The sequence below is a fragment of the Ochotona princeps genome, chromosome 3, assembly GCF_030435755.1.
Source record: "Ochotona princeps isolate mOchPri1 chromosome 3, mOchPri1.hap1, whole genome shotgun sequence".
Classification (NCBI taxonomy): Eukaryota; Metazoa; Chordata; class Mammalia; order Lagomorpha; family Ochotonidae; genus Ochotona; species Ochotona princeps.
The window spans coordinates 27037834-27107251 of NC_080834.1; the positions used below are offsets into that span (position 1 = coordinate 27037834).

The following is a 69418-nucleotide window of genomic DNA, read 5'->3' on the forward strand; positions in this document are numbered from 1 at the left end:
TGCTACGGCACCTGGGCAGGTACCTGCAGAAGCAGCTGGTGCCCTGCCACCCTGATCGGGAAGGAGTCCCAGGTGCCTGGCTTCAGCCTGGCACAACCTTGGCTGTTGTAGCCATTTGGGGGTGGACCAGTGGGTGGAAGACTTCTCTCTCTCTAACTCTGCCTTTCAAATAAATAAAACATATCGTAAAGATCAAATGTGGCCTATCTTTATTAAAATGCATTGAATCAGTGGGCCTGGGGCTGGAGTCGTCTGCCTCGCTCCTGCAGTGGGAGGGGCTGACTCACCCTGTGAATGTCCCTGCTGGAGCCAGTGCATGGAGCCTGCACCCTGTCCTTGGCCAGGCCCACACGGGCTTGGCCTGTGGAGCTGCAGCCGGGGCTGGGGAACCCACCTACCATGGCGCTTGCCACCAGGGTCCTGGGGGCTTCCCTTGGCAGGCGGGAGGGAAGCAGGTGGAGCTAGAACGATTGGCCAGTCCCACCCAAACAAACAGAGCCCCAAGTGGCTGTGCAAACACAGGGGTATAAAGGGGGCAGGCAGGAGGCACCCTGTGTCTTCCGTGTGCGCCCGGGTGAATGGTTACCATGGAGGTTAGAACGCTGTGGCTGCTGCTACTGCCTGCTCTATGGTCCTTGGGCTCGGCCGACGAGTATGTGGACCTGTGTGAGTGCTGTGGCTCCCGGGCTGGGGAGGGAGGACGTGGGCCTGTGTGAGTGCTGTGGCTCCTGGGCTGGGACGGGGAGGACGTGGGCCTGTGTGAGTGTTGTGGCTCCTGGGCTGGGACGGGGAGCATGTGGGCCTGTGTGAGTGTTGTGGCTCCTGGGCTGGGACGGGGAGGACGTGGGCCTGTGTGAGTGCTGTGGCTCCCAGGCTGGGACGGGGAGGACGTGGGCCTGTGTGAGTGTTGTGGCTCCTGGGCTGGGACGGGGAGGACGTGGGCCTGTGTGAGTGCTGTGGCTCCTGGGCTGGGACGGGGAGGACGTGGGCCTGTGTGAGTGCTGTGGCTACCGGGCTGGGGCGGAGTAGTGCACGCATAGCGGGCCGTGGCAGAACTGCCTGATTCCCATGGGGCCTTCATAGGCTACAGAGCTGGAGGGCCTCATCAATTTCATACTTGTCATTTGTCACAGACACACGCTCTTTTCTTTATGCATCTGGTGAACTCATGCCCAGGAAAACACGGCAAATTGTCCAAACTCAGAGCCAACCCCGGGCCGCCACGCTAGCCCCTCCTGCTCCACAGACTTCCTCCTGGGCACTTCGGAATGATGCTTTGCATTTGCGAAAGAAAGACGGGTTTGAAACCAATATCCCAGATTAGCTTTATTTTTTATGTATTTATTTTTTTAAGATTCGTTTTTTTTCAGAGAGCTACAAAGAAAGGGGGAGAGACCAGATTGTCCACTTACTGGCACCCATACGGGATGCCAGCATTGCGGCTGGTGGCTTTACCCACCACGTCACTTCCATGAGGCCGTTGTAACAGCTCCGGTGGGCTCATGCCTGTTGCACTCAACTGGCTTCCGTCAATCAGCCACAGAGCTGGCAGAAGTCCCGTTCCACACAAGTACACACACACACGCACACACACACAGAGGCATGCGTGCACATATGGACACGTAACACATGCAGGCACAACACTACATACACACAGGCACACATGCACACACGCCAGCTTGCTTCAACAGGGCCACACGCAGAGCTGAGCCACTCAGCGAGTGGACGAGGCCGTGGTCAGCTGTGAGCACACACCTGCAACTTTCCTGCAGATCATGCCTGCTCCTGGCACCTCTCAACCGGGTTTTTGCTGACGAAGCAGTGAAGGGCACTTGGTATTGGAGGCCAGGACCCTTGGAGACGAGGGTATTCAAATCGACATGGTTTCCTGACAGTCAGCCGAGAGACCAAGGGAGGGGTCCCTAGTCAAATGCCTGGGGGCCTGGGCTTAGCACCTGACAGGAGGGTGCTGGGACTTTTTAAAAAGATTCATTAACTTACTGATTTCAAAGGCAGAGTTACGGGGGAGCGGGGACGAGAGAGGGATCTTCTGTCCGCAGGTTCACTTCCTTAATGACTGCAGTGGCCAGCCAAGCACCTGGAGCTCCATCCGGGTCTCCCATGTGGGCGCAGCGGTATAAGCACTCGGGCCGTTCCCCACCGTTTTCCCTGGCCAAGAGCAGGGGTCTGCATTGGAACTTGAACTGCAGTCCTTGTGGGACACCGGCTTCAGAGCAGCTGGGGGCTTAGCCCACCGCAACACACCAGCCCCAGGAGGCCACTTGCAAACGCTGATGTATGAAGCCCTCTCTCCTGGGGACAGAGGGGTCACTTGCTGGAGATAAAAGGAGTCAGGGTTTTGCTGTGGCAGCTGAAGCCACCGTCTGCGGTGCCAACATTATGTGCGGATGTGGGCTCGAGTCCCGACTGCTCCACTTCCCATCCAGCTCCCTTCTGAGAAAGCAGCAGAGGATGGCCCAAGGCCTCTGCTCTGTTTGTAACTCTGCCTTTAAAATAATAAACCTGTTTTTTTAAGCAAAGAGCTGGCTTGGTGGCATAACAGACTAATTCTTTGCCTATGGTGCCAGCATCCCATATGGACATTGGCTTCTGTCCCGGCTGCTCTACTTCCCATCCAGTTCTCTGCCTGTGGCCTGGGAAAGCAGAGGAGGATGGCCCAAGTCCTTGGGCCCCTGCACCCGTGTGAAAGATTTGGAAGGAGCTCCTGGCTCCTGGCTTCAGGTCAGCTCAGCTCTGCCGGTTGTGACCCTCGGAGGAGTGAATCAGCAGATGGAAGAGCTTCCTGTCTGTCTCTCCTTCACTCTGTGAACCTGTCTTTCCGGGACAGCGCCCAGCCAGTGCCAGGTCTCCGCTGAGGACAGGGTGGACTGTGGCTACTCCCAGATCACCGAGGAGGAGTGCAACGACAGGGGCTGCTGCTTCGACTCCAGCATCCGGGGCGTGCCCTGGTGCTTCAAGCCTCTGCAGAACGCAGGTGAGCCCCGCCCCGGCCCAGCCTGGGGGTGGCTGAAGCACCTGCCAGGTGGCAGGGAAGGGCCAGTCCTGCTTGGAAGGACATTCCCACTAGGAGGGCAGGGGCATTTCAGGGGTCCGCACCGACAGGGGGCTCTCTTGTCCTTTGTGCCAGGAGAGCTGACACACAGCTCTTATGGCTGCCACACACCGGGGGTGGTCCTGGCCCCCTGCCCTGCCCCTGCATCCGCAGCAGGGAGCAGAGGTGAGTCCCTGGGGGCCAGGAGAGGGGGTGCCCGTGACCTCAGGTCCCTCCTGCGCCTCTCCCCTCTGGGGCCCTGCCCACTCTCACCTGCTCTGACCACCTGCGGGTGTCCAGGGGCCTCACAGAGTGACCCCCGTGTGATGAAAGCTGACATTTCCCCGGGGACGTGGGGGCGGGGGACTCAGCAGCAGGCACTGATTCTGAAGCCTCCCCCTCCCCCTTGAGCAGCCAGGTTGCTGTGGGTGGGGACAGGGGCAGGCCGCGTGTGGTCAGCAAGTGGGGCGGGCCACTCACCCCACTGTCCCTTGCTTTCTTTCCAGAATGCACGTTTTGAAGTGCTCCTGTTGTTGCGGCCCTGCCCCCCCCGCCTGGTGTGAGGCCCTGCACCCGTCTCCTGCCCTGTGCCATTCCCCAACCCGCTTCTCTCTCACCCTGCTCCTACCCAACACCACCTCCAAATGTAAATGCTGGGGCCAGATATTTTAGAAAATAAAGACCCGTGCTCTGCCTAGGACGAGCTCTCCCTCCGAGCACAGCTGTTGCCTTTCTTCTCCTCCCATCACTCTCCGCCTCCCCCTCCCTAACCCCCAGCTCTGCAGGGCAAGGAGGGTACGGGGTTGCCATGTGGTGGCACCTCTGCCCTTCTCCATGGCACTCCGTGGCCGAGGTGTTTCCCAGCAGCCGCCACCCTTTGTCACTCGGTCACCACTGTCCAAATCAGTGGCCCATCGTCCACTCGGATGACTCATGCCCCACTGTCTACCGGGTCACATGGTGGCTCCCTATCTCCCTCTGGTCATCTGGTGACCACTGTCCACCCCTGGCCATTCAATGTCCCACTGCCTTCCTCTGCTTACTGGTGGCCCAGACCCAGACTCCCCGGAGGGGGTAGCTGTCACGTGCTGCCTCCCGCCACAGTGTCGTCTGTGGCTGTTCGCAGTTTATGGCTTCTCTTTGAAAAACCTCAGAGAAGTCTGTGTCCCCAGCTTCCAAAGCCAAGCTTGTCCCCAGCTGGGGGCCCCATCCAGTCCCCTCCCTGACCACAGCTGTGCACAGGCTAGGCTGGGGCGGTGCGTTGGCTCCGAGTGTCTCCTGTGCCTGTGCCGGAGTGCCAGGACCCCTGGGATTCATGCCAATGCTCAGTGTCCCAGATGGGGATGGAGAGGGGGTGCAGGGGACACGAGGTAGCCACAGTCACTCTGTCCTTGTGAGTGGGGTAGACCAGCTGCAGCAGGGGCAAGCTGAGCCCTTCATGCTTCTACCAGTCTCCATGGGAGAGGGACACAGCTCCTCCCTTCCCCGTGAGAGATGCCACATTGGCGGCAGTGAGCAGCCCTCCCTGGCCAGCGCACCTGCTGCACTCTGACCTTGAAGCCCCACCTCCAGACTGTGGGGCATGCACCACAATGCCCACCCTCAAACTGCAATCTTCACACACGGTCTGAACTGTGGATGTGGGCACATCCGAGTGGCAACGCAAGTATTTCAGAGCCCTTGGCCGCAGCCCCTGCCCCAGCACTGTCCTGCTCAGGGCAGGCAGAGGGGGGAAGGCCAAGGTGGTGGGCACTGACCAGACGCCAGGCCATGAAAGCTGGGTTTCTGTGGTTCACACGAACAAGTCCATCCTGTGGTCAACTCGCCCCCATGGGGCCACAGGCAGAGAAGACATCCAGGGTGTGCCAGGGTGTGCCAGCCCCACAAGGTCAGGGTGGCCTGAGGGGCTGGCTGGGGACAGGTGGGCCAGGCGAGGCAGGACCCTCAGGTGCAATGTCTAAGGGGTTTCCCAAAAGGTCAGCAATGCAGGGAAGCCTCATTTTAATGCAACAGTTCAAGAACTACCAACTTGAACGCAGCCTGTTTGATAAAGTTTTATGGGAACCAGGGCCAGGGTCACAGAGCTGCGCGAGTGCAGGGTTAGCCCTTGTCTTTACAGTAAAGCCTGGCATTTTGTTCATCATTTTTAATGACTAGATTTTTAGTTATTGCTATTCTAGCACCCAGCTAGAGTCTTCGCACAGAGGGCTAAGCTCCGGCATCCCATATGGCAGTGCCAGTTCAAGTCCCCGTTTCTCCCTTCTGACCCAGCTCCCTGCTAGAGCGCCTACAAGAGCATCAGAAGATGGCCCCATGCTCAGACTCCAGCCCCCCCAGGGGAGACTGGGATGGGCTTCCAGGATCCGGGCCAGTCCTGGCTGTTACGGTCATGTGGAGTGAACCGGCGGATGAAAGATCTCTCTCTCTCTCTTTTCCTGTCACTCTGCCTTTCAAATAAATGATTCCTTTATAGGGCAAGTTTCCATCCAAGGTGAACGCCTTGCTCACCTCAGCCTGGCTGGGACCCTGAGTTAAGGGTGTGAGTCTCAGTGCTGGAGAGGACAGGTGTCCCTCGCACAGGCTTTTGGAGCCGGGTCAGACACACACAAGGGTCTCTCCGAGGTCCTGCAGCCCAGCCATCTGTGCTGGCCGTGCTAAGCCTGGGCTGGGTGGGAGACAGGGGGAGGGGCTGGATCTGGGGCTATGGAGCCTGTGCTGACACCCCCGCGCCAGGGGTCTAGGAGTGCAAGGGGCTGGATCCAGGGCTGCGAAGTGTCTGATGACACCCCCACCCCAACCAGGCCTGGGTCTGGGGGCAGGGGACAAGAGGGCTGGATTCAGGCCACAGAGCACCTACTGACACCATCCCCTCCACCGTCAGGCCCAGGGCAGAGCCAAGCGGTAGATTCTGTAGTGTGGGGATGGGATCTCAATCACACACGTGTGAGCGCACATATATGTATAAATGCACACGTATGTACAGTCATTCCTCTGCACCTTCATGGGTTGCTTCCTGAACCCATGGACAGGAACTTGACCCCAGGGCATTCAAGTCTCTCCCACACACTTACACATTCATGTTGCTGTGTTGGTTTTGTTTGAAAGAGACAGGGAAAGATACACACACACACACACACACACACACACACACACACACAAAGCGATCTTTATCCGCTGGGTCACTCTCCAAATGCCTGCAGCAGCTGGAGCTGGCCAGGCTGAAGCCAGGAGCCTGGGGTTCCACCCAGGTGGCCAGTATTGAACCTTCACTGCTCTCTCCGAGAGCGTGTGTTGGCAGGACGCTGGGACCTGGACGCACGCAGCGCTCCCTTCTGCACCACATGGTGTAAGGCATCCACGGTCTGTCATGGCCACATGCAGGACAGGGCGGGTGCAGGCCTGCTCCCTGGGCACTGCTGTGGATGCCCAGGTCCCAGTCTGCAGCACCTGCCTCTCCAAAGCTGTGACATGTTGGACACAACGTGATTGCTATGTGCACAGCTGTTCCACTGCGTTGTATATGGGACAGGGACAGGAAAACCTGTGCCTGCTTAGCACAGGCTCGAGCTTCCTGCTGTCTTCCAGCTGTGGTGGGAGGAGCCTGTGGGCACAGAGGCCCAAAGTGTGTGTGTGTGACTGTGCTTACATCTGTGTGTGTCTGTGTATTCCTGCTTTGTGTGCATGTCTGTGTACTTTAGTCCATGTGTATATCTGTGTCTTTGGGTGTCCACATGTGTGTCCTCTGTGTGTTGCTGTGTGTGCATGTCTGTGTACCTATGTCCATGTGTGTTTGTGTGTCCTTGTGTCTTACATGGGTGTGTGTTCCTTGTGTTTCTCTGTTTGCTGGAACCTCTCTCTCTTTTTTTTTTTTTAAAGATTTTATTATTATTGGAAAGCCGGATATACAGAGAGGAGGAGAGACAGAGAGGAAGATCTTCCATCTGATGATTCACTCTCCAAGTGAGCTGCAATGGGCTGGTGCGTGCCGATCCGATGCCAGGAACCAGGAACCTCCTCTGGGTCTCCCACGTGGGTGCAGGGTCCCAAAGCTTTGGGCCGTCCTCGACTGCTTTCCCAGGCCACAAGCAGGGAGCTGGATGGGAAGTGGAGCTGCCGGGATTAGAACTGGCGCCCATATGGGATCCCGGGCGCGTTCAAGGCGAGGACTTTAGCCACTAGGCCACGCCGCTGGGCCCTGGAACCTCTCTTAATTGACCCGTGTTGTGTCTTTCTGTTCTGACAATTCAGACTCACATGTAAGGGTGCTCCAAACTTCGAGGGGTGGCTAGCTCGGGGTCCTGTGTGCTGCCTTGTGAAGTGCCCTGTCCCCTTCCAGGTGACCCGGCTCAGGACTTCTCCACCATCTCTGGATGGGTGTGGGACACAGGCACTACCCCTGCTTCTGTCTGCACAATACTCACCACCCTGGCCAACCCGGGCACTGCAGCTCCCTGCTGCCCTCCCACAAACCCCTTGGCCAGGCCCTATCCTCCAGGAGGGGCTGGCCTACACCTCTCAGAGGGTGCCACTGAACACCTAGACCTGTTGACCCATTGCCAGCACCTCACAGGCACCCGGGCCCTCACCATTCCTCCAAGGAATGGTCTGTCTTGGGTGTTGATAAGTGTTCCCTTCTGGCAGCACTTCTCATGTACAGCGTGAAGGGAGGAGGTCCCTGAGCACCCACAGTCTCCGGGCTGAGGGGACTGCCTTGGCAGTACCAAGCAGAGGGCAGCTGCTGCCTGCATCGGCTGCTGGGAGGTGAAGAGGCTTGAAGGGGTGGGCGGGGCCAGGGGGCTGCTGGCTCCTGGAAGAGTCTGCCCGGCTGCAGCTGCCGGGGCTGTCCCTTCCCTGGCTGCCCTGCAGACAGGTGCAGCTGGTTCTGGAGGCACGGGGCAGCTACTTGTCTTCAGTCTGTGGTACGGCAGTTTGCTGGGGCAAGGCCCACGTGTACAGTGGCCGGGCTTGTGCTCCACACATACGCCTTCCCACACACCTGCAAGGATACTGTCCTTTGCCCTTAAATGTCTCCTTCTGCAGGGAGGGAGGAGACGAGGCGGGCGGCAGGACCCTTGAGTTCCGGGTGCTGCTTCCGCCGTGGTGGTCTGTGTCAGTCCCTCCCCCGTGAAGCATGAATGCTTGTGCTCCGAGGGCACGGGCGAGCTCATCAGCTTTGCACTGCCAAGGTGGCATTCCTGGTAGTGCAGGCTCCACTGGCAGCCTAGGGACTCGCACAAGCCCTTCCCTCGGTCCTCCTCCAACCACCGTCTGCTATCAGCAAACTTCGCATCCTTCGGATGCCACCCAGCAGCCTCTGGGGGGCTGCACTGTGGCCTGAGATTGGGGGGCGCAGGCAGTCACACTCAAATCCGTAGCAATGGCTAAGCGAGGGACCACGTGGGATGGCCCTAACCACTGTGCTGTCTGTCTACTGGCAGGTGCACAGGAGATGCTGGGCCCACAGGCCTCCTTGCCTTTCTTCTCAGGGTACCCCAATCCATCCGGGCAGTTCAGGGGTGCTTGAGCAGAGCTGCGCCCCCCTCAGTGGGCCTCAGGGCCAGGGGTCCTTAAGACACAAAGGAGAACACATGGGGGATTCTGAAAATAATGATGCTTTTATTGGCTCTCTGTCACCTCTGCGTAAATGGCATCTAATTTCAGAAAACAAAGTTCGAGTCTGCAAAAGATGCATGTACAAACCTAAGGAGTTAACTCTTGCGGGAATAACGCACCACGGGCCCAGGCTCCGCAGCGGACAGTGGGAGGCTCCTGGCCAGGGGACTGCCCAGGTCCAGCAGCACTGCCCTGGAGGGACGCGGCCAAGGAGGCGGGCACCCAGGAGCTGATGTTATTTCTGAATATATATATGTACATCTGTATCTGTCTATTTACAGCAGTGCAAATTGCTTCCAGCGTGCAAACGACGGTGCATCCTGCCATCACACAGCTATATCAGTGTGGCGTTAACTACAGTCGTAGCCAAAACAGACCTGCGCTGTCTCAGTGGAGATACGGCATGGCCCCATTTGCACGCTGATTCAAAAGTTACTTGCATTGACTTTCGCTTTGAGAGGGTAACAAAGGGGGACCATGTTAAACAATCCCTCATCAAACACAGGGAGACAGCTTCCAAAGGATTCAAGTGGGCTTAGCTCGGGCCCCACTATGCCTGTCTACAAAGGAAAACACATGAGTGGGAATGAGTGACACAGGACACGGTGGGGGCAGTCTGTGGGGGCTTGGCCATGCACACTCCTCGCCCTCCAGACATGTGGTGCACTGAGAACAGATTCCTCTCTCCCCTCCCAGGTGGGGCCCCCGGCCACGGAAAGGTGCAAAAGCCATTGGTGAGTGCCGGCTTGTTCTGGCGGCAGCGTTTGAGGGAACTCTCTTTAATTGGGCCTGGGACTAAATCTGAGACATTGGCGATGAAGCCCAGCACATCCCCAAGGTCGTCCCCAAGGTCACGGAAGTGACAGAGCCCACAGAACCCCCATCCTGCGGCTGCAGCACCCTCCCACCAGGCAAACCTCGCTTGCAGAAGCTCGCTCTGCGGGGCACCTGGACCTCAAGGCATGCGCTACGTGGAGGCAGCAAAGGGCAAGGGCAGCTCCCTGGCCCGTGTGGGCAGTGAGGGCTCCTGGTGGGGCAGGGCACTGGGAGCTGGCACTCCTCTGCTCCCAGTCACGCACGCCTCCGCCTTCACTCACTGCCGGTGTCAGAAGCATCAACACATGCACGGCGTTGAGGCTGGGCTCCAGTCCACGTGCCAGGGGAGGCCCCAGCAGCTGATCCATGTTCGGTGCAGTTTTCTAGACAAGCCAGGGGCCCCAGGTGGCCCCTACCTGGCACTGAGAGCAGGCCTGCTGACAGCAGCCCCTCGGCTGGTGGCCCTGGTCTTGGCAGGGGGCACGCGTGGCTGGCTTCTTCTGCTATCAGGCTCAGAGAGTGTTTCTGAGAATACCAAGGCATCTAGTGTGCAGGCCAGGCCCCTGCTCACACGGGCACACACAAACCTCCTGCGGGGCACATGGGCGCGATCCCAGTGTGCGGGCACAATTTCCTGTGGGCTTGTGCACAGGGATGCTATGGCTACACAGTGAACACAGCATATACTGGGCATCCCCTCCTGGTGCCCGCTAGTCACCTTCATCTCCTGCTGCGAAAGGACTGTGTGCCCCTGCTCTGGCCTTCCCTAAACCGCTCCTTGCTTGGGCCCGAGAGGTGCAAGCCCAGTGGGAGAGCTGGCTCCTTGGGAGGAAGGGTGCTGGTGAGTGGACACAGCATACAATGTCCTGCTCTATCTCGCCCTCTGGGTGACACAGACCCAGTGAGGGGCCATGTTCCTCATCAGCAGGTGCCTGGCTCCGGGAGCCACAGCAAGGATGTCCCTCTGTAATGCTGGACAGGCTGGGAATGGGGGCTGGGGAGACCCTGGGAGTCCTGCCTGGCCCTTTAGGAGGTCACAGCCATGTTGTAAAGGCTGGGAGAGTAGAGAGGACCCACACAGCTGGCAAGCATTCAAGAAGCGCCATGGGCATCCACTTCCAGTCGGGCTTACAGTGCCTGGGAGACTGCTGGAACTGGCACCCACTGCACAGGTCTGCCCCAGCTGCCCTACCACCTGCCCGCTGGCCCATCTGACAAGTCACTCAAAGCAGTGGACACCAAAGGGCAATGCTTTCTAAGGACTATTAGTGGGCTTCGTTGCTTAGAAGCACCGGACTCCAGACCCAGAAATGGTGGACTCCCCAGCTGTACTGGCAGGTGGCTGACTCACTTTCTGTCACAAAGTCCACTGGCCTTGGGTTGTGGCCTTGACGGCTTCCGTCTGCACAGCAACCCTCTGTGTCACGGGCGTGAGGCCAGAGGGACTGTCTTCCTTCAGAAAGGAGGAGGATTGGGGTGGGGTCTGCTGCTGAAATGAGGTCACTCTGGGACCCCAGGCCCCCGTGTGCAAGTAGGTGTGTGCTTGCAGACACGGGCGCCCATCTCTGCACCCCTCCCCACAGCAGCCTGGTCTAGCCTGGTGAGTGGTACGCAAGGTGTCAGGCCAGGCTGGGGCAGGGACACCCCCCCGTCCACTGAGGCCAGAGTAAGACCCGCCCCAGGCTGGCCCACCCCAGTAGCCCCCTCCCTGTTCTGTGTGATGCCCATGGACAGACCTCCCTGAAGCTAAACACAGACTTTGTGGCCAGGCTGGGTAAGAGCGATCCAGAAGGTGACACCCACTGTATGTGGTACAGGATCACACCGTGTTTACTGAAAAGGCTTTGGAGGCGCAAGGATCTCTGAGCACCCTGCAGGCCAGATCCACGCAGCACAGGGACTTCTTCCAGAATTCTCTGATCACAGGGAAGAAAAGCTTCAGGAACCCAGCCAAGGAATGGCAGAACCTTGGGCAGCCGGCCTCGGGCAGGCTCCAGTGCAGTCATGGCCGGAAGTTGCCGGCAGCTCTGCAGCCCCCACCCTCCAGGGCCACGCCTGACACTTCTGCTATTGTCCCTGGAGGTAGTTGATGTGACACGTGACAAAATAGAGATTGTTTTTATCCAAAAATTAAAACCTCATCAGAACCAATCTGGACATTGGAAGCGGAATGGAGGTGGGTGGAGCGTCGGTAACAAACATGTGGTTCTGCAAACCCAAGGCGACAAGCAGACACATGGGCAGACTTCAGGGACATCGGCCAGCTCCATCGTGCGCCGCCTGGGTCAGACCTGGCCAGCCACGGCCCTCCCGTGACTGCTACACATTCTTCCCAGCAGTGAGGCCAGCCCCATGACCAGTGCCAGGCCCTGCAAGGCCTGCTCTTCACCCCCTGGCCTTCTCCAGCAAAGGAGCCCGGTGTAGATGGACAGACCCGATTGACCTCGGGCGAGAGAGACGGGCCTCAGGAGGAGGCAACTGTGGATGCCACCATGGTCATCGGAGGGCGTCCTGCCCCAGACTCCTCCCTGCACAGCGCCCCGCGCGGGGGTGGGGGAGTCTCGCTGCACCCAGTCAGATGGGGAGTCTCCTGCAGAGTCGCCCAACCCACACCATGGCCCCCGGGGCAGCTGTTGAAATTCTGCATGTAGATAAAAACAAACCCTGGCTACACTTCCTAGTGAGAGCTAGAAAAGAAAAGGGAGAAGGACTCTGACCTCACCAGGCTCAGAAGGTGGCCAGCAGCCCCTTCCCTCTGCAGGCCAGCGCCATCCCCAAGGAGTATGCATGGGCACCGTCCCAGCAGCAGCAGTCACTGTGGCGGCAGGTTGTCTCCCATCCGCTGGTCCTGCGCTGTCCCAGCAGCAGCAGCAGCAGCAGCAATGGCCACTGTGGCAGCAGTGGGCTGTCTCCCGTCTGCTGGTCCCACAGGCCTTCTACCTCTCTGCCCGGATCTTGTATCGCAGCACAAAGTAGGCAATGAGGCGCAGGGAGATGAAGAAGATGCCCAGAACAATGAAGTCCAGGTAGAGCTTGGCGTTCTCCACGTCCAGCTCGCGCAGGATGGCCTCTGACTTCTGGAAGTGACACGTCTCGTCGATGTCGCAGTGTAGGTCCTCCCGGTCCAGCCCGTAGATGGACAAGATGACGCCCTCAAAACCGTACCTGGTATGGGTGTGGAAGAAGGTCCCTCAGCTGCAGCCCAAGCCCTGGCTCCCAGCCGGCCACCCTTGCCTCTCTCCTGGGCTATCCCCTGGGCACCCAGGGCCCTCTCAACTGACACCCAACAGAAGGCTCAGCAGGTGTCCACGGATAGCATTCACTGCCAGCCAACAGGTGGCGCCCCTGTGTACTGTGTCACCAGTGCACCTGCAGCAGTGAGGATGGGTGGTGGCTCTCCCTCCCTCCCACGGTCACCTTGGTAACCAGGGATGCATGCTACCTGACGTAGGAGATGTAGGACATCCACTGCAGGTAGGTGGGAATGGTGTCGAAACTGACGAAGAACCCTGAGAAGAGCAGGACTGGGATGGCCGTGACAGGGCCCACGAAGGTCGCTACCTATGGCAGGGGACATGAGGATAGCTGACCGCAGAGCCCTGGGCTGGGAAGCTGCCCCACTTCCAGATTCCTCGCAGGGGAAGTGGCTCGGCCACAAGCGCAGAGGGCAAAAGTCAGAAAAGTGGCAAGGCTCCCTGCCACCAGGCTGTGAAAATGGGAGGGGGCCAGGGGACCTTCAAGAGCAAGAGTACAGCTGCCCCCGGGAGCTGACAGGTAGGGGTGTCCTCCAGCTGGGGTGATGTCCCCCGGGAGCTGTCAGGTAGGGGTGTCATCCAGCTGGGGTGATGTCCCCCGGGAGCTGACAGGTAGGGGTGTCCTCCAGCTGGGGTGATGTCCCCCGGGAGCTGTCAGGTAGGGGTGTCATCCAGCTGGGGTGTAGTCCCCCGGGAGCTGACAGGTAGGGGTGTCATCCAGCTGGGGTGATGTCCCCCGGGAGCTGACAGGTAGGGGTGTCATCCAGCTGGGGTGTAGTCCCCCGGGAGCTGACAGGTAGGGGTGTCATCCAGCTGGGGTGTAGTCCCCCGGGAGCTGACAGGTAGGGGTGTCATCCAGCTGGGGTGTAGTCCCCCGGGAGCTGACAGGTAGGGGTGTCATCCAGCTGGGGGTCTCATGTGGAAGCAAAGGTGCAGAGGTTGGACACCTGCCCAGCTGTGACTACAGCTGTCTCAGAGCCAGCTGACTGGACCCCTTGGAGACCAGCAGGGGCAGGGGGCCGTGCACCCCAACAGGACCCCACCTATGATAGAGGGGTTCAGGCTCGCCTGCAGATGTGAGTAGGAATTAAGCCATCACAATGCCTGGCTCACATGCATGCTGTGTGTGGGAGCGGGGTGTGTGGTGTGGTCAGTGTGTGATGTGTATGTGTGGTGTGGTCAGTGTTTAGTGTGTGTGTGTGTGTGTGTGTGTGTGAGTGGGGCGTGTGGTGTGGTCAGTGTGTGATGTGTGTGTGGGAGCGGGGTGTGTGGTGTGGTCAGTGTGTGATGTATGTGTGTGGTGTGGTCAGTGTGTGATGTGTGTGTGTGGTGTGGTCAGTGTTTGGTGTGTGTGTGTGTGTGGGAGTGGGGTGTGTGGTGTGGTCAGTGTGTGATGTGTGTGTGTTGGTGTATATGGTATCTAGTGCAGGTGCGGTGTGTGCTGTATGTGCCGTGGTGTGTGTACCCTATGTGTGGGGGTGTGCAGGTTAGGCGTGTGGTATACATGTGTGTGGTATACATGTGTGTGGTGTTTGTTTGACATATTGCAGTGTTTGTGTGTGGTATATGTTGTTTGTGTGGTATGGGTGATATGTGGTGTATATGATGTGTGTGGTGTACCTGTGGCATGTGCAAGGTACCATGTGTGGGGTTGTAAGTGGGGGCCCCCAGTCTGTGCTTCCTCTGGTGATCCCTAAGGAGTGTCGGCCTGCGAAGGGCCTGAGGGTAGGGGTGAAGACTCCAGCGGGAAGGCTCCTGGGTCTGAGTGCCGCCATGGGGTGGGGCAGGGCCATGGGATGGGGACAGGGCCATGGGGGGCAGGGCCATGGGGTGGGGCAGGGCCATGGGGTGGGGCAGGGCCAGGGGGAACAGGGCCATGGGGTGGGGCAGGGCCATGGGGGACAGGGCCATGGGGTGGGGCAGGGCCATGGGGTGGGGCAAGGCCATGGGTGGGGCAGGGCCATGGGGTGGGGCAGGGCCATGGGTGGGGCAGGGCCATGGGGTGGGGCAGGGCCATGGGTGGGGCAGGGCCATGGCGGGCAGGGCCATGGGATGGGGACAGGGCCATGGGGTGGGGCAGGGCCATGGGTGGGGCAGGGCCATGGGGGACAGGGCCATGGGATGGGGACAGGGCCATGGGGGGCAGGGCCATGGGGTGGGGCAGGGCCATGGGGTGGGGACAGGGCCGGGGAACAGGGCCATGGGGTGGGGCGGGGCCATGGGGGACAGGGCCATGGGTGGGGCAGGGCCATGGGGGACAGGGCCATGGGTGGGGCAGGGCCATGGGTGGGGCAGGGCCATGGGACTCTCAAGGGCTGCATTCATGCTGGGCAAGCCGGGCCAGGTTGGGGGAGCCTGGAGGTGGCAGTGGGGAGGAAGGAGGGCCCGTGGGAGGGCAGCCGCATGACAGACCCTGTTCACAGGCAGCAGCCAACGCTGTGCAAGGCTGGGGTGGCACAAGGCATGAAAGGGGCTGGGGGTGTCCCTCTGGAGCCCCCAACTCAGGCAGGTACCAGGGCGCTATCCACCAGGACGGAGATCCCCCAGGCCAGGGAGGGAATGGTCATCCCCCGGTACCCTGGGGCCAGCGCCGAGCTCCCGCTGCTCTGTGTCCAGTGACCCTACCCATCAGCTTGCCTCATTGTTCCTCTCTGCAATGGGGGCAGCACAGCATCTTCACCTGTAGGCGTGCCTGGGACTGAAGGCACCTGCCATGGCTCCTACCCACCCACCCTGACTACCCAGGTCGCTGGGCTTCCTTCCCATGGAAGTGATGTCAAAGCTGGTTACGGCAGTCAGGAGTGTGGGGGGAGGAGCAGAGGGAGGAACTGGTGCATGCTTCCCAGCAGGCGCTCATGGGAAGCCCAACCCACAGCACGGTCCTTAGTAGCTACCTGAAGGGAAGTGGACGCCGCTCCAATCAGCAGCCCCAGGGACTGGGCCACGAGTGACGTCATGGTGCCCAGCGCAGCGAATAGGACAAAGCGCACGGCATCGGACGGCTGTGACGTCATCCAGTACACGATGCTGCAGTAGGCCACAGGAAACAGGACCTGACAACATGGGCCACCTCGGTCACCAGGAGTCAGGCAGCTGGCCACCCATGCTCCCTAACGCCGCCCACCTGGTTACCAGGAGTCAGGTCTGGGCAGCTGGCCACCCATGCTCCCCAACACTGCCCACCTGGGGATGGGGAGTCAGGCAGCTAGCCACCCACGCTCCCCAACATCGTCCACCTGGTCATGGGGAGCCGGGCCTGGGCAGCTGGCTACCCAAGCTACCCAATGCCACCCACCTGGTCATGAGGAGCCGGGCCTGGGCAGCTGGCTACCCAAGCTCCCCAATGCCGTCCACCTGGTCATGGGGAGCCGGGCCTGGGCAGCTGGCCACCCAAGCTACCCAATGCCACCCACCTGGTCATGAGGAGCCGGGCCTGGGCAGCTGGCTACCCAAGCTCCCCAATGCCGTCCACCTGGTCATGGGGAGCCGGGCCTGGGCAGCTAGCCACTCATGCTCCCCAACACTGCCCACCTGGTCACGGGGAGCCGGGCCTGGGCAACTGGCCACCTACGCTCCCCAACGCCACCCACCTGGTCACGGGGAGTCACGCAGCTGGCCACCCAAGCTACCCAATGCCGCCCACCTGGTCACGGGGAGCCAGGCCTGGGCAGCTGGCCACCCACGTGTCCCAACACTGCCCACCTGGTCACGGGGAGCCGGGCCTGGGCAGCTGGCCACCCACGTGTCCCAACACTGCCCTGCCTCTCAGGGAACCCCGTACCACCAGCCCTGTGGTTCTTTGCAGCATGACCAAGAACTTCAGCCCCTGCTCAAGCCTCACTCCCGCCATCAGCGCACCTGGAAGGGCACGTCGGCCATGGTCTTGGCGAGGTAGTAGGCCTTCAGGCTATACCAGTAGTTCAGGTGTTCCCGGAGGAACACGCCCATCTCCAGGGGAACTGGGAGCAAGGCAGATGGAAAAGAAGGGTCAAGTACATGCAACCACAAGGCGACCCAGACAGGCCACCCTGTGGCCACAGCCCTGACCCAGCTGTGGGCCGTGCCCTGCACTCCACGTCCTCCTGCCAGGCTGCACAGGGTCCCTGCATTGTCGCATCTGTGATCTGCCCACATGCAGCACCAGGGGAGCACCTGCTGAACAGGTGACCTGTAACAGGTGCATCCCACCCCGGCTTTTCTCGTCCTGGATCTGCCTCGTGTCCCCCTCTACTGCACGGCTTCCCACTGCTCCTGGAAGTCAGGACAGCGCCGGACAGGTGGAGGGGGGACCCTGGGAGTGAGTCCTGGTGCAGGAGCCTTCAGTGACCATTGCTGCATGCCCAGAGAGGCCCAAGCTGCCCTCTAGTGGACAAACTGGGACAGCATCGAGTTCTGTCCATGAGAGTGGCCCAATCCCCGCGCTGGTCACAGCAGGGTCATCTGGAGGATGGATGGGCCTCTGGGCAGCACTCCCAGGCTCAGCATCCTCCACCCGTGGGTTCACCCTGTGCCTCCCACAGCAACTTCATATTCCACAGAAACTAGAAAACAACCTTGGCTGTCAGAAAGCCCATCTGCTGGTCAGCCCCCTTCGGCCCGTCTGCTGGTCAGCCCCCCATCAGCCCGTCTGCTGGTCAGCCCCCCTTCAGCCCGCCTGCTGGTGAGTCCCCTTCAGCCCGCCTGCTGGTCAGCCCCCATCAGCCTGTCTGCTGGTCAGCCCCCTTCAGCCTGCCTGCTGGTGAGCCCCCTTCAGCCCGCCTGCTGGTCAGCCCCCATCAGCCTGTCTGCTGGTCAGCCCCCCATCAGCCTGTCTGCTGGTCAGCCCCCTTCAGCCCATCTGCTGCTCAGTTCCCCGTTGTAAGCTGGGGCCCCGGGGAAGCGGGGAGGCGGCCGGGGCCAGCACTCACATGTGAGGACCGTGGGCATGAGGGCAGCAAACATGAGGAAGAGCATGGAGAAGAAGAGAAAGCCGGAGTTGCTCAGGACCTTCTTGGCTTCGTTGCCGATGCCCAGGTAGAGCAGGCCAATGAGGAGGCCGATGCCGATGTGCGAGGTGATGCGCAGGTGCGTGAGGACCTGGGCGGGGGGCCAAGGGGCTGGTGGTCAGGGCCTCAGCTCCCGCCAGGGCACCCCCAGGCACCATCCTCCCCTGCCTCCAGGACACAGGCCTGAGCCCCAAGCCTGCTCAGACTCACGTACCACAGTGTCAAGGGCACACACAGACACACACAACACCATGTGCACACACCACACATACATGTGTACAGTCACACACAAACACGCATTGCCTATGCATCCGTTGTACCTGAGTATGTGTGGCACACGTACAGACACATGAACACCACATGCAGGCATGTGCGCTTTCACACAGCCCTTGTGTGGCCACACATGTGCACACAGTGTGTGTGCACACACAGAGCACAAGACATTACTATACTTTGCTAAATCCTCTTCAATAGCAAGGAATCCCACGCCCAGAAGTGAGGAAAAACAGCAAGTGTGGGAGAGTGGTGCAGAGCGGCTGGGGGAGGCACTGCCTGCTGTCCCAGCGTGGGTGCTCACGGGCAGGCCCCGCAGCAGCCCTGGGCACACCCCTCTCGCAGCAGGTGGCCGGTTGTCCAGTTAGGAAGTGGTCATGTCTCCTACTTATACAAGACCACCTTCCCTGCAGTCCCCACCCAGCCCCCAAGGTCCTCCAATGGTCAGCTTAGCCATGGCGTTGATCTGGCCACTTATGCAAGGACCAGGACCTGAGTGCCTGCTCTCTCCAGGAGGCTGGCAGGACCACCACCCTCTCCACTCTTCATGCCCTCCCTTTGCCCTGAGGATGGACGTACTGCTGGGGCCCACCCAACCCACAGCTTCCCACATGAAGCACGTGCGAGGCCGTCACACGTGTGGGAGGGGGTTTGTCCACCGTCACGGGAAACTTGGAGGGCCAACCAAGATGGACAGCACAGGTGACTCGAGGGTGCGTGCAGAGCCTGCTCCCCACCACTGCTCCAAGGCGGAGTCAGAGAGCCACTCACCGAGTCGCGCACGATGCTGAGGAAGGTCCTCCTGAAGAGGATGCAGAACTGCGTCAGGCAGCTGGCGGAAAAGCTGTGGCAGCCCTCCACGGAGGCCGAGTCCTGTGGACACACGGGAGGTGGAGCGGGAGGCGCCAGGGGCGGGCACTGCGCGGCAAGTGCACCAGGGATGGGCGCTGGGCTGGAGTGGCAGGTGCACCAGGGATGGGCGCTGGGCTGGAGGTGGCGAGTGCACCAGGGATGGGCGCTGGGCTGGAGGTGGCAGGTGCACCAGGGATGGGCGCTGGGCTGGAGGTGGCAGGTGCACCAGGGATGGGCGCTGGGCTGGAGGTGGCAGGTGCACCAGGGATGGGCGCTGGGCTGGAGGTGGCAGGTGCACCAGGGATGGGCGCTGGGCTGGAGGTGGCAGGTGCACCAGGGATGGGTGCTGGGCTGGAGGTGGCGAGTGCACCAGGGATGGGTGCTGGGGGTGGCAGGTGCACCAGGGATGGGTGCTGGGCTGGAGGTGGCAGGTGCACCAGGGATGGGTGCTGGGCTGGAGGTGGCAGGTGCACCAGGGATGGGTGCTGGGCTGGAGGTGGCAGGTGCACCGAGGCAGCTCTGCCCAGTCTGGTGGCATGCACAGGCCCCTTTGCCACTCACCCACTTTACCTCTTCTGAGGGCCGGTGCCACAGGAAAGGGTTCACCTCCGCCTCACCCCCAAGGTCTCTCTTGTAGTCAGAGTCACACATGCCCTCCCGGACCGCTCGCACCAGCCGGCCATTCTGATCGCCGTACTCGCCGGATGCCACCTCCATGACTGCCCGGGATGGCGGAAGAGAGAGTGGAGGAGTGTCAGTCACAACAAGGGGGTGACAACTGTGCAGACACGAGTACTAGGGCGCTGTCACTTGGCACAGCGCAGGTGTCACTCTAACAGGATGACTGTGAACCCCAGCACAGGTGCCGCCTCGTGAGGACACCAAACCCTGTGTCAACCAGCGTCTGGCTCCGCCCCCATCGTGACAGGAGAAATACAGCATGCCCGAGATAGGGAGGCCATTGGCTTGCCCGACCTCCAACCCCAGCATCTCCTGAGTGCCCACCGAGGGCCAGGGTCCTTGAGGGCTTGGACCCTCTATCCTGCACCCCCCTTGCAGATGTCAGCAAGTGAATCCTCCCCTGGCTCCCCTCCCGTCCCTCCTGGACCCCGTGGTCACCTCCTCCCCACCTCCAGGTCCCACTCTGCCCTACTTCCTCTGGCTGGTCTTCCTTGCCCAGGACAAGTGCCACTCCTCAGGCTCTGCTGACCTCTGCTCCCTCCCCGGCCTCCTGGGCTTGGCTGCCCTGGCCTTCCTACTGGATCCTCCCAGCCACCTGCCTTCTCCGAGCACTCGAGCACTCCCAGCTGGAGCTCTAAGCCAGGCTAGACCTGCAGCCTCTGCTGGGCTCTCTGCTGGCTCACAGCCCCACCCAGTGAGCCATGCCCCTTCCTCCCGCCCTCCCCTTGTCCCAGTCCCCCTACCCTGGGCACGCCTTCTCCTTCCTGCCCCTCCTGCCAGCTGCCCACCTCCCTCCCTATCTCTCTCTCATGCTCAGACTCCCAATCCTGAACCGGCTCCTCCAGGCCCTTTACCTGAGGCTCCCCTTGGCCCCTCCCTTCCCCCCTCATCTCTATCATGGCCCCCTGTCTTCCCAGGAACAACATCCCGAGAACACTTGGGAAGCCATGGGATCCCTTAAAAAGCTGCAGGGACAAAGGCGGCGGCTGAAATGGGGGCAGCAGTCCTCACACACATGCCTTGTCCTGAGATGGGCTTACCCTGGAGAAGGGTGGACCCTGAATCCGGTGACCAGTGTCCTCACGAGAGAACACGGGAGAGCGGGGCAGGTGTGTTCACCTGGAGGAATGTGCTCCCCAGCCCCGCAGCCCCTGGCTGTGATCTCTGGAAGTCTCACCCGGGATGGTGCCTGAGCCACACCTGCAGTGGTTCAGGCAGGTGTGACAATCCCAATCAGACAGAAACAGAAGCTGCCCAATGGGAAGCAGGCTGTCTTTCCCTCCATGCCAGCCAAGGCTGTACTCACCGAAGTCGGCTGGGTTGTGGTAAGTGGGGCAGTTCAGCCCCAAATCCCTCAGGTAGGGCACAAGGTTGGAGACCTTTCCCCGGTACACGCACTGGCCCTGGCTGAGCACATACAGCTGGGAAAGCAGGGAGAGAGGGTGTGAGCTCCTACCTGCAGGCGGCTGTCACCTGCCACTCCAGCCACTCTCCTGCCCAGCACCACCCCACATGATCACCTAAGGGCCCTGATGAAGTTCCAGGAAAACACTCAGCAACTCGGCCAAGCCTGATGCGTCACTGCACGGCTTGCTTTGTGCAGGTGTGGGCTTCCCTGCAGCAGGCCCCATGGGGCAGCTTGGGGCCCACATACCTGCCTGGGCCTGCGTACCTGCCTAGGTCCATGTACCTGGCTGGGCCCATGTACCTGTGGACCACATACCTGCCTGGGCCTGCGTACCCGCCGGGGCCCATGTACCTGGCTGGGCCCCATACCTGCCTGGACCTGCGTACCTGGCTGGGCCCACGTACCTGGTCGAAGAGCTCGAAGAGCTTGGCGCTGGGCTGGTGGATGGTGCAGATGATGGAGCGGCCTCCCTGTGCCAGCCCTTTCATCAGGGAGACCACCTGGAAGCAGGAAGCACTGTCCAGGCCACTGCAAGCAAGGAAACACAGTGAGACGTTTTGGACCAGGGCCTGGAGACTCGGGGAGGCTGCGCCCGGGAGGCAGGCTCTGTGGGGGCCTCTCAGTGGGGACTGTGCTCTGAATGGAGGCACACAGGGCAGGGAGGGTGGAGAGCTTCAGAACCATGGGGCTCAGCAGCAGCACCTCCCCAGGAAGTGTCAAGGGTTGGCACCACAGCCCTGTCCTGCAGGCCCTCTTGGGCTGGCCATGGGGGCCAGCTGGGGCCAGAGCCGCACCTACAGGTGTTTCACAGGACATGTAGTGGGACCTTTCACAGGGACACAGCTTCCCACGCTCCTTACAGGCTCTTGTGGATGCCCCATGTGGTCCCAGGTGCCCAGTTTTGCAGTGAGGGACAAGGGGACTGGTGTGTGAGGACAGACCCCTGGAGCCAGGCCTCTCACGGCAGTGCAGCTACACTGCAGCGACGGGGGCAATGATATCTACAGCATTGAGGCTAGCACAGCGACCAGGGCTGGGCCTCCTTGCTGGCCATGGCGGATTCCGAATGCAGCAGCCATCCCCAGGAGGTGATCGCGGCTCGGGTGCAGCTGGAGAGCCAGCCCGCCCCTGAAGGCAGCTGCTCCCGGAGCTTGAATATGCGTGGTGTTCCCAGCACACACAGCACTGGCCCCAGAGCCACCATGCCTTGTGGCAAGGTGGGGAGTAGGTGTCACAAGACAGGAGGGCACTGTGATGGACGGACCCCCAACTCACACCCCCACGATGAACCAGCAGCTGGGGGTCTCTGACTGCAGTGTGGGTACTAGGGTGCACACTGGCCCTTGCCCAGGAGAGGGGACGGGGTGGCAGAGCCTGTCTCCTGCTATGGCTGGGGAGGGTGCTGGGGCCAACCCTGAGAGCACACAAGTTCAGGAGATGCCTTCTCCTTGGCCGCCTGGTCAGACCCCCTCCAGCAGCACACCTGGTGGGCTCATCGAAGAACATGACGGGTGGGTTGTTGACCAGTTCCAGGGCGATGGCCAGGCGCTTCCGCTGGCCGCCCGACAGGCTCCCGGTGCGGGTGTTGGCACAGGAGAGCAGGCCCAGTGCTGTCAGGATCTCCTTGACCTGGGGGTGGCAGCAAACACATCAGAAACTGCATGTCGGCCAGCGCCCACGTGGACAGCCCTGCTGGCCACCCTGCCGCACAGGGACCCCTCCCCCCAGGCCGCCAGCTCAGGCCTGGGAGGAAGTGCCTGAGTCAGACCTGCAGGCATGAGCTCCTGCCAGGGGCGCACGCGCTGTCCTGTGTCCCTCATAGAGATTGTGGCCAGTCACTAGCTGGTGAGTGGACGTGTTCATGAGCACACATGTGGATGGATAATCGGTGTGTGACCACGTGGCTAGCATAAAGCAGAGGCCACTGCGGTTACTACATGAGGCCAGGATACAATGTGCATGGCGTGACCTCAGCACAGTGACCATCTGATGCACGGCAGCTATTGCTGCCACCACAGCTCCATGATGGCAATCACACAGGTACAGTCCGCAGTTGCACAGCAGGTGCACAGAACGAACACGCCTCAGGAGCAGCAGAGCAGTCACCCACCATCACTACTGACTCTGAGGGGGCTAAGGCAGGGTACCAGCCTGTGGGCCCCAAGAAGCGCAGGTAGGAGCCTCTGCTCAGTGGCCACCTCAACTCTCAGACGCTGGGAAGCTGACTGCACACAGAATGAAACAGGGCTCCACGCAGAGTCCCCCCACAGCTCCCCGTCTGCTCTGGCTCCCCATTCACTTGGCTTCTTCCTCTCAATCCCAGAATGCGAGGGTTCCACAGGAAACCTCTTCATAGCAACAAGCCGGCATTTGGCTTCTCTTAGAAACCAGGCTCGTGGAAAGTGGGCGTGTGGCAGGGGCCAAGGTGCCCCTTGGGACTCCTCTGGCCCTGGGATGCCCATGTCCCATATGCAGAGTCTTGTTCAAGGCCCAGCTCCTCCACTTCTGAGTCAACATCCTGCTAGTGCCCGTCCCAGGAGGCAGCAGGGGATGGCCGAGTACTTAGGCCCCAGCACTTGCATGCGGGAGACCTGGAGTGAATTCCTGCCCCTGGCTTGGGCCTGGCTCGGGCATCGCTGGCACAGGCTTGTCGGGGAGTGAGCAAGCACTGGGAGGCGTGCCTCTCTGTCCTTCAAACAAAGTGAAAATAAATAAAATTGTAAAAATCAAAAGGAATTTCCTCTCTCAAAAATAAATTTATAGGCAAAAAAAATCAAAGAAATCGGGGACAAGAGAGCGTCACTCTTCTAAAGGCCGAGTGCTAACGCCAGGGACCAGGCTGCTTCTTGTCGGGGTGCGGGGGTGGGCAGGCGGTTATTTTAAAACCAATGGCTAACCATCCTCATTGCTGGCAGTTAATGAAAAACAGTGTAACGTAAGTGTATCAAACACTCAACAGGCACAGGGCACGGCCTGGCCATGAGGGCCCCACCCTCCAGACACCTCTGAGCTGAGCCCGCCAGCTCCCCGCATCCGAGGGGGAGCTCGCTGCTCTGGCCCCAGCGGCCTCTCTCCTGGGCTCTGGCTGTGCCGGCCCCAGGGCACTGGGGGCAGTCCCTCCTGCCCACACAGGACAGAACAGGCAGCCAGCAGCCAGCAGGAGCCGCACTGCCAGGTGCCAGCACGCACTTCCCCACTCACATGGTCTATCCTGCACGCGGTCCCAAGCGGCACTCACCATCTCCCTCCGGCCTTCATCCTTCTCCTGCAGCTTCAGGTGAGCCGACACCTGTGGGGACAAGGTGTACAGCGTGAAGCAGGCTTGACTGTCGTGTGTGTGTGTGTGTGTGTGTGTCCACCATCTCAGCAATGGGGTGCTCCAGCAATCGGAGTTGACCTGCAGGCCATAGCTGGGGGTCCTGCAGCCACTGCCCGCATGGCCGTGGTCTGAGAGGGTCAGGCTGGGGCTCGTGAGGCACACTCAATGCCACTTCAGCTGAAATCCTGTCCCCAGCAGGGACTGAGGAAATACAGATTGAGTACCGACCGTATGTCGGGCCCCCACCTTCTCTGCAGCAGCAGTAGCCGTGCAGGGGACAAACCTCCCTGTGCAGAGTGACAGAGCCCGGTAGCCACAGGTACCCCAGATCTCCCCAAGGCCATGGGCAGCCGTGGGACTCTGGCTCATGGCTCAACCTTCAGGGGCTCCATTCTACATCTCTGCTCCTGCTGACTGCACAGAGCCATGTCTGCACATAGCCTGGGACCTAGCAGGTGCTGGCCCACCACTGGCTCCGCCCACCTCCAAAACTAGCAGGCAGGTAAGAAGGATAAGGAGGCCCTTGGAGTTCCAACAAGTTCAGCCCCCACCCCATCATGAGCTGGGACGGGGCAAAAGATGCAGAGAGGCTCAGGGACCAAGGACAGCTGATGGGGAAGCCCCGGGCCCCTTGGAAAACAGGACTGTGGTCACCATGGACAGGACCCTCTGCATTGGCTGGGTCAGCAACCTTCTTGGGGACTTGGCAGCCACTGTGCTAGATGGGCCTTGGAGCTTTCTCAGCAGAGCTGCTCAGCAGGGAGGTCCGGGGTGGGGCCTGGGGTGGAGGCCGGGGTGGGGCGGGGCATTCACCATCATGGCCTCGTGCACGGTGAGGTGCGGCAGCAGCATGTCGTCCTGCATGATGTAGCAGGACACCTTCCGGAAGCAGCGCAGGTCCCGGGGCGTGCCGTTGATGAGCACTGCCCCCTTCATGCCAGTTTCCCTGCAGGGACCCAGAGAGGGGGAGGGTGGGCCATCAGCCCCAGGCCTGCCAGGCGAAGGTCCCCCACAGCCCACGTGCCACAGAGAAGACCAGCCCATAGCAGCCCCAGGATGGACACACATGTACTGCAGTGAGGACTGTGCCTGCCTGGCTGGGCAGGGCTCTGGAAGATCAGCTTCTGGAACAATCTGTAAGTAGCAACTCTCTCCCCACTGCCCACCAGGCCAGGACCAGGGGACGTGGGGAGGGAGGACACTAGCAGGGCCCTCGGGCTCCTGGGGGAACTCTGTGGCACAGTGAGTAAAGATGCCGCCTGTGACACTAGCAGCCTGCATGGGCACCAATTCAAGTGCCAGCTGCTCCACTTCCGATCCAGCTCCCTGCTAAGGCGCCTGGGAGAGCTTAGAATCCTGCATCACGTGGGAGACCCAGAGGGAGCTCCTGGCTTCAGCCTGGCCTAGTCCCAGCCACTGCAGCCATCCGGGGAGTGACCCAATGGATGGAAGATCTCTCTCTGTCTCAGCACTCTGTCTCACCAGTTCTTTCAAATCAATAAATCTTTAAAAACAAACCCTAAACATTGAAGAGTCATTCAGAAGCTTCAGGCAAAGTTGTGCCCGTGGCTGGTCAGGAAATGATGGCTCTGATGGTTCCTGCTATCAGCAAGGGACATGGCCCAAGAGAGCACTGGCCCCTAGGCATAGCAGCAGTTCCCCTCCTTTGGAGAACTTCTGAGACACCACAGAGAGGTTCAATTCACACAGCTACCATCCTAAGACCTGCTCCATCGGCAGGGGCACTCGGGGTGCCTGCGCCCCGGCGGCTGGAGGCACAGGTGAGGCGCTCGTGGAGGACAGGGCAGCTAGGGTGCGCTCACCTGTATCCAGCCAGGATGTTCATGAGCGTGGACTTGCCAGCCCCCGAAGGCCCCATGATGGCCACCAGCTCTCCACTGTTGAACTTCCCTGAGATTCCCTTCAGAAGCGTCTTGTAGCCTGCAAAGCAAACACAGCGCACATGGTCTCTGATTTGCACTGCATGTGCCCAGTGAGGTCCAGAGACAGATTCTAAGGTGGCAGCCCCTACCATGCTCTCCAACGCCCCATGCTGGGACAGCTTGGTGGTACGGCCAGTTGAGCCATTTGGCGACACCCGCATCCCCCATCAAGCGCCGATTCCAGGCCCGGCTGCTCTGCGTCTGACCCGGCTCCCCAGCGGGCAGCTCATGCTCTGGGGCTGTGCCATCCACATGGGGAATAAGCCAGTGGGTGCAACTTTCTCTCTCTCTATTGCTCTGATTTCAAGTGAATGAAAATAGACATTTTAAGAACCAAAACACACGTGCTGCCACCTAGGTGAGAAACAGCCTCATGCCTGCTTCACACTGCGCTGGCTTCCCCGGCTTGTAATTGCCGGCAGCGACAGCCTTGGTCATCAGCCTGCGTGTGACACACTGCACTTCCCCACACACCCCACCCCCAACTTAGAAAGTGTGACCCCGTGACTCCCATCTTAGAGCAGTACTCCACCTGACAGCCCCAGCTCGGAGCCGCGCCTGCCACACTGTCCCTCCCGCGCCCAGCACGACCCGCTCATGTTGAGTAAACTCAATCTCTCCCTGTCCTCTCATTCACACAGGACTTACTGATACTTCTTATATTTATACCAACCTGTGTTTGCATACAATTTCTTTGATAAATAATAGCTTTGTGATTAAACCATGATACATTATTAATTCCTTAGTTAATTTGCAGAGTTCACCATCATGCACTCACATCCAGCTGCTTTGGGACTTCTGCCAAGCCTCACGGTGGGAAGACTGGCAGCCCTGGCAAAGCCACGCGGTTTGACTTCACGACACAAGGACAGGAGGGCTTGCTCCCTGCCATCCTCCTTCCTGACACCAGGAGCCACCTTGAGGTGGCTGGGCACAGGAAGAAGCAAAGGCCACAAGGCTGGCAGACTGGGGCTTCTGACCCAGTACAGAGGCGTGGGCAGCTGTGGTTCACCCCAGGGGGAAATGCATGCCAGGGGGCAAAGGGCCAGGCATGGTGGGCGGCAGCATGCAAGCTGCCACAGCAGCACACCAGGCAAGACAGGAATCGAACACAGTGCCCTCGGTAGACAGACTGGGGATGACAGAGGGCTGCAAAAAGGGTATCGCAACTATACTGTGACGGCCACCCACCTCAAGGTGCCACAGTTGGCCAGGAGAAGCTAGCCTTGCCTCAGGGCCAGGGAGGACCCCTTCCCATGTCCAAGACAGCGTGAGGCTATGAGTACCCAACACGTGGCTGAGCTGACACCGGGTTTCTGGCATTAGAGAAATGCAGCCCCAAGCACAGGGGTTCACGCTGCCAGGACTCCGAGGGTCCCCGACTTCCGCAGGAAGCCTTTGCCAAGGTGGCACCTCTTCTAGAGGGTATCCACACCAGCTGAGACCCACTCGGGGCCGGCTGGTCTCCACAGCCACGCATGTGAGAGAAGCATGTGTGCCCACCTGCAGAGCCGCTGGCAGTGGAAACAGCAGGAGCAGAACTGGCATCTGGAGCCCCCGGGGTTCCTTCCCACAACCCAGCCTCACCAACCCCCACCGCCACCCTCAGCTGACTCCATCCTGCCATTTCCAGCAAATCCACTGAGTGCAAGTCCACCAGTTTGCAGGCCTGACCTGCCCACGTGGGAAGACGACACCCTGCTCCTGCAGGGTGAGGAGGGCTAGCTGACAGTTTACCCAAGAAGCTGCCCAGGCCAGAGGCGGCCATTGAGTGCAGAGGCGGCACGGCCATCCTGTGCACTCCCCCTCCCGGGACCACACACCCAGCACATCCTGAATGCACAGGCGCAGTGGAAGCCGCAGCCAGAGTCCCCTGCAGTTCTAGGGGCCTGAAGTCAAGGTCAGCCAGGGCTACACTCCCCTCCAAAGGCTCTGGGAGGGTCACTCCTGCCCCTCCGGCTTCCGGCAGGCCCAGGGCACTCTTGGCCTTGTAGCTGCACCCTTCCAGGCTGTGCCCTTGAGTGGCTTCTCCCATGTCTGATTCTCCAATGCCACAGGACGCCAGCCGCGTGGCAGCAGGACAACCTGCTCTGGCATGCCCTCAGGGTCCCCAAGTGCCTCCCCAGTCATGCCATGTCCACGTCAGCCACGCTCCTCCAAGGTCCTTTGCAGGGGACACACCCCTGCCCTCAGCTGGGGGTGCTGGAGCCGATGAGATCACTCCTCAAGGCAGTGCCACGGTGAGTCCAGCATGCTGTACCCCGGGGCTCCTGCATGCCCAAATGAGCTGGATGGTACAGAGTGCCCTCCACCACTAGCATAAGCACCCATGAGCCAGACCTGGTCCCGGGAGCTTTGCCAGGAGCCCCACCCCATCACCACCACTAGAAAGTCCATCATGTGGGAGACTCCGCAAGAAGGGAGCCAGAGGCTGGCTCAGCTGTGAGCTAACAGGATTCCTGCCTGTCTGAGCTTTCCTGGGGAGCAGTGGGTGTTTTGGGGGGACAAAAACGGCTGTGGGGGAGACTACGCCAAGAGGCCCAAGCAGTCCAGCACAGACCCTGGGCACCTGCCTCAATGGCAGAACTCCAGAGAAGCTTCTGCCCCAAGGCCAAAGATGGAATTTCTGCCTGCCTCGACAGCCTCCCAGGGCCCCCTACACCTGCAGGTGCACCCAGGCTACAGAGAGGGCCCCTTACACCTATGGGTGTGCCCAGGCTACAGAGAGGGCCCCTTACACCTGTGGGTGTGCCCAGGCTACAGAGAGGGGACCCCTACACCTGCAGGTGCACCCAGGCTACAGGGAGGTGGCCCCCCTACACCTGCAGCTGCACCCATTTGGGGCTGCCTCTCCTACACTGACCTGGGTCCTGGTGTTCACACAGCTGAGAGCCTGGCATTCACCAGCTCTGCCAAGCCAGGCTGTACCACACCCCCTGGAACTGCTCCCCACCCCAACCTTCTTTACTTCCAGGTCAAACAGCATGCAGACCCTCCCATTGAACAGGTGGGCATCAATGCTAGAGTCAGGAGATGCAAACATGAGTGCCGTCAGAAGGTGGTGGGATGCGGGCAGCACAGGCACAGACCAGGTCACAGCAGGCATGGGCCACCCTCCTGTGATGGGGAAGGGGACAGGAGGGAGGAGGGCTGGAGGGACTGGCTTAGTGATTCGGGGGAGGACACGCCACATTCCAGTCACCACCCACATGCACTGTCTCCTGTGTAGCCAGTGGCATTCTCTAGCCTACACATAGCCTCACCCTGTTCCTGCAGTATCCCTGGCAGTGCTGAGAGATAGGTTGCTAGCCACACCCCTTCCACGGGGGTACCTGTCACCAGTGAGGATGGTGTTGGAAAGGATACTATGTGTCAAGCAGGTGCAGCCTGCCTACACCTTGGACTCTACTGCAGGCACTCTGGGATGGCCAGGGCTCCAGGGTCCTGCATTAACCCAGGGGTGTGTGTGAGGACAGCATAAGGCCGTGAACCCGAGCGGCTTCACAGTGAGCTGAGCTTGTGGCAAGTGCTTTGCAAGGGGTTTCCTAGGATCGCAATGAGGGACAAAAGCCCATGTGGCCACTCCTGTGTCACGTGCACATTTTTATACCTGCATCTCATCAGGGCCAAGACTCCACATGCTCATCGTGTACTGTGCACGGGTCACGCCCATCGAGGGTGTGTTGTCACAGAGCGAGGGCACCCCAAGTGCCCTCTCGCACATGGCTGCCCCACCCCCTGCCTCTCCATCATGTTGAGACACAGTTTGGGGACCAACACTGGGACACCACGCTGTGACATGAGGAGGACCCCAGCCTCCAGGCTGGGCCAAAGCAACACAAACCAGACCAGGAGACCTGTCCTACGCTGTCGCTGTGTAGTGTGAGCCCACGGAGCGAGGAACACCTTCCTACCATGTTCTGCCAAGTGCCGAGTGCACTCACCAATGCCGCCAAGGCGCCTCGCTTTCCTGTTTGGTTCTGTAACATCCCACAGAGACACGAGCCACGGCCTGTGGACTCAGCTCTTCCTCCATGAGCCCGGGGACTGCAGCCACTTCCCTGTGCTGTTACAACAGCATCGTGGGAATACCAAGCCCAGAGGAAAATAAAGTGCCAAGATCCTGGAGTCTCTGACAGGTCTCCCTTGTGGGGTGCAGGGTCCAAGCACGTGGGCCATCCTCTGCTGCTCCCCTCTGTACATGAGCAGGGAGCTGGATTGAAAGTAGAGCAGCCAGGACTCGAACCAGTGTCCACATGGGATGGTGGTTCACAGGTGGTGGTTTAACCCGCAGCACCACCACTCTCAAGTCTCAACAAGGAGGCTTGGGGCTCTTGCTGGAGCCTGGCCCTGGGACAGATAAAGGTCAAGGTCTGACTGCCCCTGCCGACTGCCTGTCCAGCCAGGCCAACCCCGAATTCCAGCCTCCCTGTCCAGCCCAGGCCAACCCCCAGCTCCAGCCTCCCTGTCCAGCCCAGGCCAACCCCGAGTTCCAGCCTCCCCGTCCAGCCCAGGCCAACCCCCAGCTCCAGCCTCCCTGTCCAGCCCAGGCCAACCCCCAGCTCCAGCCTCCCTGTCCAGCCCAGGCCAACCCCCAGCTCCATCCTCCCTGTCCACCCCAGGCCAACCCCGAGTTCCAGCCTCCCTGTCCACCCCAGGCCAACCCCGAGTTCCAGCCTCCCTGTCCACCCCAGGCCAACCCGAGTTCCAGCCGCCACGTTGCATTTCTCTCCACAGCCTACAGAGGGCAGTGGCGGCCAGGCAGCTATGCCTGTGGGCTGGAACAGGTTACACCAATCAGCAGGCAGCAGCCCAGATGACACCGCGAGCCAGCGATTTAAACCCACACGGGGCTATTAAGTCCCAGCTGTGTGGACTGGAGTCATCTGCACGCGGCTGCATCATGACACTGACGGCAGGACTCAGGCCTTCTGCCCCGCCTCCAGAAGGACACGTTCCCTCAACCACGACCCTGTGCGCATGCCCCTGGGGACCAGGAGAGTCCACTCAGCTTCCTGTGGAGGGAAAGAGGAGCGGGGCCTCCACAATCACTCGGTGCCCATAGACTTGGCTCCCTAATCAACCACAGCCTCAGGGTTCACAAGCCCATGGGGAGCCCTAGGCTGGCTCCTCTGGACTCCAGCGGGAGCCTGGGCTGCGCTGGAGGAGCCTATGGTGTTACGGCTTAAACCTCCCTTGGCAGTGCTGCCATCCCACAGGAGTGCTGGTTCTAGTCCAAGCTGCTCCGCTTCCCATCCAGCTCCTGCTTTGGGCAGGGGAAGATGGCCCAAAGCCTCGGTCACCCTCAGAGGAGACCCAGAAGCAGCTCCTGGCTTCAGATGGCCCAGCCCTAGTCCTCACAGCCACCTGGGCAGTGAACCATCAAAGAAGATCTTTCTTTCTCTCTGTAATTCTTTCGAATATGTGTAGGGTGGGGGCACCGGAAGTCACACCTGCCCCGTGTGAGTGCATGTGACCTGCACAGCTACATCTATGGCCGGCTGGTCACTCCTGGTGTAGACACCAGGAGAAGAAATCCAGGCTAGACCCTGAGACACCCCCAACTCCCAGGGTAACCCCTCATTGTCCCACCGCTTCCTTGTTCATCTCCCTGTTCATGCTGGACACTGAGAACAGATGCCCTGACCCTGGTGGGGTTCACACGACCTTGAATTCAGAGCAACCAGGAGGAATCTAGGAGGTGTGTGGGGCCAGGTTTGGCCTGCATCCACCTGTCACTAGCAAGGATTCTGAATTCTCCATGGCAGCGTAACTGCCATAGCTGCCGGCAAGCAGCACCTGCCCCTGGCCTCTGCAGCCCAGGACTAGCACGTACAGGGCGCCCCCCATCCCTGCAGATGGCACTGCTGCGAGCCCTCAGGGTCCCACATCCAGGGGTCCTGAGAGACGAAAGCCCAGGCAGAATTGCAAAGACAGGAATCCCGAAGGTTGGCCACCTGAGTGTGGTGAACTGTTGCCTGTGGCCTGCTGCAGAGGGGCACAGTGGCCAGTGGGGCAGCAAGGGCAGAGCCCACAACCCTGGAGACAAAGTCAGATGGCAGGGGAAGGAAGGGGAGTTAGGAGGTTCTGCGGGCAGGTGCCTGGGTCACCTCCCTGCTCTGAGCTTCACATCCTTACAGTTCTGGGGTCTTGGACAGAGCCCTGTGCCCCCTTCCCAGCTCTCCCCTCCCGCTCTTGGGGAAATGCTCCGGGCGCATGCCTCAAACTTTCCCCTGCATTGCAAAAGCCCAAGATTTTGCAACAAACTTGCCTTCGGGATGATAACCAGAGGGTTTATATCTGTCTTATGAAACTAAGCTACTGACGCATACACTAGCCGCAGGCACTGAATGCGCAAGGACCAAAGTGGCCACCACTGTGCCCACAGGGCATCCCAGGTCAGGGCTTCCCAAGTTCCAAGCTGCTTAGGAGGTTACGCTCACCAGCACCTGCTTCTTACAGGCAAGTTAAGCAACTCACCCGACTGCCCAGCTAGTAAGTGGCAGGTATGAGCCCAGATCAGCGCTAACCTGGAGCCCACGTTGCCACCCAACACGGGTCCTACCTCCTATGTCCTGCGTGGGTGTTGTTGAGAAGGGATAGCCCTGAAACACATCAAGAAAGGCAACGAGTCAAACCTTGCCTCCGGTTCAATGCATCTTTCTACCACATCTGAACCAAGCAACAGGAAATGCACCTTCCATGCAGCTACAAGGTTGCAGGAATGCACCTTCCATGCAGCTACAAGGTTGCAGGGTTTACCCCAAATGAGTGTACCTTCAAGAACATCACCCTGAACACACAGCTGCAGCCGTGCCCACCACGGGCTGCCCGTCAGGGCAGTGGGCACAGCATCCTTAACTTTTCATCATGAGTATCCAGCCAGGAGGCCCAATAAGATCTGACATGCTCTGGAAACAGCCTGCACCAGTCAAGCTGCCGGCTGAGCTGCGGAAATTTCCACGCAGCCACTCACCTGTGGAGTGTCAGGGATGCACCCAGCACGGAGCAAGCATAGCACCTGCTTTGCATGTGTGAGTGTGCAAATGAGCAACTCAAAAATGGCAGGGCTGGCTCACCGCTAACCTGAGCCAGAAGAAAGATGCCAGGGGAGGCCTCAGTGAAGAAGTTTCCACTTAGGGCCCGGCACTATGGCCTAGTGGCTGGATCATTGCCTTGCGCACAGGGATCCCATAGGGGTGCAGCCTTGTGTCCAGGCTGCCCCACTTTCCATCCAGCTCCCTGCCTGTGGCCTAGGAAAGCAGTGGAGGACAGCCCAAAACCTTGGGACCCTGCACCGGCGTGGGAGACCTGGAAGAAGCTCCTGGCTCCTGGATTCAGATCAGCTCAGATCTGGCCACTGCTGCTGCTTGGGGGATGAACCAGCAGATGGAAAAATCTTTCTCTGTCTCTCCTCTTCTCTGTAAATCTGCCTTTCCAATAAAAATAAGTAAATTAAAAAAAAAATTTCCACTGAGAGCAGGGAGCTCTGGTCCCGAGGGTGAGAAACCCCAGGTTCTGTGCAGAGCTTGCGCTGCCTGGGTGAGCCGCAACCTGCTGCCAGCCCAGCCGTGGCACTTGCATCCCTCATGAATGAATGCCCGGAACAGCTGCCCCTGCGGTTGCTGTCCATGACATATTCAATTACTGGGGCCAGTGCTGTGGCATGGAAGGCAAAACCTCCTGCCTGTGGTGCCAGCAAACCTTATAGATACAAATTCTAGTCCCAGCTGCTCCTCGGAGGGAGGACCCATGTGGGAGACCCAGAGGAGGCTCCAGGCTCAGCACCAGCCCAGCGTGAGCACTACCACACTGGTGCTGGCCTCCAAGGCAGCCCCCTCCCTGGGCCACATGAGTGGCGTGATAAGCACCCTCCCCGTCTCTGGACCAGATGGAAGCCGGAGACAAGGCAAGGCTGCACGGCGGCCCAGGGCACGTGGCTCCTTTACGCCCAGGGGAAAGGAGGGGTGGGAGCGCCTGCTGTAATGAATGGAAACCCAAGCACTACGCTACACTCCAGAGCCCCTGGTGTCTAATCCTGAGCTCCTGTAGCAATGACACGCCTGTGCTAGGAGCTACAGAGCCTTCCTGCTAGCTACAAGTGTTCCCACCGTCCTCTGCTCATCTCCACGACCACCCAGAGGGTGCGACCTCCTGGTCTTCCGGACGCTGCCCAAGCCGACCCCAGCCAGGGTCGGTGAGTGTGGACCAGGCCTTACAAATGTCCACTCGGGCGTCACAGAGCCACCCACTCAAGCAGACCAAGCCACAGCTCTTTGCCCAGCTTGCATCTAGGCAGGACCCCAGGAGGTGGAACAAAGCCCCCAGGGCCAGGGAGGTCCGGGCTGGGGTCTCCCGGAAGCTCACACGGAGCTGGACAGAGCATCCTATCTGAGGCCACACCTGTGGGCTCTCAGCCAGCCTCGGAGACCAGGCAGGGGGCACAGCCTTCCAGCTGCTGGGCTGTCTGCCACCCATCCCTGGGCGGGGGAAGTGACTCAGGTCCGGGCGGCTGCGCAGGGTCACCTGGTGGCCCACTCCGGATGCCAGGGCAAGTCCGGCTTCAGATTCCAATGGGGGAAATTCCAAGCTGCCCAGAACTCCCTGGCCCCAGCCCGATGGCAACCACGGGAGGGCCTGGGCTGCCAGCCCCCTGCCCCGCTGCGTGGACCACCAGGTGTCTTCCGAGTCACAAGTGACCTGAAGGGGCCCGGGAGACCCGCCGTGTCCCCACCTGCATGAGGGCTGGGAGGACGGCCCTCCAACCGTCCTTGGGCTACTTCCTCTCCCGGGAAACCTCCCGTTTAAGCCTCATTAGCAACACCGTCATGTGACTGCTGATGAGCGCCTCCATCCACCCAGTCTCCTGCTGACTAACTCTGGACGTTCACGGGTCGGGCACGAGAGCGCGCCCCCGGGGCTCCTTGTGCACCCCACCCCCACCAGCACCCCAGAGGCCACAGCATCCGGCCCGGGGGCGCTGCCTCCACGCAGCCGCCACGAACCCTGCGCTCCGTGCGCTTAGCAACAGCGCCCGGCGCAGCCAGCCAATGGCGCGCAGTCCGCGCCGCCCGCCGCCGGGGTTACCCTGGAGCGTTGACCGCGAGTAACCCCGGCGCGGGCGGCACTGCGCAGGCGCCGCACGCCTGCACCTGCCCAGCCCGCACCTGCGCGCGTGCGCCCGGGGCCTCCTGCGTGTATGTCCCCCCACACTCCAGTCATTCAGAATTGAGAGTTCCCCCAAATCACGGAAATGCTGCAGCAGAATCCACCTCTGAGCAAAAGCAAACTATGCGAGCAGGTGTTCCCCAAAAGAAGAACGGGGTCAAAGGCTGCCACCGTGCCAGGCGGAGCCTCACCTTCCGGGAGAGGGCAGGTGGCAGGTGATGGTGGGCCACAATGAACTGGTCCCTTTAGGATAAAAGTTGGGGTGTGTGGCCGGGGGCAGCAGGCAGGAACGCTCAGCACAGCTCCCCCCCGACTGGTGGAGTTGCTCGGAATCGGATAAGGGGGAGTTCTTCAGGGCACCCCACCTGTCACCAGGCCCGAGGTTTATCCATAGCTCTGGGCAACAGAACCTGAACACAGCTCATCACTGTGTTTAGGGGGAAAAAATAAATGAAACACTTCAGGGAGAGCGGGAGGGAGGAGCCCCTGGGCTTCTAAATCTGTATGGTGAAATATGTGAAATTGACTCAGTTTATATAAATTCTTTAAAAAAAGAAAGTGGGATGGAAAAAAATACACACACTTATTCCCCCAAAAAAAGTGGGAGGGGAGAAAAGCAACTGAGAAGTTAAAAAAAAAAAATTCACACCAAAAAAAATGCATGTTGGTTTTTAGGACAGGCGAGTGGGAAGCGGAAGGCTGGGCCAGAGCAAGGGACTTTCTGGAGCAAAGGGCATGAGCGGGCCTGAGGACGGTGATGACCCACCGTGACCACGTGATCCACATCCTGCTCCCCCACCCTGTGCCACCCTTACCAGCTAACAAACAGAGGCTGGGCTTCCCGGCATAGCCCGGTGCACCTGCTCACCGTCCCCTCCCAGGACACCCCCACCTCCCCCCTACACACGCACACAGCAGGACCCCTGGTCTCCTGCTTTGTCCCCCCCAAAGGCCTCTCACTTCCCCTTTCCCAGGCGGCCTCCAGCTTGGAGTGTTTCACTCTGTTCAGCTCCCTCCCCTCCCACCCCAAGCCTGGTTGAGCTCATCTCTAAACCCAGATGCCTTACTCGGCAGGGCTGCAGAAAGCAGAAGTTGGTCAAGAAATGAACATTCCTGGAACTGCAACCTCAGGTCCCCAGACCGAAGCAAACATGACCCCTGGCTTCCCCCGACCCTGGGGTGGGAGTTGGGGTAGTGTGTGGGGTCCTGGCAGCTGCAAGTACTCAGGCAGACTGACCCACCCGTGGTCAGGGCTGGCTCCAAGGTGCAGCCAGCAGTCGCTCAGCTTTGGGATGTGCATACGGCTCTCGGCAGGACGCAGTCGCAGCCTCACAGCCACCCTAGCATGTCACACAGTGCCATTCTCCCCGCGGAGCCACCAGAGGTGGCCGACAGCACACAGCTGCCCGAGTGGGAAGTGGGGCTCCGGGCAGCTGGCCAGACCGAGTCCCACTGATTCATCCACCGTCCTTGACTTTGAAAACCCCAATTCTTTTTCTCACCATGCAAGCAAAACCCACAGCACCATAGTCTCTCTCCATGAGGGCAAACTTCCCTCTGTGGGTTTCAGAACTTCTGAGCATGGCATTGGACGCAAGCCCCTATGTGGGTGCCGGCTTGTCTTTCCTGACATTCATCTGCCCCACGTGGCAGCCTTTGCCCCCTGGAGGAGCTCACCTGTTGATTCTCGCCCTGCCCTCTGAAAGCAGCAGGTGTTTGGTGACTGAAGACTCTTTTGGCTGCCAGCAAACAAACAAAAGGAACGGTGTCGTGTTCAGCAACGCGCCACCTCCACTTCTTTACTGGACTTGCTGAATTTGGCTCTGGTTTCAGGGGAGGCCCCCTGAGTTGGGAATGTGGAGTTGCCAGGCAGGTGGGCACCTGCCATGATGGTGTCCCCAGAAAGCCCAGCAGTGACACCAGCACGCACGGTGTCCTGCCCAGTTTTTCTCCCTGCGGTGGTAGCCGATGGCTGAGGAAGAAGGAACATGCTTGGGAATCCTCAAAGCATTTGCAGGCCTGAATCCATAAGCTGCCGGGCAGAGGGGAGCCCCCGAGAGGAGAGCGCCCAAGTCCAGGGCCAGCAACGCTGGGTCCATGGACTGGGGAGCTATACTTGGTCCTTTGGCATCTCGTGCCGCTGGGGACAGAGTGTGCAAGCTGGGGAAGTTCAGCCAGGGGACCCCTCAACGGGCAGCCCCCTTGGTTTCACAAGCTCATCACCTGGAAGGCTGGGGTGACAGTCAACCTGTCCACGTTGCTCCAAATCCTCTCCCAAAGCCTTGCAGATGGAGGAGCAGAATTGTTCTAGAAGACCTTGACACTGCCGGAATATGCCACTCCCACCTCCCTCCCCAGGCCTGAGCAGCATCCCCAGCCACCAAGTACTGAGAACCCAAGAACTGGACCCAGTGTGGGAAGAGTGGAGCTAGCCAGGAGTTCACCAAGCAGAGCCAGACCAAGGGGCACCTTCAGATCAGCAGCCCTGCCGCAAGCAAGCCATCCGCACAGCCCACTGGGAAATGAACTCCAGGCGCTGGTGCTGTGGCATAGTAGGCTAATCCTGCACCTACAGCACCAACATGTCATGTAGACACTGGTCCCAGTCCCGACTGCTCCACTTCTGGTCCAGCTCCTTGCTGATGGCCTGGGAAATCAGCAGAGGAAGGTCCAGGTCCCTGGGCCCCTGCCCCCACTTGTGAGACCCAGCAGCTGGCTCCTGGCTTCGGACTAGTGCAGTGCTGTCCCTTGTGGCCATTTGAGGATTGACTCAATGGATAGAAGGCCTCTCTTTGTAACTCTGCCTTTCAATAAAAACATATAAATCTTTTAAAAAAATAATTCCAAAGAATCTCTCCCATGGTGGAGAAGAGACTCACTGAGTAGACGAGACCAGACACGGCTCTCCACAGGAACATGGACCTCAGCAGGACACGTGGCAGCCAAGCCGGCAAGGCGAGCCCCCACATCCCAGCACCCCAGGGTCAGCAGTCTGCCGCCACAGCCCCACAGGCATTCCTGTGATTCCCTGAGGATAACAGACCGTGGCCTGCAACCCCACCGGCCTGGTCTTGAGTCCCATGTTCCCTGACACCATGACGTTGGGCTGCCCTGGCCAGAACAAGCCCCCAAGCAGGTGCACTGAGGAGCCGCTCCAGCTGGTCATACACGGGCAGCATCACAGGTCCCAAGCACAAGCGTCCACGTGTCCCTGATACAAAGGAGACCCTGTGTGACTGGCTTCAGTTCTGTGTGCAAAATCTACCTGTCATCACTGTCCTCTGCCCCTGAAGAGGTCCACGACATGGGTGTGTCCTTCACAGGCATCCTGGCACTGACCACGTGGAGTCCACCTTGTAGGAGGCCAAGGTCACTTTCAAGAGTCGCACTCAGAGCAGCAGAGCCACTGGGCGGGTCCTGTCCGTCCCGACGCGACAGTCTGTGTGACGGCTCCAGCGCCCGGGACCCCTCCTCTTGGGCTCCCTTAGGACAGGGTCATTACCGCGCCAGAAGCCGGTGGCACACCCCTGGGGTGCACTGTTTTTCTCCCGAGAGCTGGAGCTGTCACAATTATGGTTCTCTGCCCGGAATCTATTACGAGGTCTGGTTTTCTCTCCCAAGGCCTCATTAGTCATATGGTGAGGAGTAACTGCAATTGAAAATGTAAGGTGTTTTGTTCACGGTCCCCCGGCCCTGTCCAAGCTCAGGAGGGTTAGGAAATGGCAGCATGGCACCTCCTTCTTGCAGATGCCATGGTTGATTCACCGGGCACTCTCTGCAGAGAGGAGAGTTCCTCCCTGCCCCATCTTCCTTCGTTTACAGCCATGATGTGCGGCAGCCACACCCTGGGGCTGCACTGGGGCGACATCCTAGGAAGCCAGGAGTCTCCCAAACAAGCGAGTGGGGCCTGGTGGAGGCTGGCAGCCTCTGAGGTGCACATGGCCGGCTGTCCCTGGGGTGGCTGTAGCCGGGCAGCCTCTGAGGTGCACATGGCCAGCTGTCCCTGGGGTGGCTGTAGCTGGAGAAACACTGGACTCCAGTTCAGAGTCACACGCAAGGCAGTCCGTGAGGACAGCAGGTGTGGAGAGCGCAGTGCACCTGCAGGTACGCCCTTCAGCCAGGTGCACCGTCTAGTGAACAACCATGGCACCACCTGCAGGTCCCCTGGGGGCATGTGATCCTCCAGACGGGACATGGCTTCCCTGCTGGCACCACAGCGACTACCAAGCAGCGAGCCCTGGGCCTGTCCAATACCTCTTTTCTTCCTCTCCCATAAGCTTCACGCTGGAGGGAGGAGCCCACTGGATTTGGAACTGCAGGGAGGAGGAGGAAAAGGAGGGCCAGGAAGAACCAGGCAGGTGCATCCCACTCAGCTCTCATCCTGAGGAGCAGGCAGCCAACCAGGAAGTGTGCCTTGCCCTCTGCCCCACCAGCTCCGACTCACGGGCAGGCTGACGAAGCTGCTTCCTGCCCCTCTCCTCCCGCCTGAACCCACGGGGGTACTACAGGGCAAGCGTCTGTGGTGCCGGCCAATTTTGAGAGTGCAGACGAGCGGTTTGGGCACTTGGAGAGGACGCAGGGGACAACATCTGCCTGTTGAGGTAAGCCCTGTGTGCCAACATGCAGGCCTTCCTTCTGCACTGGGTGCAGCCCGAGATACGGACACAGTCTTCTCGTGTGGCCATGCACCTCCGCTTCACACCTCTGCCCATCCTGACCCTGCCAGACCTCTAAGGGTGCCAAGGACAGGCAGGTAGTCCCAGAGCTCTCCTGGCACACTTTATCAATAACAAGGACAAAATGTCACCAAGCTCCCCTGGGGCACCCTGCAGTGAAACCTTCCTTTGGGTTGGGTAGGTGAAGGCTGTAGCCCTAGGTTGGAATGCCAACAGGCGCTAGAGCATGGGCGCAAATCTGGGCTTGCCACACCGTCTCCTGTGTCACAAAACAGGCTGCCAGGTGCTAAGGGTGGCTCATGCTGGGACTTGAGGATGTGCAGCTCCAGTCTCGGGGGAATGTGAGCTCAGACACGGAGCCACCCCACAACCCACAGGCCCCCAGCTCCCAGCACCAACTTCTTGGGGTCTTGCAACGGTACATGCCATCATGTGCACGCCACGTGAGCCAGCCAGCTAACAGGCTCTGCTCCAAGAGCACAGCAGCAGAGTTGGAAGGAGCCAGAACAGAATGGAGAGACCAGCAAATCTCAGCTATCTTCTCCACCAAGGCTGGCTCGGTGTGGGGAGGGTCCTGGAGATCGAGGGGATCCCCGGCGGCATCAGGTTCCTCCCGGATTCTCAAGCCACGTATGATACAACAGGTGCCTTGGTGATGTCCCCTCCGCCCCATGAGGACGTGGCCAAAGCCAAGGATAGGCGCGTGAAGCAACAAGAAACCCCCAGGGCAGTGGAGCTGTCCACATAGAAGCTGGAGCAAGACAGGCAGAACATAGCACGGTGGTGGTTAGTCTCCTGAGCACCCACAGGTGGGGCAGGCCCCTGGCTCCCCACACACCTGCACCTTCTCTAGGCCTTTCCCTGCCCTCTGGACGTGTCCACTGTGTGGCCCCCAGGTCACTGTAAGTAGCATGCACGGTTCTCGGAGCTGCCCCTCAGGGTCCCCGGCTGCCTGTGAGCTCCTCACACTGGGGATGCAGCTCTGCACAGGTGAAACACCTGCCCCGTTTCATCTCAAGAGACCTGCCTCTGCCCTCCACACACACCACCATCAGGCAGCCGTCCTGGAATGCCTCACAGGGGTCCAACATCCTTCATCCCAAACTCTCCAATGCGACAAACTTTGTGAACGCCAGCATGTCACACGTGACATCAGGGGAAGCCAAAGCCCAAACACAGGTGTACCAAAAGCACATCAGATCACCATCAGGCCACAAACCCAAGGGTCCACACCAGAAGGATTTGGGGCTGGACTCGGTCATGATGCCGACATTCCCCAGAGCAAAAGCCTGGGCAGCGAATAAAGCCTCTGTTGGCAGCACCGGCATCCCAAATAGGACCGGTTCGTGTCCCGGCTGCTCCACTTGCCATCCAGCTCCCTGCTTATGGAAAGCATCAGAGGATGGCCCAAGGACTTGGGACCCTGCACCCATGTGAGAGACCCAGAAGAAACTCCTGGCTCCTGGCTTCAGATCAGCTCAGTTCCAGCCATTGTGGCCTTTTGGGAAGAGACCCAGTGGATGGAAGATCTCCGTCTCTTTCTCGCTCTAAATTTGCCCTTCCAATAAAAATCAATACATCTTAAAAAAAACAAAAAGAAAGAAAACCAGCTGAAATCCATCAATCTAGTTGCAAGGTTTTGGGTGGGGTGAGAGAGAGTTGGCCTGTACTACTAGCATCCGGAGATGTCAGAGCCACAATGAACACCAGTGTCACCTAATCCCAGACGGAAAAGCCACACAAGACGACCAGAGCAGTGGCAGCGAGAGAAGACCTCAGTTTCCCGACCTCCAGAACCACGGGAACCACGGGAACCACGGGAACCACGGAGCCCCAGGCAGACCCTCTGGGGCCGTCCCCTCCCCTGCCCCGGCTGTTCCCCCTACCTTTCCTCCTCCACCAGGGTCCCTCAGGGACCGAGTAGGACAGGTCTTTGAACTCGATGTTCACAGCCGCTCTGCGCGGCAGCGAGGAGAAGCGCTGGGCCTCCATGAGGTTGTTGTCCACTTTCTTCAGGTGCCCATTCATGAGCTCCGTCTCCGCCGAGTCCATGCTGCCCGAGAACACGTCGTCCACCGAGACGCACACGGACTTGGGCTCGACCATGGCTGCCGAGTAACTGCTGGGGTTCTGCAAAGACATGTGGGGAGACCAGATGTGTGACACACTGTCCAGGGGTGGGCAGGAGCAGACCTGGTGCCAGAGGGACGCACGTCCACCTGGCACACCTGACCCCACACAGGTGTCCCACACCAGAGGGACGCACGTCCACCTGGCACACCTGACCCCACACAGGTGTCCCACACCAGAGGGACGCACATCCACCTGGCACACCTGACCCCACACAGGTGCCCCACACCAGAGGGACGCACGTCCACCTGTGTAGGGACACAATCTCTTTTCCACTGAGGGCGAATATCAGCAATATCATCCACTTATAAAAATGAGCCCGTGATGGATTTATTGAATTTCAAAGTTCCAACTGCACTGGCCTCGGCAGGGCCAGGCCTGGATTTCTTGTCGGTCCTCACACCTGACCTCCAGGGAGCCTGGCTATCACTTGTTCTTCGATTCAAAAGGAGAATGCTATGCTGAGGAAACGAGTCTGACTTGGGAAGCTGAAAATCCAACCAGAACACAGAAATCCGCGAGCCGCCTGCCTCCAAGAGGGAAAACTGGGGTCTCCAGGAAACATGGCCTGCTTGCAGCCCACTCAGGAGGACGTTTGCAACTCCTACGGAATATGTGACTAGGGCCTGGGCTGCAGCACACAGGTGCAGCGCCACAGGCTCCCACATGGGCACCGGTTCGAGTCCTGGCTGCTCCACTTTCAACCCAGCTCCCTGCTGGTGCACCGGGTAGAGCAGCAGAGGGCAGGCCAAGTGCTTGGGCCCCTGCACCCACACAGGAGATCCGGAAGAAGCTCCATGCCCCTCCCCCCGACCCCTGCGTGTTACGCATCCGAAGCCTTCTGTGGGGCAGTGCTGGCCGCAGGGGTGGCTGGGCTTGTGGGAAGCACGCTGGGATGGTGCGCTCTCGGCAATGCTTTGGTTTGGGTAACTGATGAGGGGCGATGGGCCTAGCGGCTCTGGGGACAGTGTCAACAGCACAGGGGAGCAACAGGGGAACTCCCTTCGTGCTGAGAGTGGCCGCCTTCCCAGGGCAGGGAGGAGGGGCACAGTGGGGGCCATGGCCGTGACCACATGGAACTGGTCGTGGTTGGGGGTTCAGGAGCAATCAGGCAGCACAGCAAAGTGCCTGCTCCCCGCCTCCCCCTCCCCCACCGTCACCTGCTGTCACAGGTTTGAACCCCGCTGGCCCCAGGTGGCCTGGGAAACACCAGACTCCGCCTTGGCCGTGTGATGCTGAGGGACCTGGGGACCAGGCGACTCTCTGGTACCCCGTGCCAAGTCCACACTCACCCCACCCCCTGCACACAAGCCTGCAGCCTCTGGCACAACCTGCAGACCCCAGCGGCGGCATGGTGTCCTGCTGGGGCAGGGGTGGGGAGTGACCCAGTTGCCCCCTCAACCTCCACCCCTCCGACCACGGTGAGTCCCACAGCCAGGGGACACTGTCCTTGTCTGACTTGGGGCCCGCCACCCCCACAGGCACCCACACACTGGGGCAGGTATGTCAGCCTCCCACTTCTGCCAAGTGAGGGTCCAGCTTCCCCCTGGGACTCCATGCTCCCCTAGTTGCCCCCCCAACACTCCCTCATTGGACAAACTGAGCAGCAGACAGTGGGACAGACAGACATGACCTCTGGTCTCTCAGCAAGCTCAAAGTCAAGATCAGGGTCTGGCTGGGGCAGGGTTCGCCAACGTTGGGCAGGGCTCTGCTCTTCATCTAGATCCTGTCTTTCGGGGAAAGGGGGAGAGGTTTGGGACTAGAAGTGCAGGGTCAGGGCACCAGCACTGGGGGGCAGGTGGCTGGCAGGTGCACCTGACTCCAGTGAGAAGAGGGGACGCGCTAGCAGGACCCTGCTTGGTGACAGCAGAGAGGGCCGTAACCCACAATGCCAAGGCCTCCTGCATTCAGGTGAGCGATTCCACACAATAGCAATTAGCACGGGGCTTATTAAACTCCAGCCTGGAGCGACAACACGCCTGAGCAACAAGTCCAAACGGTTGGGCAAGGGGAGGGAAGAGACTCACTGACGGACAGACCCGCGCTGCCGGGCCCAGGGAGGGAGTGAAAGGCCAAAGGGACCACCCCCCAAGCCTGAGCCCTAAGTCTCCCACCCCGCAGGCCTCTGGCCCATCTGTGGTGGGAAAACTCACAACAAAAGCCACCCCAGACAAAGCAGCCCCAGAAATGCTCAGGCAAGACCCCGCCCTGCCCCCAGGGGTTGCTTCACCTGTCACTCCCAAACAGAGCCCTCAGGTGAGTGGGGCCAGCCGGAGGACACCGACAGCGCCCCTTCCCTCCACATATCTTCCCTTGCATTGCTATGCCAGCTGTCAGGTATCACACACACACACACACACACACACACACACACACACACACACACCAAACAGCACACAGCACATCCACTCAAGGGCTGATGGCTGAGGACTCCCGCCAGGGCAGTGCTCAGGCCTGCTGTGTGTGCGCAGGAGCCTCCGACGGCGAGCCCCCAGGCCACTGTGGCACGCTGAGCCGGGGGAGACACTGGCCAGCCTTGTGCCTGCCTGGACAGGGGACTTTCTGAGTCTTGTCACAGCAGCTGCCCAAAAGGAAATGATGGGACTGTTGCACCCTCAACCAAGCAAGAAGGGCAGCGCAGAGGCCCCATCACTGTCCAGCCCGACACCTCCCTCCACCCTGCCCGCCCTAGCTGGGGCCCCAGCGGCTGCCCTGGGTACTCTGCTTCTCCTCCAGGCCTGCACCTGCTGGACCCCAGGGCAGCAAGGCAATGAAAGGCGAAGCCCAGGTCCTGGGGACCTCAAAGCTTCCCTCAGGACCTGGACGTTTTGGTAATGTAATGCTTTACATTTTTCCTTGAAGTGTACAGCAGGTGGAATTCCCAGAAACCTCCCATACAAGCACAAGGCAGGCACAAGCCTGCTTGTCCACATTCAGATAACAGCAACACACCCAAGGAGATGTGGCTGCGGGCGCATAAACAGTTCATGCTTTGTTAGGAAAGTATGAGGTTTTTCGGATGGGTGCTGTGGCATTGCAAGTTAAGCCTCTGCCTGCAGCCCCAGCACGCTACAAGGATGCCTGTTCATGTCTCAGGGCTCCTTGTTTACACCGTAGGAAAACAGTGGAGAGTGGCCCAAGTCGAGTGCAGCCATGTGGAAGACCCAGAGAAGCTCCTGGCTTTGAACTGGCCGCTGTGGCTCTCCGGCGAATGAACCAGAGGATAGAAGATCTCTCCCTCTCTCTCTTTCTCCGAACTCTGTCTTTCAAATAATAATAAAAAATGTAAAAAGTATAAAGTTTTCAGGAAGAAATGATTTTCCAACAATGTTCCCTGAAAAAAAAAAAAAAGATTCCAGCATTTCCATGTGGGAAGAAAACATTTAAACTGTGGGAATCTACAAAACCGTAATGTGGAAAAAAAAAAAACCCTGGCATTTAAAAAAAAAAACTGTCTCTTCAAAACAGTCTGACTCATTCCCGTCCCACATGGCCCAGCCACCTTTGCAATAAGAACTTTACAAGTTACAAGCGGCTACAACTTTCTCACCACCATCAATCATCCCAGCCTTCTGCTGTGGTGTCACTCAGGGCCCCGGGCAGGTAAGCAAACGGAAGGAGGCCCGGCCAGGCGCTCCCCAAACATCCACCTAGACAAGGGGCCAGCCTTCCCCTTGGAGGGTCCGGGTTTTGCTTGGTTCGGTTGCCTCCTCCAGGTCGCCAGCCCACAAGCCACGACAAGACGGGAGGGAGTCCTCCCTGCTCCCCTCCCCAAGCCTGGACCCGCGTGCGGCCCCATTCTATCGCTTTACACCAAACCATTATGTAATGAGCTGGCGAGGCTCGGCGCTTCTACAGTAACCTGTTTGGAATCATAGGATGCGGCTGTCGGAACGGAGCATGCGCGCAAACCCCGGCTTCCTTTTTTTTTTTTTCTTGCGCTCAAGGCAAGAGGTAACTGTCGGTCAAATCGTACAGCGCCCTGCTGACTTCAAACCCAGGATGCTAAAAATGAAATCGAGGTGGAGGCGGGGGCCAGCCTCCGGGAAGCACCCGGCAGCCAGGGACAGAGGCAAACAAGCGGGTGTGGGGGAGGGGGGATACGCAGGACTTGGGACTGCTCCTCTGGGTGCCCCAAATCCAAAACTCGGCCCTAAGCTCCGAGCTGCGTGCTCCGCGAGCCAAGCGCAGACGCCGAAGGCCGGCGGGGGCGAGGGGCCGGGGACGAATGGGGATGGGGTGCTGGTTCGTTCCCACCGGAGGTCCCCTCCAGGAAGGGGGCCCGGGCGCTCACTGAGCCCGCCCGCTCCGGGGAAGCGGGATCGCCTCGCCCTCCCGGGTCGCCCCAACGCGGCGCGCGCACCAAGGCTGCCGGCAGGTGTCCCCTCGCTTCTGTCCATCCCCGCGGGCTCGGCCACCCGCCCCGGCGAGGCTGTCCCCCATCGCATCCCCCCCACCACCAGTCGCTCCGGCTTTCGGGGAGCAGCTCCTGCTGTGTGTCCCTCATCCCCCCCCCCCGCCAGAAGTCCCCGCTCGAGGAGGGACACGACCCTCCTGGGGCCCAGGCTGCAGCCCCTGCCCAGCGCGCCCCTCCCAGCAAGCGGACGAGGTCAAGGCCATCTGTCCACTTTGTGGTGCTGCTCACTGCCCCCCAACTCCCGGGCCCTCCACCTCTCCCGCGCCAGGGGCATCCCCAGGCGCGCCAGGTAGCCGGGGCGGGTCGCTTGGCGCCGGGCGCCTCTCGGAGGGCAGCCCCGGGTCGGCGCGCTGAGGACGCGCCCCGGGCTGCAGCGGGCGTCCGGGAGAGCGCGGGGGTCTCTGTGTGCGCGGCGAAGGATGCTAACACTCACCATGGCGGTGCCGACTGAGAAAGCGGCCATCAGACAGGCCATGCCCCGGGGGCGGCGGCGGGGACGGCTGCGCTCGCTCGCTCGCTGGCTCCGGGCTGTGCGGCGGCGCCCGGTCCGGCCGCGCTCGCCTCCCGCCCCGCCCCGCCCCGCCCGCGATTGGCCGCCGCCGAGGGCCGGGCCGCGGCAGGTGCGCGCGCTCTTGTTTTGCTGCGCTGGGGGCGGTCGGCCCCGCACGCGCGCTTCTTTCCCAGAGTGGCCAGACCGAGGCGGACCACAGCTCCACCAAGCCCCGGGTCTGAGCAAGTTCGCGGGGCGGGCGAAGATCCCCCGGTTAGGACCACTGCTGTCTCCCAGCCTGGAAGCTGCTGTTCCGACGGGGCCAAGGGGCGGGGAAGCAGCAGAGGCCGCTCTCTCCTTTTTCTCTGTCCTGGAACCCCTCCCCACTCCCGGAAATGGATCGGAGAGGGATGCAGCCCTCCACCCCCATCCCGTTCTGAGTGGGACTAGCCTTCTACGCCGTGGCAGGCGCGCATTCACGCCTGTGGGACGTTGTGATCTGCAGGGCCCCCCTGGTGCCAAGAGCAGGCAGCAGAGGCGCGTGGTGAGGATGCCGAGGTTTCTAACACTTCCAGGCCGCGCTGGGCGCACGCAGATGGCTCCAGGGTCGGCGCAGGGCTGTGTCTTCCAAACTATGTGCAGCTGCACTGGGCACCCGCACGGCCCGCCCCGGACCTGAGCATCAGGTGACCCCCTGCGCCGCTGCCCCAGCCTTTATTACAGTAAGTGTCGCTTCCTGATAACCATGGCAACAGGCATTCCTCAGGCCCAGCCCCGCAGGCTGGTCCTTCTGTTCTGGTGTTTGCATGTCTGGACTCAGACCTGGAATGTGTTTCTTCTCACCTCTGCACACCGGGGCCACCTGCCCACCAGCCTCAGGTGAGCCAGGCCTCTAGGAAAGAAGTGACAGGTGGGCTCCACACCCGCAGGTGGATGACAGCACGTCCCAAGAGGCAAAGCAGGTGTGTTCAAAGTTTAAGAGGCTTTCTGGCACAACAGACTTTGGGTTCCCCTGAAATTTGTGGATCAGGAGCCCCCCAAACCCACAGCTTTGAGATGAGGACTCGGATCCACCAAAACACATCTGAAGGCTGAATGCCTGTGGCATCCCGCCTGGGGTCTACCTCCTGCAGCAGAGCAGAGGAGACATGGGGGGGGATCACGGAGCGATGGAGCAGGTGGGACAGGCCCCATGGAGGGACACAGGGGACCTGGGGTGATGGTGGACAGACCCCATGGAGGGACACAGGGGACCGGGGGAGATGGTGGACAGACCCCATGGGGGAGTTCCTGTGTGTGAACATTCTCCATGGGACATGGGTAGTGACACTATGCTTGCCCCGAGCATCTCTCTTCTGGCTAATGTCCACCCTCCTCACTTCCCACAGTATGCCCAGAACTTTTTTCACCTGGGGTAGGCGTGCAAATGGCCAACTTGCAGCCCCAGTGCAGGTCGGTAGAGCTGCGGGCAGGTGGGTGAGCAGCAGAGCAAAGGTGACACTGGGCTGCCAGGAGTGATGGGGGCTGCGGGCAGCCTGCAGGAAGCTGGCCCGGGGACATGCAGGGCAGTTGGCGGCGGCAATTCCCCTGCAAGAGCTGTCTATCTCCACTCAGGTCCTGGGGAAGTAATTCTCTCCCCTGTGGGAGATGCCAAGTGACAGGCACCTTCCACCTTGCAGGACCCAGAGCCAGTGTATCAGGACTCCGGGCTGTCAGTGGCAGCCAGCCCCCAGAAAGGTCAGGGACCCAGGGAGCTGATGTGTGCCCTCAGCCCGAGTGGAGCCCCTGGCTCTGCTCTCTGGGCAGCTCCGGGCCTGCTCCTGTAAGCCACAGGGGTTGACCCAGTGAGGTGAGGGGTGGGCTGCCTGCCCAGGAGGGGCCAGAAGGTTAACCCCACAGGAAACCTGGGGATGGCAAAGGTGCTGTCTCCCCACCACATGCAGGTGTTAGGGGCAGGAGCGTAGGTGCAGACAAGGAGGTGCACACCACACACGTGACCCTGACATGCAGGCCAGGGTGACCTACCTCACCAGCTAGAGTCACGGCTCAGTGCCTGTGGGGTGGGCTTGGGCTGCCCGGGACATAGTGCGGTGTGTGCACATAAGTCCCTCATCTCCGGCCCGTCCAGCCGATCCAGTGGGAGCCCTGGGGCTGGTCCGCGCACGGTCAGTGAGCGCAGCCCTGCCGCGGGTGCTGGTCAGCCGATTCAGGACCCGCTCTCCCTTGTATTGGCACTTACGTTTAGGAAAGACAATAGGCTCTCTGTTCATACAAAGGCCGAGCGTCCCTGCTCCTTTTCGCTGCTCTTTAACAAGAAAACAAACCCGTAATTCAATCAGTAGTAGCTGAAGGGGATGGCAGCATATGCTTGATTAAAAGACTTAATTTAAAAATCTGTAATATACGTCTTCATAAGTTCCTTTCACTTATAAGCTTTCTTTTTATTTTTGAATTCTTGATATTTTAAGGGATATTAGTTTAGATTTAGTGCAAACTGATTTTAGATATAATGTCACTATGTAACATGTGCTGCCCGTGGAGCTCCTGGCTTCAGCCAGTGACTACAGGTTTGAATGAGTAATGGCTTGCTGAAAATGTTTTCTTTGAAGTAAAATGATAATGTTTTTTAGAATTGCATTTGTAATCATTCTTTTATAATGAAGTAAAAATGAACCAGTTGGATGTTGTGGCAAAGCTTGTGAAAGCCTCTGTAAATGAAGAAGGCGGCTTTTCTTTGCTGGCCAGTACGAGCGTCATGCCGCAGTGGTCCACGGCTCTGCTTGTCTCCTCTCCCGTGATTCACGCACCCTTCCCGAGCTGTGAACTTGGCTGGAACTGGTCTCCGGCAGTTCTCTTTTAAAGATTGATTTATCTTATTCGAAGGCAAATTTACAGAGAGGAGAGACAGAGAGGAATATCTTTCATCTGCTGGTTCACTCCCCAGATGCCACGATGGCCGGTGCTGAGCCAATCCGAAACAAGGAGCTTCTTCTGGTTCTCACATGTGGATAGAGGCTCCCAAAGACTGAGGCAATCCTCCACTGCTTGCTCAGGCCAAAAGCAGGGAGCTGGATCAGAAGTGGAGCATCTGGGATTCAAACCAGCCCTGTGTGGGATGCCAGCGCTGAAGGAGGGAGATTAGCCTGTTGAGCCATGGTGCCGGCTGCCTTCCAACTCTCCTGTATGCATAGCTAGCAGAATGCACACAGCCTGTCCACGTAGACACACAGCTGGCCGAGCAATGCATACATGCCTAGGCAGACACACACCTGCCGGAGTTCAGCATGGTTTCCCGGGGCCTGCAGCTGTCCAAGGAATCACTCCACCTGCTACCTGCTCTCCACACTCGGTGCACAGCACAGTGACCGGAGGAGTGAGGGCCTTCAGAGGCAGAAAAAAAAAAAGGCTGCACAATCTGAACTTGGCCTCACGCCGCAGAGTGTACACTCAAAATGACGTACAGACTTGAAAGCCAAGCCATGATCCTTTAGGATAAACATTGGGAGAGAAATCTTTAGGCTCTGTGGCCAGATGTTGAGTTCTCATGCTGGACACCAAATACACATGCCATCAAAGCGGAAGTTGATAAATTGGACTCTGCTTAAGAAAACAAAAAAAAAGCTGAGTCTGAGAGAGACCTATTAAGATAATTAGAATACAGGGGCTGGTGCTGGGCCGCAGCTGCTGGAGCTGTAGCCTGCGGCACCGGCATCCCATGCGGGCACTAGTTCATGTCCCGGCGGCCCCACTTCCCATCCAGCTCGCTACCTGTGGCCTGGGAAAGCAGTTGAGGACGGCCCAAAGTCCTGGAACCCTGTACCCATGTAGAAGATCCGGAAGAAGCCCTTGGCTCCTGGCTTCAGATTGACTCAGCTTTAACTGTTGTAGCCATATGGGGAGTAAACTGACAGATGGAAGATCTCTCGCTCTCTCTCTAACTCTGCCTTTCAAATAAATAAACACATCTTTTTAAAAAGATGCTGAGAACACAAAATACAGATAGGGTGGAAATATTTGCAAAACCTCATTTTCAGCAGGAGATCAGGCTCGATTAGCATGGGAAACGCGTACAAGTCAACTTTTTTTTTTTTTTTTTTTTTTTACTAAAAGTGTTAAACCATCCCATTGGAAGACGGGCAAGAGACAGAGAAGCCCCTGAGAAGGCAAGGGACAGCGAACGCATGTGTGAAGCTCCGACCCGCGGGGCGCCGGTGAAGGGTGCCTAGGGAGCTCAGCGAGCTAACACCACACACCCGGCAGAGAGCCTGAAGGTGCCACTGGAGGGCCAGCCTTGGAGGTGAGGGTACTGGACAGGACGGTGCCCAGGGGACTGGAGACACCACTACCATACAGCCCACACCACCGCTGTTCTTCTGGCCACGCGAGCGGAACAGAATGCGCACCGCACGGAGGCAAAGGCAGGCCTATCTGTGAGAGCCAGCGACCGGGCGCAATCCTGACGCCCTTCACGGTGGAAGGCCCCCGTGGCTGGAGCCATGGAATGCTACTGAGGACTGGAAAGGGGTGAGCTATAGTCACCCACAGCAGCCCAGGATTCTCCACTGAGTTTCTTGGGAAAAGTCAGCCCATCCTCTTCCTGGTATCACTGTGGGGAGGGGGAACAGAATCTTGGATCCATGAGTCCCCCAGGCGCTCATGCTGCTTACAAAGCACCCACGCAATCCACCTGCCCCAGCAGTGCCCGCTGCAGTGCCCTCACTCTGCAAATACTTGTCCCAGCGTGCTGCTTAGGAAATGCACCCTCTCAACAATCCCAGCCACACACAATGGATGATTCAGTTTCTGTTTCATGGCACGAGGAAAATTGTTCTTAAATGGGTATGACGCAATCATGTGTGCAATGCTATTACCTAACACCGTCGGCGCGCCACAAACAGGAACCCAACAGGGTTACTAAAGGGCATGGCGGCTTCCTCCCCAGATTTGTGGGGCCAACTTGCCCTGGGCTGTGAGCGCAGAAAGGGCCCAGGCTGAAAGCCTGCCCATGCCACCCTAGGACCACATTGGGTTCACCTGCGTGACTCTGGAGGCCTCTCTGCCTCGCACTGTCCCTGGAGATGGTGATAGTCCGTCTAGACAGAACTCGGCCAGCATTTGCAGGTGGTTTGTACGGTGCACTAGGGTATGCCTGAGGCAGCTTAGAGTCTCTTCTGTGGCCTGAAGAGAGCTCCATGAACAGCTAGGGACGGGGCATCTGATGGCAGGGGCAGTGGAGAACAGCGGGGACCTAGTCTGCCAGTTGCATGCCCTCCTGTATCGTCACCACAACTCCACAAGTTGCACACGTAGCCACGCCCAGTACCAATGTGGCATTCACAGCTCATAGAACTGCCTCAAGGTCAGGCAGCAAGCCGGTGCCCCATCTCAGCTTCAGAACAGGCAGGCTTCGCTCCACAAGCCAGTAGGGGGGTGGGGAGGGCTTTTCTTCCTGAGAGAAGACTTCTCCTTTGGTACATGCAGACCTGAGCATTGGGCTTACCTAACTGCACATCTGGATAGAGCTAACCTTATTGACGTGTCTATAGAGAGCTCACCTATCTGCACATCTGTGCACCCACGGCCTCACATCTGGCTCTCTTGTAGCCCATGGGCACCACGGGCACCATGGGAGAGAGCTCCTCGCTTCCTTTCCTGCCCTTGCCCATCCCTACAGGCCAATGCTATCCTGGCTCCCAGCATCGTGGGCTAGCACTGCTCCTTTGGGGTCTTGGGCTAGCTGGCACACAGCAGCATCCCCAGGATGCTGAGAGCCATGCCTGTTGCCACAGGCATCCTTGGCTCATCCTCCTGCAGTGGACATTTGTGGAGCATTCTTGTATGTGTGGGTTGGCTCCATCTTGGGTATCTGGCAGTGGAGATGCTGGGCTGTGGGTAAGGAACAGGTGCACAGTGCCCGCAGCGTCGCCTGCTCACACCAGTTTCCTCCCACCATTGCCTTGCCATCACGTTTGTTCTTGGCTACTGACGGAACTCTTCACTTGAATGAAATCTAAAGTGAATCAGTAATTTTTCTGATGCTTTGTGGGTTTTTTCTTTTCATTTTTTTAGTATAGCTGTCTTTAAAAATCTGCCACCCACAAGAATAGGAAAATGTCTTCACATTTTATTCAAGAACAAACACTGCTTTTGGTTTCCCATGATGCTCACGACCCACCTTGAATTCAGTTCTGCACAGGCTGTGGGCCTCGTCCGTGGCGGCGGTCAAGTTCACAGGGAACACAGTCCATCTTCCCTGAGTCGCCAGGGTGGTTGCCGAGTGAGTGTACAACAGGCAGGTGTGTTTCTGAACAATCTGTTCCTCTCCCTGGACCGATAACACACCCTCTTAATGAGAGCCGGCTGCTAAGTCTCCAAATATGCCTGCATGAGTTCTCCAACGATGCTTTGCTCCGAGCTTTTGCGGGCTGTTCTGGGTCTTGTATTTCCACGGAAACATTCGAGTCATCCCGTCCTAGAATGGGGGCGGGGAGGAGGAGAAGAGGAAAACCCGTTGAGGTGCTGCCTGCAATTGCTGGAACCTTTAGACTATCCAAGGAAGCCGTTGTGTCAGCAACTGAAGACCGTAACCTGTGGCTGCGACATTCCCTGCACTTACCGTGTGCCTGGCGCAGCGCGGCGGCCAGCCTCCGCTGGGAGCGTTGGTAGGTCCTCATGCCTGCGGCTTTGCCCCAAGCCATCATTCTCAACTCCCTGTTCCGACTGCACAGACAGAGGCTCGGTGCTTGTGGGCCGACCTGGTACCCAGCAGCCTTCACGAACCTCACTTTATCATTTCCCTGCTCTGGCCTTCGCCATTTCCTTCCGTCCAGCTGCTTTTAGGTTAGCTTATTCACTTGTTAGTGTTACTCACTTTGAAGAACAGAGGGAGGGAGAGCTTCCGGCTGCCGGAACACCGGCTGATGGGGCAGCAGCTGGGAGCCCGGGAGCACCCACCGCCTCCTGGGTCAGCACACCAGACCGTGGTCGGGGTGGAGCCTGGAGGCCCCTGTGGGCCCCCGACCAGCAGCCCAGGCCTGGGCTTCCCTCTACCCTCTGCCCCATCCTTCTTTATCAATGACACACTTCCCTCCCAACACTGCTTTGGCTGCACGGATTTTAGTTGCATTTCTCTTTCCATTCGTCTTCCAGCATGTTCTACCTGGGATGCTTCCTGTGCAGTTACAGTGGGTTAGGAGAGCACGGTTGAAATTCCTGGCACCAGGGGATGGCCCAAGGCCATCAGACAATGGCTGTTAAAGAGCATTTTAGAAAGTTTGTTTGTTTGTTTGTTTTATTCAAAAGGCAGATATACAGAGAGAACGAGGGACAGAGAGAAAGGTCTTCCACCTGCTGGTTCACTCCCTAAATGGCTACATTGGCCAAAGCTGAGGCAATTGGAAGCCAGGAGTCAAGAGCTTCCTCCAGGTTTCCCATGCTGGTGCAGCAGCCCAAGCCCTTGGGCCCCCTTCTGCTGTTTTCCAAGGCCACAAGCAGGGAGCGGTATCAGGAGTGGAGCAGCTGGGACTAGAAGCAGCTCTGCTGTGGGATGCCCGGGCCTCAGGTAGAGGATTGGTCTACCACACCACCACCACACTGGCCCCATGGGTATATGCCATTTTGCTACTACATTGCCGAGGTAAGAACTTTACAGTTCTCACAGGGCTTGGATTTGGGCTCTGGGACCAATGGGTGATGTCTTTCCTAAGACCTAGGTAAGAATTGGCTCCCTGCCGTTCCCCCGTTTTCTCGGAACATGGTTACACTGTGTGGACAGCGTCTCTGTCCCCCACGACCCCCGTTTTGCTGGAGTTCATTTCAGGTGTGGGCTATTGATTGGCCCTGGAGCCCATTGGTTAGTTTTCAGCTCGGTGGAGTTGGCCCTGAGAGCCTGGGAACCCTGCTCTGCTTAGCTCTCTTCCCACGGCTCCCCTCGGCGCCTTCCCAGGGCCTCTGCGAAACAGCCCCCGCCCAGGGGCGACCTCTCACCTCCCCCGTGCCTGCCTCGGGCCCCTCACTTCCTCCAGCTCTGTTGCCAAGGGCGGGTGCTGCCACCTGTCTCTGCCAGGCGCACAGCCGCGACAGTGGTGAGGTCACTGCCTGTGGCCGGAAGTCAGGACGGGTCTCCCCCCATCAGCAATTTAGGAATTGGTCTTGGGCAACCCCAGAGCTCACAGCAGAAGTCACTTTTCACCATCTTCCTTTGTCCCAGCACGTGGAAGGTAGCCAGCTCACCCAGTTACCCCCACATTTTGAGAAAAACATTCTTGGGAACAGTTTTCAATGAGCAATAATCACGCCTCGAATAAACCTCATTGGCTATGATAATGTCACTACGCAAAGCTTGAGTAAAACATTTTTAAAATTAAAAAAATGTCGGGGACGGTGTTGTGGCACAGGGGCTCAAGCTGCCCCTATGGTGCCAGCATCCCATTTGGGCACCAGTTTGAGCCCTGGCTGTTCTACTTCCTGTCCAGCGCCCTGCTGATGTACCTGGGCAAACAGTGGGAGATGGCCCAAGTGCATGGGCACCTACACCTATGTGGGAGACCAGGGTAGAGCTCCTGGCTTCCACCTAGCCCAGCCCTGGCCATGTGGCCACCTGAGAAAGAACCACAGGACAGAGCTTGGCCACCATGGCTACCAGGACCAGCCAATCGCTCCCTCGCCTTGGTGCTCCGCTTGAGAGAGCTCAAGGGCCAGGAAGCAGGGCTTGGCTGTGGCCACTGCTGGCCCTTCCTGTGTGGCTTGGGGACAGGAAGTGTGCAGGTGCCTGTGAGGATGGTCACAGGGGCAGAGGGATGAGGACACACAGAGGGGGCGGCGCCCTTGCCTCGGCTGCATTATCTCGGAAGGCAGCCATGACGGACACCTGTCCACCTGCCTGTCTGTCCGACTGTGTGCTCTGCCAAGTTCAAGTGCGCTGTTCCCAGCCTTCCAGACCCCTCCTTCCCAGCCCCCAGAACCTCATCCCTCATGACTGACCCCACACCCCATCTGCTGCCCTGGAGCGAGGGCCTCAAAGCAGCCAGCCCACCATGCTATGCCCTGGGTCTCTGTTCTTGGGACTGTGTGGTCTCACCGATTTCTCAGCCTCCATGGCCACAGCACATCCTACAGCCTTCCGCAGAGAGCTTGCTGAACTTGGCCTCTGCCCCTACCCAGGGAACACACCACAAGGCTGTGGGTGGGGCCAGACTGCTAACAGCATCACCTGGGGGGCCTGGCTGCACCCCACCCTGGGCCGTGAGTCAAGATCCAGGACTGGGGACTTGGGTGGGGTGCTTCGGCTGAGCCACAGGGGACCAAGGGCCCCACAACCCCATGTCTGATCCCCCACTTCTACAGCTTCCTCTTTGGCTAGCTCGTCCTGTGCCTGTCCACTCAGCCAGGCAGTCCGAGGTCACCACAAGGCAGAACTGGGATGCGTCTGCTGAGGCCCACGAGGACCTGAAGGCCAGGACTTGGCCTTGAGCTCGGGGAAAGGAAGGAGAAGTGAAATGGACACGCAGGGCGACTTCCCCATGACCACTTCCGCAGGGCCTGCCCAGTTCTGCAAGCCTCAGGGCACTAGAACACAGAAGGCCACTGCTGCCCAACCAGGACCCTGGCCACACTGGGAAGGGCAAGGTTGTGTCCTGGGGATGGGTGGGGAGGAGGGCTGTCCATCACTTGGTCCTTGCTATGTAAAGAGTTTGATGCATAAATAACGGTAATGGCAACTGGAGTTTCCAGCATAAAAGGATGGCTTCCCCTAGAGCAGTTGTTTTTAAACCCCTGGGTTGTTTTTCTCTAGTCCCCCGGGGGAGTAACAGGACAGGAGCTGGGCAAGGGGCCACCGGCAGACAGCGGGATGGACACAAACACTTTTGGGGACGGGACTGGACTGAAGCTTGGTGACAAGGGCTGGAGGGAGAGGGGCCTGTTTAATATTCACTTATTTACTTATTTACTTATTTACTTATTTACTTTTACTTGAAATGCAGACTTACAGAGAGAGAGAGAGATCATCCAGCCGCAGGTTCATTCCCTAAAGGACTACAACAGGTGGACCTGAGCCGATCCAAAGCCAGGAGCCAGGAGCTTCCGGGTCTCCCACGCAGGTGCAGGGTTCCAAGGCCTTGGACCATCCTCTGCTGCTTTCCCAGGCCAAACCAGGGAGCTGAATGGGAAGTGGAGCAGCTGGGACTCGAACTGGTACTCATATGGGATGCCCGCACCACAGGCAGAGGATCAGCATACTATGCCACCTTGCTGGTTCCACCTCAAATTTTTTTTTGAACAGACAGAATGAGCTCCCATCTTCTGACCGCTCCCACCTCAGAAGCCAGGAACCTAGCCCAGGTCTCCCCTGTGAGGGATAGAAATCTCTGTTTGAACCACCTGTGGGGTCTAAGGAAGCTGGAACTGGGAGCAGAGCAGGGAGTCAAACCCTAGGCGTCCTGACAGGGGAGGTGGGTGTCACAGCCCTGAGACCAGCCGTGCGTACACACACACACACACACACACACACACACACACACAAGGCAATAGACTTGGAGCATTGGGCCTGGGAGCCCGGGGTCTCCACAGCCAAGACCCAACTGTGGCTTTTGTGCCACAGGCTGCAGCTCCTGGTCACAGCCCACCCCCGGGGTGAGGCTTCCGGCAGGCATTCACAGAGGGTTGGGGCTGGGACCAGAACAGGGGGAGGTGCTGGAGGAATTGGACCGGGTGGGAAGAGGTGGGCCCCCTGATGCCTCACAACAGGTGCACTCACAGACAAAAAGGAAATAACAGTGGGGCCCGAACCAGAAGCCTGGGGCTCGGGTCTTGGTCGTGGGGCCGCTGCCCTGGCTGGCTGGGCTCCGGTCTCTGAAGGAGCTGCCTGGACAGGCCGGCCACGCACCGACACACAGGGTTATATCCCACACATGCAAGGATCTCTGTCCTCACACAGTTTTTCCAAGCTGTTTTTTATGCAAGCCTTTTTGGTCTGAGTCAGGCACACTAAAGGCCCGCTTCAGACCAAGTTTCTTGCAGAGCCCACGAGGAGCATGCTGTTGGAGGCAGTGGGCTACCTGTGAATTCCTCATGACTGAGCATGAGAGGAAGCCAGAGGTGGCTGGGTGGCCTCCATCCACCCTGGTCATATGTGAGTTCAGACGGCAGTGCAGCACAGTCTCTGCCTCCAGGAATTGCCCAGTTGCCCAGCACTAGCCTTGTGCCCCCCACAATGCCATCCAGCCTGGTTCTCAGCTCCTCTCCGCCCTCGCTGCCTGCCTCGCCTCCTTGGTCCCCAGAGCTCTGGCCCCAGCTGCAGCCCACCCTGTGGGTGCCACTGCGCTGCCATGGCCCCCAGCACCTTTGTCACGGAGGACAGGAAGAGCACAGACTGCTGCAGCTCTTGGGGGTCACCATGCCTGCACCCCACCTCGCAGAGGCCGCAGGCTGAGGTTGGCAGCTCCAGTCCCTGCGGCTTTATGAGAGCTTGCCATCCTGAGCACCACGCCACGCGCCCGTGAACAGTGCCATTGATGGAGGAAATAGAACTGGACTTCGACTGGGCTGGGCTGGGAACCGCTCCGTGTGTGTGATGGGACCATGCCGGCGATGTTACGCGGGCTCTGTGGCAGCGCAGGTGCAGCCTGGGGCCTGCCGCTCCTCAGAGTGTCCTGGGCGAGCTGCGTAGCTCAGAGACTCCAGGGCTCCCGGCTGAGCACTGCAGGAGTCCCTTCCCTAGGACCTGAGCAGGACTCTGGTGAAGCTGCTAACACACAAGGTTTTTTTTTTTTTTTTTTTTTTTTTTTTAAAGATTTTATTATTACTGGAAAGCTGGATATACAGAGAGGAGGAGAGACAGAGAGGAAGATCTTCCATCTGATGTTTCACTCCCCAAGTGAGCCGCAACGGGCCGGTATGCGCCGATCCAAAGCCAGGAGCCAGGAGTCTCTTCCGGGTCTCCCACGTAGGTGCAGGGTCCCTCCTGCTAGAGGAGGGTGAGAGGAGGAGGAGAGGAGGAGGAGAGGAGGAGGAAGAGAAGGACTAGGAGGAGGTGGAGGAGGCAGTGTCCATCTCCTTACCAGCACAGCAATCCTTGTGGCTGCCAGCTGAGCTGAGAACATCCAGCCAGCACCCACACCCTGAGCAGCAGGGCGGACGGTGGGGCCCGTGCGCTGGTTCCCCGCCCGGAAGCATCAGAACCTACCAGGGTTTGGGAAGTCCCCTTGGAGGATAAGCTATTGGGTAATTAACAGCCATGGTGGGGGAGGGGGGCTCAGAGGCCTGAGACGGGAAGACCGCTGGTCAAAGATGCTACGGTAGCAAGTGTCCGTCTAGGGATGTGGTTTCTGAGAGAACGCCCCAACTGCAGGACAGCTGTTGCCCCCCTGGGTTGGCATAAGCGTGGAGTGGCTGGCTGAAGTCCCTCGTGTCGGAGTGTCTGGGTTTTCACCAGGATCACACCCCACTGTGTTTTCCCTCTGCTACAAGCTGTGGGGTTGCAAGCACACTGGGGGAAGTATGATGTCTTACGGACTCGCCACGTCATCCAAAAATGTGTCATCCCCACGGGGTTACTGCCTACAGGTTTCGTTTGCAAATGTCTGTAACTGCCCCATGCTCTCTGGGAAGCCACGTGGGAATCTCACATGGAGCTCCCGGCTCAACATCCAGCCTTTTCTCCTTTTTTTTTTTTTTAAGATTTATTTATTTTTACTGGAAAGGCAAATATATAGAGGAGAGACAGAGAGGAAGATCTTGCATCCGATGGTTCACTCCCCAAGCGGCCGCAATGGCTGGAGCTGAGCCAATTCGAAGCCAGGAGCCAGGAGCTCTCCCAGGTCTCCCACGCGGGTGCAGGGTCCCAAGGCTTTGGGCTGTCCTCAACTGCTTTCCCAGGCCACAAGCAGGGAGCTGGATGGGAAGCGGGGCGCCGGGATTAGAACTGGTGCCCATATGGGATCCCGGGGCTTTCAAGGCGAGGCCTTTAGCCACTAGGCTATCGCGCTGGGCCTGACATCCAGCCTTCTGCACAAGACCGACACCAGGAACCCCAGCACTTGGGCCTCCTCTGCTGCTTCCCCAGTCGCAGGAGCAGGGAACAGCTTCCGAAGCAGAGCAGCCAGGACTCCATATAGGATGCCAGCGTGGCAGGTGGCAGCTGGACTCGCTGTGCCTGACGCTGTCCCCTGCCCCTGGTGCATCCACAGCTTCTGTAGGAGCTGGGGTTGGCTGGAACACAATTCCCTGTAATGCTCTCTTGGAACACACAGTTGAGTGTGGGGCAGGGAGACGGGAACAGCTCGTTTTCTTCTAAATCGCTGTGGGATCGTCCTAGCCACGTCATCTATCCTCAGCATAGAACGTGGGGCCACATCATCTGAATGTTGCTTCAGTCACCACGTGGGCTTCCGTGGAGTTGGCAGCGCAGTAAGGCACCCCGCGTCCCCTGGCGCCCGAGCACTCAGTCTGCTGCCAACAGTTCCCCATCCACACAGGCCACCCTGGACAAGCCTTCCCTCATGTTCGGAAACCGAGCAACGACGCCACAGCCTTCCTCCGTCAGGTGTCCCTGCGCCTGGAGCCGGCTTCCCTGAAGCGGGTTGTACCGGACGTTCCCTCCCGCCTTGAAAGCGTTTGGATTTCTGTCTGTGGGATCCATTGCTTTGCTCAACCCTCAGTTTACCTGAGCAAGAAGCTTCCTGTGTTGCTAAGTAACCGTGAGAGGAGGCAAACAGGAAGATTCAGGAAGTCTGGCTTTGGAGTCTGAAGCTTGGGGAATGCGGCTTGTGGTTCAGTGGCTACCTGCTGGGGGACACGTACACCACTTGCAGAATCTCCCGCCATCTGCTGGTCTCAGGTTCCCAGCACTGCATCCAGAGCAGGGCAGCAGGAGCAGGCGCGCAGGGTGACCCACGGTCCTTGCTGGGGCGTGTCCTCCACCAGGTGCACGCGGTGAATGAACAGCCCACAGCAACAGTCAGTGAGCAGTGAAGTGGAGCCCTAGCCACCTTCGGCTGTATAGGAGTTCTGCATTGAAGATGTCGGGCTTGCCCATGGTCTGGCTTGCAGTGGAGCCCAGCCAGGCGCTCGGGGACCTGGGCCCCGCTGCGGCTCCATCCTGGGCCCCATCTGTCTCTTCTCCCACCACCAGCCCGATGGCGTCACAGTGCGAGCTCAACTTCCCAGGAAGCCCCACTTCTGAGCCCAGGAATTGCTCAGGGACGTGAGAAGCCATTTTCCTGGCTGCCAACCCCAAGGCTTGTTCAAAACATGAGGCTCGACTTTGCTGCCGATGTGTTGGCTTGGGAAACTACCTGCTTTTTTACTGAGTCAGAAGACTCGTGACACTCATGATACACGCTGTATACAACACATACCCACTACACTCGCTACATATAACACAGCACGTGTAGTACATACATACCACATACAGCAGTAACTCTACACCCACTACATGCATCACAGTACCACTACATACAACACACATACCATGTACAACACACACTACACAGCTCCCACAAACTATATGCTATACACATACCACGTATAACAGCCCAACCACACTACCTATAACACAGCACGTACATACCACATACAACACACCATGTACAACACAGCTCACACTACATGATTCACACATGATGTGTATCACAACTCACACATACCCCACACAACACAGCACATATTACATACAACACAGCTCAAACATACTACACACATACCACATACATCACAACTCACACACTACATGTGGCATCGCACACATCACACACACATACTGCCTATACCAGACACCCACCACTCATGTCTTGTATCACACACAGCACGCATACACACATACATATACTACATAGCTACAGAAATCACACAAGCACCAACCACATGCCCACGCTGCATAATCACACGTGTGCACACACTACATGCAACAGTACACACATAGACCACACACACCACATCAACCCTGCATACACACCACACATGCGCACACGTACACACATGCACACACCACAGGCACACAGCACATGCATCACACATGCACACACTACATGCAGCGTAGTACACACACATACCACACATATACGGCAGAGAACACGGTGGCCATCTCTCAGGGTCCCGCGCAGCAAGCCACTGAGCCCCAGAAGACACAGGCAGGACAGTGCCCTTCCCTGGGGAGGGTGTCCTTTCTTGGGCCTCCTGCTTTTGTGTCCAGGATTCTGGGGATTACAGCATCACCCAGTGAAAGGGGCTCCAGGGCACAGGTAAACCCCAGCGGGTTCTGGGATGCGAGAGGCCACAGGTGCCCCTTAGGCGAATCACACACATTGAGCCCAATCTGGACACAAACTATAGAAGCCCGTTGTCATTGACATCACGTGCCTATGAATAAATCAGCAATAGGTGTACGGAAGATCACCTGGGAGACAGGAAGCCTGGGCAGCTGGCACGTTCCCCGACTCCTGAGTCAGGACAGATCTCCCAGCCCCTGGTTCATCCCCCAAATGCCCACAGAGGAGACCCGGACCCCAGGATCCACCTGGGCCTCCCACAGGATTGACAGGGACCCACTTCTCCAGCCCTCACCTGCTGCCTCTGGCACGGGCACCCGCAGGAAGCTGGGATCAAACCCAGACTCAGGACGTGGGGTCCCCGCTGCTGCCCCGAAAGTGCCCTGTGAGTGTCTTAAACGGCCATGCAAACTCCTTAAAGAGCTCTTCAGAGCAGATAGAACACCGTGAGCGAAGCTTCCAACGTAAGAAGCTCAGAAAGAACAGGAAGGTGAAGGGGAGAAGACAGAAGAGGCCCCGGGAACCCCGACTGCTCCCCACACAGCCTCCCGTGGCCCGCATGGTGCTTCCTGGATGGAGAAGCCCAAGAGAATTCCAATCCCCCACACTACGCCAGCAGGTCCCAGCAGGCTCAGGCACAGCGGCCAGAGCAGAGGCCAACACTTCCACGGCCAAGAACGAGAAGAATGTGCGCCCTTCGGGTGTGCACAGAAGCAGGCTAGGTCACTGCCCGCACAGACAAAGCTGCCGCACCTGTTTATGGTGGCTGTGACCCAGAGCCCACCCTCAGGTCGGGGTGCACTTCAGCTGGCGGGCAGTGACATCAACGCCTCCTAAAGGGCTGAAAAGGGACCATACTCCTGCCCAAGGGGACCACACTCCTGCCTGAAGTGGTGCTCAGATCAGGAAGCCCTGAGCAGGGGTATGGTGGCTGTCGTTCCTGGGAACAGCCCTCACATGTGGATTTACTAGGAGCCCTGCACAGGTGAAACCCTTGGCCCAAGTGAGCAGCCGTATGGGAGGAGGGGAAGGCAGGAGGAGTGAGAAGAGAAGACAGACCCCATATAACTTCGTCCAGGCACCCTGAGAACCACACCGGAATGAATGACCCAATACGTGACCCCAAAGCTCAAATGAACGTAGAAGGGCTGCCCCGATCGAGCGGGTGGTCCCACGGCCTCACCAAGATCTGCGGAGGTTGTTCTGGTGCGTTTTAGCAAGTCTCAGAGGTCAGTCACCTTCATCAGACGGAAATGGTTTGAAAGCACCATGGTTTTAGAATGCTGGTCTGTGGTTAGGACGCAGGCATCAGCCAGACGCTCCCTGCGACCCCACAACAAGCAACCCGACACGACAGTGTGCAAGGTGTATGTGAACAGACTGTTCCCAGAGGGATCGCACACATCCAACACACACACACACACACACACACACACACACACGGGTGTTCAACCATGTCAGTGAGTGTGAACTTGGACATTACAACAGCGGCATACACACGCACACTGTGTCAACTCCGCTTGCTCACAGCTCACTCAGCACACCTCACACACACACACACACACACGTGTCCCTAAGTGTTGAGCGATTGTTCTGTCTCTGAAATATGAGTGTTAATTTCACCCCATCCAGGCCGGCATTTGGACCTGCAGCAAGTCTAGATTTTTTTTTTCACTCCAACGGTTTTTTTTTTTTTTTTTTTTTTGGTAACTTAAAAAAAAACACCTTTCAAAATGTCTAATCGAGGCGGAAAACCTAGCCATCAAGTGTCAACTCTTCGTGTGTGTCAATACGAGCGCTGTCACACTCACAAGCGGGGAGCAGCCAGTGGGCGTGTTTTGAGCTGCAGTGTTCGCACAGGGTGATTGGGCTGCCTCGTGAGTGGGATCGGAGGCACAGGGCGGCCACGTGAAGACTGCCCTGCGTGGGTCTCTGTGTAGAGCCCCGTCCTGAGAAGTCCAGCTGGGCCCTTCCTTCATGTGGAGGAAGCAGATGCTGTCTCACGCTCCCCGCGGGCTGGGCTGTGTGTGCTCAGCTGGCATCCCCAAAGACAGCCAGAATCTGAGCACAGCCCTGTGCCCCCGGAGACGGGCAGAGCCAGGGTGCCGCCCGGGGAAGGAAGGCCACAGGCCTGAGGCACTGCAAAGGATTTACTGTGTCCCTGTAGCACAGAGAGCTGTGGCAAACTTGGTCCCCAGGCCCACAGCCCCACCCCATGTGCTTGCCATGCTTGAACACGCACAACTCCTGCGTAATTCATGCATGCGCAGCCTTGGACCGAGCGTGGCAGACCCCGAGTAAAGCAGATGCCTTCTGGACGATGGAGTGAAGCCAAGTGGGGGGCAGCTCTGCAGTGGAGAGAAATGCGCAGGTGTCACACACCTATCGCACAAAGAGGCAGCCCCAAGTGACCCAGGATAGGCTCTGGGTTTTAAAGCCCCAGCTCCGAAAGTCATCAGGTTAACAGGTGCAGCTGCAGCCGTGAGGAGGCTGGAGGAGCTGAGAGGTGTTGGGAGGGGAGCTGGGGGGCAGGCAGCTGTGCCCCCCAGCTGTGCCTACCCCCAGCCTGCTCTGACCCCACCCCCAGCCCAGAGCTGCCCCCTGCTTCTGGATACGCAGGTGATTCATACTCTTTAAAAAACTCAGTCATTTACTTTTATTTCTTTGAAAGGCAGAAGAGCAGAGAGCGAGAGTGAGCAAATAAGAGAGAGATTGATCTTGCTTCTGCTGACTCATCTCCCCAACTGCCTCGAGAGCCAAAGCCAGGAGCTCAAGCCTCCACCAAGGTCCCCGACACAAGCATCCAGGACCCAACGGCCCAGCCATCCCCTGCTGCTCCCAGGACGCTGGATGGAAGCAGACAACGTGGGGTGTCATGTCACATGTGGCTGCTCACCCTGCTGGCCCAACACCAGCCTGAGGGGTCACACAGGATGTTTCCAACTCTGACCGTGAACAATCCTGCAGCAGCCGGAGCCCAGATTGTGCCAATGTGGACAGGCAGAGACCCGGCTTTGTCTCAGGCAGGACCTGGCTGGCCACTACCTGATGCTCATGGGTGATCTAAGAGGCCTCCAGGCCAGACACACAGGGCCAGCAGGGAGAGGCAGCGTGTCCTCGGAAGCTAACCACCCCTGGCTTCCTTCCAGGAATCCTGGGTACAGCATGAAGAATCACCTTCCTCCACTCACGTGGTCCAGCCCTGACCCACCCCACCGTGGTAGCGTGGGACCTGCCCACGGGGCTTGGGCTGGGCCAGAGACTGTTCTGGGCTTATCGCTGGGCCACTGAGGAAGCACTGATGTGGTTAACCTGGTGGGGGCAGCGGAGGACAGTCCCCAGGACTTAGAGCCCCCTCTCCACCCTGGAAGCAAAGGAGGAGGCAGCAGAGCACCTTCACCCTGGAGGGGCACCGTCCCCCCAAGATGCTCCCACCCCACCCCCTACTCGTCGTGGACCCTGGCCTTCAGTCCCATGGGTGCTGAGAGCCTGGGGACCCGAGGACAGCCAGCACAGCTGTGCCGGCCACTTCCCTGCTGGCTGCTTTATTCCTCCAGGCACGCCACCATGCTCTGATGTCTGAGCCTTTGCTGACCATGCTGGCTGGGAGCCAAGACCCCGAGGAAGGGAACAGTGCCATGGCATTGCAAGTAAATCCACTCCCTGCAGCACCACCATCCCATACAGGCCCCAGTTCAAGTCCTGACTGCCCCACTTCCCATCCAGTGCTCCTGGGAAAGCAGCCGAGGACAGCCCAAGGACGTCCATGTGGGGGACCTAGATGGAGCTTCTGGCTCCTGGCTTCCACCTGGCCCAGCTCCTGCCATGTGGCCATTTCAGGAGTGAATCAATGGATGGAAGATCTGTCCGTGTTTCTCCACCTCTCTCTTTGACTCCATACCTCTGCATGTTAAATAAGTAAGCAAATGTTTTCCTAAGAAAACTCTGTCTGGGCCCCCACTTATGCCATTTAAAGGACAGCATTGGGTGCACAGGAGGAGGAGGGCACAGCTGTGGGCCTCTGTGCCCTGGGAGCCCCGGACAGCATGTCCTTGGTGACACAAGGTGTGGATGGACCCCGCTGCCATACAGGACCACCCAGCTCCGTGCTCTGGGGGCAGGAGCATGCCCACTGAGCCCAGGGGCATGGGGAGGGCGAATGTTGTTGGAGTGAAGTGGGCGCCACTCTGCCTCTACCACAGCCTACCCAGCTCCATCCCAGGTCACCCTCCGTAAGTGGCCACTAATTAACAAAATGCAGATGGACGGCCAAGCTGGCCTCTGCTCTGATAGCAACCCCTTGCTAGCTCTCCAAGGGAGGTTACGGCGCCACAAGGCTCCCACTCTGAAATCAGATCCCTTCTCCCATCGAGACCCAGACTAGCTGGAGGAAGAGGAAATGTTCTGCTAGAAGTGCCCACTCCAGCACTCTGCGGACGTTCCCCGGAGCCAGCCCTTGCGGGACCGGAAAAGGCAAAGGCCCACAACAAAGGAGAGGCCACAGCATCCGCTCGTCCTCACTGCTGCTTCCGCATGCTCAAAACGGTGCGCGCCCGGCCAGCCACGACCAAAGGCTGTGTTGCCCACCCAGGGTCTGCTCTGTGCCTTTTGAAAGCCAGATATTTTTATTAAAAATAAATGGTGAGGTTGTTCATGTATCTGAGATGCAGAGGAGAGAGGAGTCTCTCAGCTTTGGTCCACTGCCCAGATGCCTGCCACAGCCAGGACTGGGCCAAGCTGAAACCAGGGGCCAGGAGCTCCTGCCGGGGCTCCAGGGGTCCAAGCAGCTGCTTCTTCCCGTGGGAAGAGGGGTTAGGGGGTGCAGCGGGGATGCACTCCCAGGTCTCCCACGTGGCAGACGCTGAAGTCCAGGGTCTCCGAGTGTGGACTTCTTCTCCCCTCTGGAAGGAGAAATGGGTTGTGAGGTGGGAGGGTAGCGCAGAGGTGTGCAGACGCCACCGAGAGGCTGCTGGGGGCTCTGGCCTGTCTGCCTGGCGCGTCCCAGTCTGCTCAGGATCTGTGGCCCTTAAGCCTTCCTTGTTCCTCGGCTCAGCCAGCTGGCCAGTGCCAGGGCACCCGGCGGGTGTTGGCCACTGGCCGAGTGCCAGGCATTGTGGGAAGGACAAGCCATGAGTAGGTATTGTCTCCGGGCTCAAGAAGCCCATTGTCTCGGGCAGAAGAAAGGCCCACTCGCTAGGACCGCCATGGAGCCCTCCCCTCCTCTGCACCCTGCCGCGGGTGCGTGCCAGAGCCTTCTCTGAGGGCAGCATCTGAGGACGCTGAGCCTGCCGGGTGCGGTGCTTCACGCATAGGACACAGCAGTGGGGGAAACATGGAGGCAAGGAAGGAGGACTGTATGCCATGGAGGCCGTGAGAGGAGAGGGGTGTCTGACGGCTGATTGTGACAAATGACAGACACCACAGCACAGGGCACTGAAGAGGGCAGAGCACCCGAGCGTGGAGGGGTGGCAGCCTACCAGCCTTGCACGTGTGAGCGCGGGCCAGCTCGCACACCGCGGGGGACTCCAGCTAAGCCAGAGGCCTGGGGGTTTGCTCTTTTAAAGCCAGAGACTGAACGATCGGACATCACACAACTTGTACCTGCATCACGGCGTCACAGGGCACCCCTCCCAATTATGCACAGGTTCAGGGGTTGACTGAAAAATAAAAGTTAGGGGGCTATGCTTGGCATAGTGAGAAAAGCCACCACCTGCAGCGCTGGCATCCCATGAATGCCGATTCAAGTCCAGTTGCTCCACTTACAGTCCAGCTCTGCTAAAAAGCCCCTGGGAAAGGGACAGAGAAGGACTCGAGTGCTTGGCTCCTGCACCCATGTGGGAGACTAAGACAGAGCTCCTGGCTCCTGCCCTCAGCCTGTCCTAGCCATCATGACCATCTGCAGAGTGAACCAGTGCAGGGGAGATCTCTCTCTCTCTCTCTCTCTGTTTGCAGCTCTGACTTTCAAGTAAGTGAATAAATTTTTTTAAAAAGCAGAAAGTGATAACACTAAAATCCTCAGGCTGTCCTGGGCCAGAGCGCCGTGGTGTGAACCACAGGCTGGGTTACTCTGAATGCATTTCTCAATCTCAGTGTTTTATCCCTGCGTTCAGCCTCCCCATGATTGGTGCGTGGGGGACCTGGCTGTCCCTCCACCTCACAGCGCATTTCGCCCTGCTTGGCCGCACCAGCTCCCAGCTTGGTCATTTGCCAGCAGTGACCCAGCACAGGGCTGCTCTGAGCTCTTGCCTGTGCGTTTTGCAATGCAGCACGTGGCTCCCATCAGAATGTTCCACGGAGTGTGTGTTTGTGGGAGCATTCACCTACCCCAGGCCCCAAGCAGTGGTCAGAGCTGGCCTGCCTTCAGGGCCTCCTGACCCGCACCCAGTGGCCACCGCCCCATGCCCGGCCACCCGTCCCAGCACTGGACCTACTGGAGCAGGCACGAGGTTTTGTGTTTCTTCTTCCCCTCTTGCTGTTTGTGGCTCTGAGCTGTCACTGCTAAGAAGTTACGAACGAATGTACTTTCAATCATTGATTTTTTTCCTCATATTACGAGGCCGGGGACGGGGACTGCAGACCCATGGAGGCCTCAGGTAGGGATGGGGAAGGAAGGCGGGGAGGAGGGCTGAGGGCTGTGTCCACATGGGAGTGGGGGCGGGGTGCTCCTTGTTGTCAGCCCCCCGTTAATGCTGGGGAATGTGGGGATGTCCTCCAGGAGTGTCGTGTAAGTCACACACTCCGTCCGTCCCTCCTGTGTAAATTCTGAGGCCTGTTGGCTGTCCGCGTCCGCCTCAGGTGTCCCCAGGCCTGGGTGCTCTCCCTGTAACTTGGCCTGAGTTGCTGCATCCTTTGCAGAGGCACGTGAGCTCTTCTGTTGGTCAGGGGAACTGGCTTGTGTATCTGGGTCCATCCTTCCTCCTTCGGCCTCAGAGGACTTCCTCTGGCGTCCTAGCAGGGCTGGCCGGCCACAGCATGTGCTCCACGGTTGGACCACACATCCACGGTGTTTCCTGACAATGGGGATCCCTTTGGCCCAAGGTACGTATGCAATTCAGGGGCCCACTCCTGACTGGTC

The 69418-nt window shown here is 59.0% G+C and overlaps 2 protein-coding genes and 1 pseudogene across 3 annotated transcripts; 1 reads left to right on the plus strand and 2 right to left on the minus strand.

Moving 5' to 3' along the window:
- Positions 1-583: 583 nt before the first annotated feature.
- Positions 584-3749, plus strand: TFF3 (trefoil factor 3). Its single transcript, XM_058661219.1, has 3 exons — positions 584-666; positions 2849-2995; positions 3559-3749. Exons 1-3 carry the CDS (start codon positions 588-590, stop codon positions 3570-3572), a joined length of 240 nt encoding a protein of 79 aa, XP_058517202.1. The 5' UTR covers positions 584-587; the 3' UTR covers positions 3573-3749.
- Positions 3750-12358: 8609 nt separating this feature from the next.
- Positions 12359-47127, minus strand: ABCG1 (ATP binding cassette subfamily G member 1). Of its 2 annotated transcripts, none has more exons than XM_058661592.1 (15): positions 47021-47127; positions 41927-42170; positions 26077-26194; positions 25067-25199; positions 24173-24223; positions 22418-22563; positions 21339-21462; positions 20833-20947; positions 19416-19564; positions 18765-18866; positions 17643-17811; positions 16594-16694; positions 15630-15788; positions 12924-13042; positions 12359-12646 (listed from the first exon to the last, which is right to left on the minus strand). In XM_058661592.1, the coding sequence occupies exons 1-15, from the start codon at positions 47060-47062 to the stop codon at positions 12418-12420; spliced, it is 2001 nt and encodes a 666-aa protein (XP_058517575.1). In that variant the 5' UTR covers positions 47063-47127; the 3' UTR covers positions 12359-12417. The 2 variants fall into 2 exon arrangements, with proteins under 2 accessions (XP_058517575.1, XP_058517574.1); XM_058661591.1 differs by having other exon boundaries at positions 19407-19564.
- Positions 47128-55337: 8210 nt separating this feature from the next.
- On the minus strand, positions 55338-55419 carry LOC131479942 (U4 spliceosomal RNA; annotated as a pseudogene).
- Between the last annotated feature and the right edge of the window lie 13999 nt (positions 55420-69418).

Excerpts from the sequence above, each read along its gene's own strand:
- TFF3 (XM_058661219.1), top strand. The coding sequence starts at position 588 with ATGGAGGTTAGAACGCTGTGGCTGCTGCTACTGCCTGCTCTATGGTCC. Across the intron at positions 667-2,848 it reads CGACGAGTATGTGGACCTGT|CGCCCAGCCAGTGCCAGGTC; the intron begins GTGAGTGCTGTG and ends TTTCCGGGACAG.
- ABCG1 (XM_058661591.1), bottom strand. The coding sequence starts at position 47,062 with ATGGCCTGTCTGATGGCCGCTTTCTCAGTCGGCACCGCCATG. Across the intron at positions 42,171-47,020 it reads TCTCAGTCGGCACCGCCATG|AACCCCAGCAGTTACTCGGC; the intron begins GTGAGTGTTAGC and ends ATGTCTTTGCAG. Across the intron at positions 16,695-17,642 it reads CATGCCCACGGTCCTCACAT|TTCCCCTGGAGATGGGCGTG; the intron begins GTGAGTGCTGGC and ends CCTTGCTCCCAG.